The sequence below is a fragment of the Eumetopias jubatus genome, unplaced genomic scaffold (genome assembly GCF_037043125.1).
Source record: "Eumetopias jubatus isolate StellerSeaLion01/CBP00866 unplaced genomic scaffold, mEumJub1_p1.0 scaffold_6, whole genome shotgun sequence".
Classification (NCBI taxonomy): Eukaryota; Metazoa; Chordata; class Mammalia; order Carnivora; family Otariidae; genus Eumetopias; species Eumetopias jubatus.
This window is the reverse complement of record NW_028274812.1, coordinates 147,731,706-147,803,095: the sequence shown is the minus strand read 5'-3', so window position 1 is coordinate 147,803,095 and position 71,390 is coordinate 147,731,706. Positions and strand designations below refer to the sequence as shown.

The following is a 71,390-nucleotide window of genomic DNA, read 5'->3' as shown; positions in this document are numbered from 1 at the left end:
CCTTTTTTAAAAAAGATTTTATGCATTAGAGAGACAGCGAGAGAGGAAGCACAAGCAGGGGCAGAGGGAGAGGGAGAAGCAGGGAGCCCGGTGAGGGGCTCGATCCCAGGACCCTGGAGTCAGGACCTGAGCCGAAGGCAGTCGCTTAACACTGAGCCACCCACGTGCCCCTATAGACTCCTTTTATTTAGCAACAATGAAACTTTTCTGAGCCTACACGGAGTTTCACTGCATTTAGTAGTTTCTACAAAGCCTTCTGGCTAGAGAAAATTAGAGGTGAACCTAGGTCATTTCATGAAAATATACACCTTACTCTTCTCATTTCAAGGAGAATGAGACAGAACAGACCTACATTGGAGTATTGGGGCAGTCCTGGCACAGTTTAATTTTAAACCACTGATCTCTTGGTGATTTACAATAAAATATGTCCAGGTACATAGATAGCATAGAAGGCTAAAAATTTCTCTTCTTTCTTGTCTATATTGGGTCTTCAGGTACAAAGAGAGGACAAACCAGATGGGAAGAAAGAAGCCAATCACACGTCTCACTAAGACATTTGCATATGACCAGAGTGCATTCCAAGCCAAAGGATCTCAGCAAAATGCAGCAAATCTGGGAGAGTTCAAAGACTCAAGGAAGGAAATCTGACAATGCTTGGATAATCTCTGAAACACAAGGAAGTTACCACCTCCGGTCACCTGGAATGAACAGCCTACTGAAAGGAAGACTTTAGGGACTGAGGTGCTCTGCCCTACAATAATGTGAAGGGTGAATGAGACGCAAGGGGGTGTGGTTATACCTTATCCATTGAATATGCTAATGGAAAAAATGTTCTTAAATATCCTAATGGTCAGCTCAAAGCATCAGCGGAAGCCTCAGACTTTCTGTGTCTGTAGTAATAGAATAATGTTTGTGAGGGATTATGAGGTCGCTGATTATCATCGATAGCTTCAACTATAGATATTTGTCCAACTTCAGCTATAGCTGAATTGTTAAATCAGTGAAGTTTATAAGTTCTCCAGGTCTTATACGTGAAATTTAGGGGCCTGATGGGGAAAGAGTGATGCTGAGAATTAGGGTAAGGTTTAGGAGTCTAGGAGTTCCTTGAACCCTCAGTTTGTGCTGGTCTTCTCCTGGGATTTATAGCACGTGAATTCTTCTCTTAGCCACTGAGCATCTTCTTACTTTGTGTGCTAGTCAGGGTTCTCTAGAGAAACATACCAATATTGTGTGTGTGTAGAAAGAGACACAGCGAAAGGGAGAGATCTATTTTAAGGAATTGGCTCACACAACAGCCTGAAATTTGCAGGGCAGTCTGGCAAGTCTGGTAAGAGGTGATGTTGTAGTCTTGAATCCAAATGTAATCTGGAAGCAGAATTTCTTCCTCCTTGGGGGTACCCTGTATATTCTCTTGAGGCCTTCAGCTGATTGGATGGAGCCGACCCACATTATGGAGGGTCATCTGCTTCACTCAAAGTCTACTGGTTTAAATGTTAATCACATCTAAACAAAATACCTTCACAACAACTAGACTGGGTTTTGACCAAAGAACTGGGCGCCATAGCCTAGCTGAGTTGACACAAAAAAATAAATTGTCACACTTTGTTCTTAGATCCTGCAGTTCTCTTGTGTAAATTTTTATCTAACAAAAGAGTGCCGATTCTCTAGGGAAGCAATGATTCCTGCATTTATGAAGAAATAAGAATCACTTTAAGAAGGAACAGAACATGTGTTCTAGAGAAATTTACAGTATCATTACCACAGATACATTTTGTTTTGTCAGTTAACATTTTAGCCATGTAAAAGGACAAAGACTATTTCTCTTCCCTTTGTTATTTCCCTCAGGCATTTAATTCATAGCTTTGAAAGTCTAGAAATTCTAGCAATATTTGATGAATGGATGAGGCTCTACTGCATGTGTGGCAAATAAGCTAATACTTGGAATTTGCAAGTGTACTGGACTCTCGCTTTATTCTGTATTATTTTTCTAATGTGATAATGTGAAAGTTTATGCCACTTTCTTTTATTAAAATCAGAATTAATGATGAGGGGCACCTGGGTGGCTCAGTTGGTTGGGTGACTGCCCTCGGCTCAGGTCATGACCCTGGAGTCCTGGGATCGAGTCCCGCATCGGGCTCCCTGCTCGGCGGGGAGTCGGCTTCGCCCTCTGACCCTCCCCCCTCTCATGTGCTCTCTCTCTCTCATTCTCTCTCTCTCAAATAAATAAAATCTTTATAAAAAATAAAATTAATGATGGAATAAAGTATAAATATGAAGAATATTACAATAGGCCTCATAAACCCATTATCCAAATCTTTGTTTCCTTTTTTTTTTTAAAGATTTATTTATTTATTTGACAGAGAGAGAGAGAGCCACAAGTAGGCAGAGCAGCAGGCAGAGGGGGAGGGAGAAGCAGGCTCTCTGCTGAGCAGGGAGCCCGATGCGGGGCTTGATCCCAGGACCCTGGGCTGCTTAACCGACTGAGCCACCAGGTGCCCCCAAATCTTTCTTTTTCTAAGAAAATAATTCACCCATCACTTTTCATTTCCCTTCCTCTCTCCATGTGTACCCTTCCAGTGTACATTTTAATATACATTTCACCACATGTATGCCTATAAAAATTTTACACTATTTACCTGTCCCACTGTACATATTTATTACAATGTTGTTTTTGTTCACTATTATCTATTTCACACAAATTCCCTATGATAGAAGGAGACACATCACATTTAAACTTTAATTGTTGTGTAGTTAATCTGTTGGAGAAGATACAGCTTTATGTCCAATATTTGCTTCCCAACCAGTGCCACAAAGAACATCACTGTACATGTCTCCTTGGACAAGTTTGTAAAGAGTTGCTGAATCCTGTATCTGGAAGTGGGATTGCCGAATTATAAAGTTAGGACATCTCTGGCTTTTCTAGATATTGCCATACTGCTTGTGCAAAATTTATATTCTCAGCAACAACCAATGATAATACCTCCCACCCTCTACCAAGCCTTGGCATTACTGAACTTGAAAAGTTCTGCCAATAGATGAAAGTAAAAGTAGTCTCCAAATTTGCATTTGTTAAATTACTGGTGAGGTTCAGCATATTTCATATATTTGTTGGATTTTTATGTTTCTTCATCTGGGAGCTGGAGAGAGACACAGCGCGAGAGGGAACACAAGCAGGGGGAGTGGGAGAGGGAGAAGCAGGCTCCCCGCGGAGCAGGGAGCCCGATGCGGGGCTCGGATCGAGCCCGATCCCAGGACCCTGGGACCACGACCTGAGCTGAAGGCAGACGCTTAACACTGAGCCACCCAGGCGCCCCTGGGAGCTGAGTCTTTGTATCCTTTGTCCAAATTTCTACCGATTGTCAACTTCTATATTTGCATTCTGCCTCATTAGTTTGCTAAGTGATGAATGAATGCCTCTTAGTCCTAAATTGTGCACTGCTCTACCACCTGAAACTCAGTACACAGAGTTACCCCTTCGGTTTGTCATTAGCCTGGTGAATGTTGGTGTCTCCCCGGTGCTCATTCACAAGAGGTATATCACACCTACTCAACATGACCAATATTCCACTTCTCTTCTTGAGCAATACAAGGATTTTAAAATGTTGTAATTTGCTAACAGTTTGGTTCTACCTTGTTCTTTTTTTGTGTTTTAGTCTTAACACACCACAAATTTATTATCTTATGGTTCTGTAGGTCAGAGTGCAACCCAGCTCTCACAGAGACACCTTGTTCTTCCTAAAGTCTCCAAATGTTACTTACTATTATAATTCAAGTAAATGCTTCTGAAAAACTTAGCTACAAACTTCCTGTTTATTTAGCTCACCATTGCTTTTCACATCTCACTACTTCTTGCTCAATTCCCTTTTCCCTCGAATTAATTACTTCACATTGATCTCAACTAAGATCTTAGTTAATGACACACTTTTAAAGGTCTTGATTTTATTCTTATTCTTGAATACTTTAGCTAAAGAATTTTAATCTCAGAGTTATCTTCCCTCAGTGCCATAATCATGTTATTCCATCATTTGTCTGTTGTTTCTCTTTTTTTAGTTTCTAGTGCTGATGAGAAATCCACTGTAAGTGTAATGATGATTTCTTTTATCCTAAAGTAACTCATCTTAAATTAAGGAAGAACAAGGTCAGAATTATGAGATTCTCCCATAAAGTATGAGCAAAGTTTGTAAGAAGCTAGTGTTTGCCAGTAAGAAGAAAAGGGGTGAAAAACATGTCAGAGCAAATAGATCTTCACGGTGTCCCTATGCTAAAGGCCTGTGTTACTGACCCAGGAACTGAGCCCCCTTCCCCCTCTGTGGCCAGAGCCGCACCTCCCCCGGCTGCATCCCCCTACAGAGTGCCTCCTGCACCCCTCATTCCCGCTGCTGAATCACCAGCCACCTCAGCCTCAGATCTCGCTCACCCACCTTCCCGCTTTCCCCATTCTCGCAGCTCCCCGTCTCCAGCCCCCTCCGAGGCGCGGGCTGCTGTGTGCTCCTACTCCCCCTGTAGCGGTCCCTGACCTTGTTACTCGGTTTGATTCTTCAGTCCTCCCCAGCTTCCATGCTCCCCAGTCCCTAACTTTTCCTTCCCAGGCCGTAGCTCTCTCCTTCCCACACGTATGTCAGGTATTCCAATTCTGAGGGGCCCTTATTGATTTCCACTCTTTCCCCACCTCTGGTTGTTTCCAGGAGCTTTGGGCCTGGACCGCTGATCAGGCGCGTGCTTCTTTTGCTTTTCTCCTTCCCTCCCTTCCTTCCTTCCCTTACTTTCCTTTTCTGTCTTTGCACTTTAATTATTGTTCAGCTTTTTAGTTAGGGTATAGAAACCTTTCATGCGTTCCTCCCATCACCCCCTATTCACTAGTTCCCTTTTAAAATAAATTTATTTCCGTTAAGTTTGGGGCAAAATGTAGGAAAAAACATAGTTTTTCCTCAGAAGATGATGCCTAGGCTGGCCATGACCAAGTAAGGCAAACTACTAGGCGTAAAGAGTGGGAGTGTGTTATCTCACAGTTCTGGAGGCTACTAATCTAAGATCAGGGAGTCAGCAGGGCTGTTTCTTCTGCTCCATGCCTCTCCCCAAGCTTTGGTGGTTCACTGGCAATGTTTGGTGTTCTTTGGCTTGTAGATGCATCACCCAGATGCCTGCCTTCACGTTCATATGTGTGCGTGTCTGTCTCCAAATGTCCCCCTCTTACAAGGACACGAATATATATAGATACATTGTATACATATAATGTTTCAGAGAAGCTTGATCTTAACTACCTGTACCCCATTCTGAAGGACTGGGGCTTAGGATGTCAACATATGAACGTTTAGGGGGACAAAATTCATAGATGACACCTATTAGCTATAGTATGTTGACTCACCCTATTCTCAACAGAAGAAGTATTCACCGGGGGTCATGAGAAATCATTGCAATTACGAAAAATCTCCATGTTCCAGTACCCATACTCATGTCCCTCATTTAGCTATTTTGGGTCTAATGTTAATCCAACAATTTTACATCATATTGCTCTGCGGTCTCGTGTTAAATTTGCTCTTTCAATTCACTCACACATCCAAGTGCAAGTCTATTTCTGGGAGGTCCTCATTAGACTAGGTTCCACTGGTTCTGCCTCTTTTTAAAGTGCCTTCCAGACCTTCCTACTATTGGGCCTTGGTCAGATTTATTTCATGACACCTTGGCACAGATTCCTGTTTTGGTTAAACACCTGGAATTAACTTGAAAGTATCAAATATTGTCTTTTTTTAAGGAAATTTCTTTTTTTTTTTTTAAAGATCGTATTTATTTATTTGACAGAGACACAGTGAGAGAGGGAACACAGGCAGGGGCAGAGGGAGAGGGAGAAGCAGGCCTCCCACCGAGAAGGGATCCTGATGCGGGTCTCGATCTGACCTGAGCCGAAGGCAGCCGCCTAACGACTGAGCCACCCAGGTGCCCCTCAAAGATGTTTTCAAGTGCTGCTTGTATAGTTTGTGTGTTATATATGACATTTTTTTAGGAAAAATCTAATAAAGGGAAATGCCCAAAAAATGTACTGAGCCATGCACATAGTACGGAGTACATAACCATATTACCAGCCCGTACTAAGTGTTCATCTATTATCTTGTATTTTTTATTGTAACATTTACAAACTTTATTAAAATTTGTTTCATTTTCTATCATCTATGGCCATCTTCTACCTAGTTGTATGCATAGAACTCCTGTCAGCACCTGACACGTAGTAGGCTCTCAAGAGTACCCCTCTTGGGTTGCCTGGGTGGCTCAGCCGTTAAGCTCAGTCGTTAAGCCCGCCTTTGGCTCAGGTCATGATCTCAGGGTCCTGGGATCCGGCCAGCACTGGGCTCTGCGCAGGCATGGGGCCCACTGCTCAGCGGGGAGTCTGCTTCTCCCTCTCCCACTCCCCCTGCTTCTGTTCCCTCTCTGTCAAATAAATAAATAAAAATTTAAAAAGTAGCACTCCTGTTGGGCAATGCTTCACTGTACATGTTGGCATCCCAGCTGCACTTTTGGGACTGAAATTTACGCAGTCCTTACCATAAACGGTGCAGCTAATTAGAATGCAGAAATGCCATGATCCCTGGTCCATTATGATTTGGGCGTGCTGCTTTCCACACTCGGTAAATACACAGTAAATGGAGTGGCAGTGTCGTCCTGGTCATAGAGGATTGCTAACATAAATTTAAAAGTGACCATCCTGGTTTGCAAGAAACCAAGCTTATACTCACTACAAAAACATTCGGAGTTGGATGGAAAATAGGAACGCCAGAATATTTGGCTCAAGAAAGGAGTTAAAAAAGGCTCTGCGATTCAAAGGCCTCAGCATCCCAGAGCCCCTTGTAGCCTCGCGTGGGTAAACACAGAATTCCTCGCCGTTGCATTGTAACCAGGCAGCGGGAGCCACGCTGACGGGCAGTGGGACTTACTAGTTTTGGTGAGCTCACGTCCCTCCCTGTGAGCCCCTTATTCTTATCAAAGGCAGAAAACTTGGGTGCAATCATTGAAGAATGAATGCTTTTCGTAGGGACTGGACAATCAGGTGATGTGTATTTAGCTCCCCCAAGCTGAGGCTCCATGGGGAAAATACAGGAGAGCAGCCTCTGCAAACAGCAAGACGAAGAGTGGCGAGCGAGGCATTTGCTCGGCAGCCGCCGCGAGCCGCGTGTCCACCTGCACCTTCGTCACCCTCTGGGGCGCGGGTGGGCTCCGTCCCGTCGCTGCCAGGGCCCGGGGGCTGAAGCAGCGGGCGGGTCAGTGAGCCCGGAGCGAGCGCCTGCTGCTGATGCCGCTGCGTCCTCAGGCCGAGCCGGCTGGAAGGCGCTAGGAGTCGGGCGGTTTGGGTTTGCTTTGGTTTTCAGGGCACACGTGTGCGCTCTTCCAACAGCCGGAAGCGCCGTTCACTTGGTAAGAGTTGTAAGTGACCGAGTTTGCTAGAGCTGCCCGTCACTCACCCTGAGAAGCCCCCTGGGTCGGTGACTCGCAGTGCTGCAGCCGGGCGGGATGGAAGAGCTGCGCGGGCCTCCCTTTCCCGTTCCGCGCCGGTGCCCGGAATTGCGCGAGGCGCCGGGCGCGCGCATGCGTGCTGCCGTGCGGCCGTGCGGACGGGGGTCGGAGCTCCCGTGTCTCCACCGTCCGCCTCCCGCTGCGGCCGGGGGCCGTTCCTGCGCGCTGGAGCCGGCGGGCCGCGCGGCCTTTCGCCTAATGCAGGAGAGTTTGATCAGAAAAGTACCCTGACCTGCTGCCCGGTTGGCTCTGTGGCTTAGTTGGCTAAAGCGCCTGTCTCGTAAACAGGAGATCCTGGGTTCGACTCCCAGCGGGGCCTAGGGAGGTTTTTTTTTTTTGTCTCTCTTTTTTTTTTTTTTTTTGGTCAATTTATTCAAACCTTTTAGTCTGAAATCAGCTTAATCTCAATATCAGATCTACTGCTTGGGAGCTCTGATCTCTGCAACCTCTCATTACACCTGCATTCTCAATGATTCTCTGCCTCTCAACTGGTGATTTATCATATGGTTCTGTGGATTTAACTACGTGGATGTTCAAGATCAATCGTAGACAGAATTTCTAAAATAAAATTGGAAAATTTTTAATTCAAGCTATTTAAAAATAGATTCTGCTGGTTTTCTAAACTCAAGCCATCTTACTTAATCATACATAGATGAAAAATGGTTGCAATTTACTGAACACTTACTATGTTTCACTTTGTGTATTTTCTCACATACCTTTAAATCGCTAAAAATACTCATAAAAGTAAGCATTATTATGCATTTTATGGATGAGAAAACAGAATCAGAGAGAAGCGAGGTAACTTGCCCAAATCACAGCTAGTAAATAAATAATCAAGCTAGGGTCTTAACCTAGTATTTCTTAGTTTAAAGTCATGGTCTTGCATTTCAAATAATTTTATTTATAAAATCAAACAATGTCCATATGGTTTAGAATAATAGTTCTTAAAATTGTATGGCACATGAACTCATTAGATTATCTGATGAAAACTGGCTTATAACTACCACCAAAAAGAAAAGCAAAAAGCCACAGACATGTGGATAAATTTTGTATATTCTTTCAAGATGTTCACTGACCTGGGAATGCAAGCTGGTGCAGTCACTCTGGAAAACAGTATGGAGGTTCCTCAAAAAGTTGAAAATAGAGCGACCCTATGACCCAGCAATTGTACTACTGGGTATTTACCCCAAAGACATAAATGTAGTGATCTGAAGGGGCCCCTGCACCCCAGTGTTTATAGCAGCAATGTCCACAATAGCCAAACTGTGGAAAGAGCCCAGATGTCCACCGACAGATGAATGGATAAAGAAAATGTGGTATATATATTCAATGGAATATTATGCAGCCATCAAAAGGAATGAGAGCTTGCCATTTGCAATGACATGGATGGAACTAGAGGGTATTATGCTAAGGGAAGTACGTCAATCAGAGAAAGACAAGTATCATGATCTCACTTATATGACGAATTTGAGAAACAAGAGAGGATCATAGGGGAAGGGAGGAAAAAAATGAAACAAGATGAAACCAGAGAAGGAGACAAACCGTAAGACACTCTTAATCTCAGGAAACCAACTGAGGGTTGCTGGAGTGGTGGGGGGTGGGAGGGATGGGGTGGCTGGGTGATGGATGTTGGGGAGGGTATGTGCTATGGTGAGCACTGTGAATTGTGTAAGACTGTAGAATCACAGACCTGTACCCCCGAAACAAATAATACAGTATATGTTAATTAATTGAATAAAGATGTTCATTGACCTCCTAGGTTCTTGGGTGCCTGTGAACCACTGAAAAAAATCTTTGACTTTTTTAAAGTAATAGATTAAATAAAAATTGGCATTAAGGAAACATAAGGTATTATGGGGAGATATTTTACTTCTTGATGTTATATTTTATAGGATTCTTAATCCCTCTTCTATGTAGACTTAAATTAGGACACCACAGGCAGACATCTGGTTAGAGTTGTCATGACTCTGGGCCAGCATGCCAATTTCAAGACGTTATACTTCTGGATCTGAGACCACTGAAATGAGTTCTGGAGGAATTCTGCATGCACACACAACTCTAGTAGCCGGTCCCAAGATGTGGATCTACCTTCATCTCTTTTAGCTGACAGTTATGAAGTTCATTCATTCCCTCAATTATTTAAAGGATTATGTATTGTATGCCTACTCCTCCAAAATATGGAAAGGTAAGCTTGGCAGTTCTGGGCTCCACCTCAAAGGAGGTAAGAGCTTAGCGGGAAGGAGGAGGAGATGGAAATCAATTACATGATCACCAAGAGAAAGAAAATGTCATGACTATGATAAATGCACAAAAATAATGACTAAGATTTAGGAGAACATACGCAAGACATTTCACTTAATCAGGGAAGTCAGAGAAGGAGAGACTTGAGTTGCAAAGAAAAGGAAGAATTATGTAGGAAAGAGAGGTAGAGCATAGAGTCATCCAGGCAGAGGAACCCAGGCAAGGCGCAGAGGACTGAGGGATGCACAGATGCAGGTGAGAAATGAGGCTGGAAAGGGTAGGGCTAACCCATGACAAGCTTTTATCCGCCACATTGGGGTGTTTTTCCTTTATACTTAGAGCAACTGCAGTGTATGTGGGAGTTACTGTGAACGCATAATCATTCTGGAAAACGACAACCAAGACAAAAAGTGTGAAATTTCAGATTTATTTTCTTAAGTTATTTATTGTTTTCTTTTTGGAAGACAGATTTAAAATTTCAAAAAATATTTTAAGTAACCTAACGGAGGTGCAGAAAGCATAAATGTAAGACTTAATTAAAGGGAATTGGCATCAAGTTTTAGGGAAACAATTCCCCAGATTGAGGAAGCTTATTTCTACAGCTCCCAGGGAGCTATTGCTCGAAAATGACTCCTTTTCAAGACGCTTTTAGAATGATCTTTGGCAGAAAAAAAAGCAGATACATCCATTCCTTCTGCTTAATTGTAGAGCAGTAAGGAACAATCCTATCCTCTTTCTACTTAATAGGTGAACTCACTGATGTATTCCTGAGCATTCATTTGTGCTAATGGGGAGTTCTCTTTGGAAATTCACTCTTCATTCTGTTTCTTGTTGGATGTTCCTAACTATTTGATGTAAGAGAATTTGGAGGTCAGGTCTTCTAAGTTTTTTTTGTTTTTTGTTTTGGCTTTGTTTCGTCTTCCTTTGTTTTGGTTCTGAGCTCAGAAAGGGGTTATCTAAGGTGCCTTAACGGAGCTTTGCTGTCTCCTCAAACTCAGCCAAAAGTTGAATCGGTTTCTTCATAATGCAAACTTTGTAAGATTCTGCACTGGGCATAAATTAACAAGTGAATTCAGTCCAGAGATGTTTTCCTCTCTCTGGGGAAAGCAGTATTCACTGAATGGATCAAATTTTTGTTGTAAAAAATAGAATCTGTGTTCCTGTAAGTGCAGAGAAAAGGCTAGTATTTAAGTGACTGAGCACAGAAGGAAGGGAGCACAGAGTTTGGGGTGACAAAGGCATAGCATGTCCAGATCTGCCATTAACCAAATGTGGAACGTTGTTAGATGACTTGACTATTCTAGTTTATATTTCATTCTTTTACTTTTAACTATTACTTTTAAAGTAATTTTATTTTTACAGAAAAGTTACAAGAATAGAACAAAGAATTCCTACTTACCCATCATCCAGATTTCCCAAATATGAACATTTTATCTCATTTAGTTTACCCTATTATATATATATATAAAATTTTTGATGGCTCTTTGGAGAGGAAGTTGTAGACCATGATGATCCTTTACCTGTAAATACTTCAGTGTATGTTTCCTAATAATAATATTCATTTACATAACTGCAGCATAATTATCAAAATCAGAAATTAACATTGATATAATACCATTATCTAATAAAGAGGGCTTATTCAGACTGTTAATTGTCCCTGTAATGTCCTTTTAGAAACTTTCTTATTCTATTTTGGTAAAAACACTTGACCATGAGATCTCTTCTCTTAACCAATCTTTTTTTTTAAGTAGACCCTACCACCAGTGTGGGGCTGGAACTCACCGCTCCAACATCAAGAGTCACACACTCTAGAGACTGAACCAGCCAGGCACCCCTATCTTAACCAATTTTTAAGTATACCGTACATTATTGTTGACTGTAGGTACAATGTTTTACAGGAGATCTTTAGAGTTTGTTCATCTTGTTTGACTGAAACCTTATGCCCCTTGATTAGTAACTCCCCTTTTCCCCCCTCTCCTCAACCCCTGGTAACCTCCATTCCACTCTGATTCTATGAATTTGACTATAGTAGACACCTCATGTAAGTGGAATCATGCAGCTTTTTGTGACTAACTTATTTTACTTAGCATCATGTTATCAAAGTTCATCCATGTTTTACATATTATAAAATTTCCTTCTTTTTAAAGGCTGAATAGTATTCCAGTGTATGCCCATATCACATTTTCTTTATCTATTGATCTAGAGACATTTAGGTATGTCTCACATATTAGCTACTGTGAATAGTTCTGCAGTGATGATGAAAAGAGTACTAATATCTCTTCTGGATCCAGATTTCAATTATTTTAGATAAATACCCAGAAGTGGGATTGTGGGATTATATGCTAGTTCTATTTTTAATTTTTTAAGGAAGCTCCATTCTGTTTCCTATAGCTGATGCACCATTTTGCATTCCAACCAATAGTGTGCAAGAGTTGCAATTTGTCCACATCCTTGCCAGTACTTGTTGTATTTTATTTTTTTTATAATAACCATCCTGACAGGTGGAATGAGAATATCTCATCATAGTTTAATTTGCTTTTCCCTCATTATTAGTGATGTTGTGCATCTTTTATATACCTGTTGACTATTTGTATGTTTTCATCAGAGAAATGTCTATTCAAGTCCTTAGCCCATTTTTAAATCAGGTGATTAGTTTTTTGTTTGTTTGTTTTTTGTGTTGTAGGAATTTCTTATCTATTTTGGAGATTAATCCTTTGTCAGACACATGGTTTGCAAATAATTTCTCCCCTTGTGTTAAGTTGCTTTTTCAGTCTACCAAGAGATTTGTTTCCACTAATTTTTTTCTTTCTGTTATGCAGAAGACTTTCAGTTTGATGTAGTCCCACTTGCTTATTTTTGTTTTTGTTGCCTATGCTTTTGGTGTCATATTCATAAAATCATTGCTAAGACCAATGTCATGAAGCTTTTCACTAGCTTTTTATCTAGAATTTTACAGTTTCAGGTCTTACATTTAAGTCTTTAATTCATTTTGTGTTGATTTAAGGATGCAATTTTATTCTTTTGCATGTGAATATCCAGTTTTCCCAGCACTATATATTGAAGATACTATCCTTTCCCCACTGGTATTCTTGGCACCCTTGTCAAAGATCAGTACCATATATGCCTGGATTTATTTCTGGGCCCACTATTCTGTCCCATTGGTTTATATGTCTGTCTTTATGCCAGTACCATATTGTTTTAATACTGTGGCTTTGTGATATGTTTTGAAATGAGGAAGTGTGATGCCTTCAGCTTTGTTCTTCTCAAGATTGATTTGACTATAAGTGGTCTTTTGTGGTTCGATATGAAACTTATAATAATGTTTCTATTTCTGTAAAAAATACCATTGGGATTTTGATAGGGATTGCATTGATCTTTAGATTGCTTTGGGTAGTATGGACATTTAAACAGTGTTAAATCTGCCAACCCGTGAACATGGGACATCTTTCTGTTTGTGTCTTGTTTAATATCTTTCATCAGTGTTATAGGTTTCTGTATACAAGTCTTCCTTCCACTTCCTCAGTTAAGTTTATTCCTAGGTATTTCACTCTTTTGGAGCTATTATGAATGGGATTTTTCTCGTAATTTCCTTTTCAGATAGCTCATTGTTAGTGTATAGAAACATAACTAACTTTTGTATGTTAATTTTGTATTCTGCAACTAAACTGAATTTATCGATTAATTCTAACAGTTTTAATGAAGTCTTTAGGGTTTACAATTCTTTTTTCTTACTTTCTGGATGCTTTATGACTTATTTTTTGGATGCCTTTTATTTCTTTTTTCTTGCCTAATTGCTCTGGCTAGAACTTCCACTACTATGTTGAAAGGAAGTGGTCAGAATGGGCATCCTTGCCTTGTCCCTGCTCTTAGAGGAAAAGGTTTCAGTTTTTCACTGTTTAGTATGATATTAGCTGTGGGCTTTTCATATACAGACTTTATTATATTGAGGGGGCTCTCCTTCTATTCCTAGTTTGTTGGGAGCTTTTATCATGAAAAGGTGTTGAATTTTGTCAAATGCTTTTTCTCTGTCTTTTGAGATAATCATATGATTTTTATCCTTCATTTTATTAATGTTGTGTATCACATTGATTGATTTGTGGGTATTGAACCATCCTTGCATCCCAGGAATGAATTCCTCTGGTCATGATATATAATCCTTTTAATATATTGTTGGATTCAGTTTGCTAGACTTTGTTTAAATTTTCTGCATCTATATTCATCAGGGATATTGGCCTGTAGTTCTTTTCTTGTGATGTATTTGTCTGGTTTTGATAGTGGGGAAATGCTGACCTCATAAAATGAGTTTAGACGTATTTCCTACTCTTCAGCCTTTGGAAGAGTTTGAGAAGGATTTACATTCATTGTTTTTTAAATGTTTGGTAGGATTCACCTGTGAAGCCATCTGGTCCTGGGCTTTACTTTGTTGGGAGAGTTTTAATTCAATCTCCATAATGTTTGTAGGTCTGTTCAGACTTTCTATTTTTTCATGATTTAGTCTTGGCAGGTAATGTGTGTCTAAGAACTTATCCACTTCTAGGTTGTCCAGTTGGTGGCATTAATTGTTCATAGTTAGCTCTGATGACCCTCTTTGTCCCTGTGGTACCAGTTGTCGCATCTCTTCTTTCATTTCTGATTTTATTTGAGTCTCTCTCCTTTTTTACTCATTAGTTTAGCCAGTGTTCATCAATATTTATCTTTTCAAAACCAACTCTTAGTTTTGTTGATTTTTTTCTATTGTTTTCCTAGTTCTCTATTTCATTTATTTCTGCTCTATTTTTTAGTATTTCCTTCCTTCTGCTAACTTTGGGCTTACTTTGTTTTTCTTTCTTTTTTTTTTTTGATTCCTTGGAGTATAAAGTTAAATTGTTTAAGTATTTCTTCTTTTTTAATGTAAGCATTTATTGCCATGAACTTCTCTCTTAGTACCACTTTTGCTGCATCCCATAAGTTTGGGTATCTGTATTTTTGTTTTTGTTTCTCAAGGTTTTTTTTCTCATTTCTGTTTTGATATTTTCTTTAACTCAGTGGTTGTTCAGTAGTGTGTTATTTAATTTCTACATATTTATGAATTTTCCAGTTTTCCTTCTGCATTTGATTTCTAATTCTATTCCATGGTAGTGAGAAAAGGTTCTTGGTATGAATTCAATCTTCTTAAATTTGTTAGGACTGGTTTTGTGACTTAACATATGATCTATCCTGGAGAAAAATCCTTGTGTATTTGAGAAGAATGTATTCTGATGCTGTTGAGTGAAGTACTTTTTATATGACCGTTAGGTCTATTAGGTCTGTAGTGTTATTCAAGACCTCTGTTTCCTTACTGATATACTTTGATTGACATACTTTCTGGATGCTCTTGTATTGCTATCTATTTCTTTCTTCAGTTCTACCAACGTTTCCTTTATATATATTTAGATTATCTGATATTGGGTGCATATATATTTATAATTGTTATATCATCCTTGTGGATTGATCCTTTTATCATTATAAAATGTCCTTCTCTGTCTCTTGTGGCATTTTGACTTTCTCTCTCTAATATTATATTAAATATAATACTTACTCTAATATAAGTATTGCCATCCCTGCTCTCTCTTGGTTACCATTTGCACGGAGTATCTTTTTCCATCCCTTCACTTGCAGCCTATGTGTGCTATCTAAAGTCAGTTTCTTGTAGACAGTATATAGTTGGGGGTTTTTTTGTTTTGTTTTGGGAGAAAGAGTGTGGGGAAAGGGGCAGGGGGAGAAAGAATCCTAAGCAAGCTCCACGCTCAGAATGGAGCCCAACATAGGACTTGATCTCATGATCCTGAGATCATGACCTGAGCTGATATCAACAGTCGGTTGCTTAAAAGACCAAGCCACCCAGGTGCCCCAGTTGGGTCTTGTTTTTTAGCCATTTAGTCTTTCTGTATTTTTTGTTTGGGGAGTTTAAACCATTTACATTGAAAGTAATTGTTGGAGCTGGGCAGAGTCCCCAGGGGGAGGTCTGCGCAAGCGCAGAGCTGCTAGGGGCGAGTATGGGCTGGTGGGGTGGCTTGGCTTGAGGGTTGTAGGGTTGCTCTGTTACCGGGTTATTTCAAATTGCAAAATCTTATAGGCATTTAAGAAAAAAAAGTTACTGAATTAAAAAAGAAAGAAAGTAATTGTTGATAGGAAGAGTTTTACTATTGCCATTTTGTTAGTTGTTTCCTATTAATCTTGTAATCATTTGGTCTCTTATTCTCTCTTGCTGCCTTCCTTTATGTTTCGTTGCTTTCTAAAATTGATATGCTTTTATTCCTTTGTCTTTTTCTTTTGTGTCACTTCTTTAGGTATTTTTGTGTATGTGTGGTTATCTTGGGGCTTACATAAAATATCTTATAGTTGTAACAGTCTGTTTTAAGCTAAAAACAATGTACATTCAATTGCATACAAAAACTCGACACTAACTTCTCCCACACACTTTTTTTTAAAGATTTTTTTTATTTTTAAGTAATCTCTACACCCGACATGGGGCTCGGGCTCATGACCCTGAGATTGAGGGTCACAAGCTTTTCCAAGTGAGGCAGCCAGGAGCTCCTCCCACACACTATGTTATTGTTGTTACAATTTACATTTGTCCATATTGGGTATCTTTTAAACATATTTTTATTATAGTTATTTTTGATAATTTTGACTTTTAACTGTTATGGTGGAATTAAAAATGACTTGTTTACCATCATTACAGACATACAGTATTCTGTATTTGCCTATGCATTTACTTTTAACTATGAGTTTCATACTTTATGTTGTGTTGCTATTTAGCATCCTTTCATTTCAACTTCAAGAGCCATCTTTAGCATTTCTTGTAAGGCAGGTCTAATGGTGATGGACTCCTTCAGTTTTTGTTTATCTTGGAAAATCTTTATTTCTTCATTTTTGACGGAGAGTTTTGCTAGGGATAGTAGTTTTTGTTGGTAGTATTTTTCTTTCTGCACTTTGAATATATCATCCCACTCCCTTCCCATCTGCAAGGTTTCTACTGAAAAATACTTTGAGTCTTATGGGGGCACTCTTCTCTTTCTGCCTTCAAAATTCTTTGTCTTTGACTTTGGACAACTTAATTATGTGTCTAGGTGTAGATTTCTTTACGTTTCTCTTATTTTGTGTTCTTGGGCCTTCTTGGATCTGGATGTCCCTTTCCTTATCCAGATTTGGAAGTTTTCAGCCATTATTTGTTTGAATAAATTTTCTGTTCCTTTCTCTGTCCTCCTTGTGTTCCCATGGTGTGTGTATTGTTCTGCTTGATGGTGTACCATAATTTTCTTAAGCTTTCTTCACTCTTTTTCACTCTTTTTTCTTTTTCCATCTCTGATTCGGTTACTTCCAGTGACCTTTTCACGTTATCTTATCCTTTCTTCTGCTGATCCAGCTGCTGTTGAACCCTTCTAGTGAATTTTTCGGTCCAGTTATTGTGTTCTTCAAATCTATGATTTATGTTCGGTACTTCCTAACATTTTCTCTCTCTTTGTTCATGCATTGTTCTCTTGGCCTTCAGGAGCCTCATTATTAGAGTTATTTTTAATTCTTTGACAGGTAAATCATGTAATTCTACTTCATTAGTGTCAGTTACTGGAGATTTACTGTTCCTTTGTTTGGAACATCTTTATTTGGTTCTCCATTTTCCTTGACTCTCTGGGTTGGTATTTGCACATTAGACAAAGCACTAACCTCTCTCAGTCTTTATGGCCTAATGTGGGAGAAGACCTCCACTGATCAGCTCGGCCAGAGATTCTGGGTGCCTCTACAACTCCTTCCCGAGGGAGAAGTAGGCAGTTTGGTTTTCGTCTGCTTGCTCTGTGCTAGGGGTGGGTGGGGAGGTATTGCTTCTACCTGCCCACGCCTCTGTGTCCATTCTCCTGTGGGTGCCTAGACTGTACCAGAGCCATCAGAGCAACGGGACTGGTGACATAGATGCTAGTTATTTGGGAAGCCCAAACCGTTGGGGCTCTGGGCCCATGAATCACTCTTTTCCTCCCCAGGGGAGCCTGAGGGCTGGGATTTTTTTCTGTCTGCTAGCGCTCTACATTGAGCAGGAGGGAGGATTGATGACACCTACCAGCCCAAGCTGCTGCTTCAGTTCTCCCCCAGATGGATAAGCTGTGTGAGACGTGTCACAGCCCCAAGGCTAACAAGACAAAAACCGATTCTCTGGGGAGCCCCACTGGAAAAGTTGGGGTTCTGAATGCACAAATTAACTTTTCCTCCCCTTGTATGAAGCTGGGAGTTAAGGGGTGTTTTCCTGATTGTTTGGCACTAAGCCAGGGGCGGGCTGTCTGGTGAGGGGATACTCTGAATCTCCCTACCAGCTTCAGTGAGGCTGGTTTTACAGCCCCCTGGGGTGCAGGAGTCTTTCTATTAGTTTCTGATTTCTCAGAAAGGGAATCTGTCCATGAATGACTGCTGAATAGTGCCTTTGTGGAGGGAAGGAGGCTCCAGGGCTTCTTACTGTGCCATATTGCTGATGTTAGCCTCCCTCCCCCTACAATGCCTTTTTAGCAAAAGAAAATCTTTGATTATGTGCTGAATTCAGCTGTCATTCTCTTTCCTCTCTTTTCATCTGTAGGCTTTGTTTTTCTTTTACGACATTGGCATTTTTGAGGAGTACAGACCAGTTATTTTGTAAAATATTCCATAATTTGGGTTAGTCTGCTGTCTCCTCACAATTAATTCAGGGTGTGTATTTTGGGTGGGAATACAAGACAACTGATATTGTGTCTTTTTCAGTGCATCATATCAGTGGACATAAAATGTCAGTTGACCCATTACTGGTGATGTTAATTTTGATCATTTGCTTATGATGATGTCTGCCAGGTTTCTCCATAATTCTTTTATTATTATTATTATTATTATTATTGCAGTTAGTAAGTATCTTATGAGAAGACTATGTAAATATCGTGTTCTCATTCAACTTTGACCCATTTATCACTCATTGATGATCCTCGCCTAAATCAATTATTAATGTCATGATTTCCAAGTGGCGATTTTCTAAATCCATCATTCTTTCTACATTTATCATTTGACTTCTTATTATAAGAAGAAGAATATTTCTTTCTTCTTCATTGACTTGTTTATTTGTATGGACTCCTTCATAGGTTGTTATTGTATTCAATAGGTTATAACCCATTACTATCAGTATTTATTTTGATATTTCTTAATCTGAAGCACAATTCAGAGTTCAATGTAGGAAACAGGAAGCACTCAGAATGTTTTAAGCGGGAAGGATTTAAAAACAGTAAGTTGGATACTACAGCAGTAAGTTGGTGGTTAGTACAAAATCAGCAGAAGTGATTGAGAAACAGACTTTAGCCCAGACTTTAAGTATGACTCCAAACAATACCTATGGGTCCCTGTTAGTGCTCTCCCCTGATCTAAAAAGTATCCACGCATAGACGCATCTACAAGGCAAGCTAGTGGTAACACTGCCGAGGCCCCGAACATGCCACTGCCCCTGCGGTCTGGGGAACACGAGGTTCAGGTTAGGAGACTGCTTTCTCTATAACGCTGCCATTACTTTCTTCTCTTTCCAGAGGGAAGATGTGAAGAGAGTAACAATAACGTGTTATTTTTAGAAAGTGCTTCCTGGATAGTATTTAGAATTGCATCAGTTTCTTGAGCTGCCATAAGAAAGTCCCTCAGACAGGATGGCTGAAACAACATATTTATTTTCTCGGCACAATTCTTGAGGATCGTAGTCTGCAGGTTTTGGCTGGGTCATCGCGAAGGCTTGTCTCCTTGTCTCCTTGGCTCCTGGATGGTCACCCTCTTCCAGCATCCGTGTGCAGTCTTGCCTTAGGGTGTCTGTATGGTAATCTCTTCTTTTTAGAAGGACCCCAGTTATATTGGATTAAGGCCCACCCTCCTGAGCTAACTTTAACCTAATTACATCTTTTCTTCCGATCGCGTAAATCTTTCGCCTTTAACCGAATTACGTCTTTAAAGAGCCTATCTCTAAGGACAGTCACACTCTGCGGTACTGGAGGGTAGGACTTCAACATTTGAATTTGGGAGAGACGCCGTTCAGCCCATAACAAGGATTAAGCACGCATGGAATTTTCTTCAAACAAGTTTCTTTCATTTGCTCATTTACTCACTATCTTACTAATTTATTTACTCTTCCTTCCATCCTTCCTCAGAAACTTTCGATAGGGATTTGAGCTAAAATGTCTAATAATTCCAATTAAATATTAGCAAACTGGAAAGGTAGAATTATGTTTCAGGCCACAACTTAAGAATGCTTCAATGACTGAGTGAAACATCACTTAGAGTTTCTGTGATACTGTGATTCATAATAAGAAATATATATTTGATCCTCCTATTCCTGGCACAGAGTTTCTAAAACGCTTATAAAATCTCCCCCCCCCTTTTCTTTAAATCTTCTTAAAGATTCACTTGTTTTAGAGAGTGCGAGTGCAGAGCCCGACGCAGGGCTTGGCCCCATGACCCTGAGATCATCAGGACCTGAGCTGAAATCAAGAGTCGGCTGCTTAACTGACTGACCCACCCAGGCACCCCCCGACTTACAAATTTTAAGTAATAAGAGCACTAGGAGCATCTGTTGTTCTAATGAGGCCACTCTGTATGGCTCCTGGATGGGGCCTTGTCATCAGAAAGACTAAGCTTAGGGTGCCTGGGTGGCTCTGTTGGTTAAGCGACTGCCTTGGGCTCAGGTCGTGGTCCTGGAGTCCCGGGATCGAGTCCCCCGTCGGGCTCCCTGCTCGGCGGGGAGTCTGCTTCTCCCTCTGACCCTCTGACCCTCTTCCCTCTTGTGCTCTCTATCTCATTCTCTCTCAAATAAATAAATAAAATCTTTAAAAAGAAAGAAAGAAAGACTAAGCTTAGATTAGAAGCTTGGGATTTTCCTCACCCCTGCCTCCCACCTTCCATTTTCCAGACAGAGGGGCTGCAAATTGAGTTAATAACTGATCATACCTACATGAGGGAGCCTCCATAAAATCCCCAAAATGTGGGGCTTGGGGGAGTTTCCCGGCTGTTGAACACATCCAGTCAGGGAGGGTGACACACCCCAACCCTAAGGGGACAGAAGCTCCCGTGCTCAGGATTCTCCCAGACCTTGCTCACCCTGTGTATCTCTTCATCTGGCTGTTAATTGTCCTTTATCATATCCTTGAATAAACTGGTAAACGTGTTTCCCTGAGTTCTGTGAACTGTTCTAACAAATAATCAGGAGGTCACGGGAACCTGTGATTTGTAAAGCCAAGTCACACAAGCTGTGGGGAACCTGGGACCCCCCAGTTTTTGCATCTGGCATCTGAAGTAGGAGACAGTCTCGTGGGACTGTGCCCTTAACCTGTAGGATCTAACTATATCTGTCAGAATTGAGTTAAATTGTAAGACACCAGCTCGTGTCACAGAATTGCTTAATATGGGAAAACCCCAGCCACATCTGGTGTCAGATGTGTTTTTTTTTTTTTTTTAAGATTTAATTTATTTATTTGACACACGGAGAGAGAAAGCAAGAGCAGGAACACAAGCAGGGGGAGCGGGAGAGGGAGAAGCAGGCTTCCCGCGGAGCAGGGAGCCCGATGCGGGGCTCGATCCCAGGACCCTGGGACCATGACCTGCGCCGAAGGCAGATGCTTAACGAGGTGTCAGAAGTGTTGTGAGTGTGGTTGTCGTGTAAGAGTAGAGGAGAAACCCAGGAGGGGACGAAGGTGTTCCTTATAGTTCCTGGTGGACAAGACAGTGTAAAGCACTGACTATGTAACTCACAGTTGGAGAGCAGGGAGCCTGACAGACTTAGAGAAAGAACGTGTCTTCTCTGTATCTGAGGTTTGAGACGTAACTGTCAATTCCTTCTTTCTCTTTCTTTCTTTAACTAGAAGTACAAAGTTATTAATATATTATTATAATTTGTCTGATTGAATTCAAAACAAGTGCTCATTGGCTAATGAGAGTTTCAGACAAGATATCTGTTCAAAATATTGTTAAATCGAAAGACATGAAATGGCACTTGCAGTTCATTTTAGATTGAAACACTGTCTGCCACACACACCGAATTATATATGTCATCGATTAACATAGTCAACAGTCAAGGTTGCCTCAGTACAGGTTCTACCTTTGTCCCAATTGTTGGGTAGATAAAGAATAAATTTGCTTATTTTCTTTTTTTTAAAGATTATTTATTTATTTATTTGAGAGAGAGAATGAGATAGAGAGCATGAGAGGGGAGAGGGTCAGAGGGCGAAGCAGACTCCCCACCGAGCAGGGAGCCCGATGCGGGACTCGATGCGGGACTCGATGCGGGACTCAATCCCGGGACTCCAGGATCATGACCTGAGCTGAAGGCAGTCGCCCAACCAACCGAGCCACCCAGGCACCCATAAATTTGCTTATTTTCTAATTGGTTTCCTTTAGAAATTGATTTGTACAAGCTTCTTATTTGGTTTTAATAACAACTTTCATCATATCTAGCATATGTAAATATACTTAACAGTTTATCCCTGGTTTATCAGTTTGTCACAAGGTTCATTTTAAATTTGATCCAGGCAAGTGAATCAATATTTTTATTTATGTAAGGTTTTGTGGGGGTTTTTTTGTGTGTCTTAAGAAGGCTTTCCCTATAGAAAGTTCAGGAACTTTAATTTCAATTTTATTGAGAGACCAGTTTCTGTTTCTTAACCTCACAATATCTATTTTTATCTTCCATATTAAAAAATGTTAAATAAACTACAATTGCTCAGTCTTAACACATAAAAGATGAACTTAATTGTTGCTCAGGCAAGCGGGGGGGCAATGCAAATAGAAGTACAGGCTTTGACCAAACAAAGCAAGAGGCAGAGTTATAGAATTTGGGGGTAGGGGTGGGGGTGAAGTTTAACTTTTTGATTTAATATGATTTGATTTCATTTAATTGAAGCAGAGTTTTATAGAATCAAAGCAAAGCAGGACTGTGAGTAAAGTGGCAGCATCCTGTTTTCTTAAACCTACAGAGTTATGAGAAATTTTAAAAAATGTTCCTGAATCCTTATTAAACTCTGGGAAGTGGTTGGAAGTCGAGTCTGAGTTTCTATGTCAAAGTCATAGCAGAGTTTTTGTTAAAGCCTCCGTCACTTGAGCCACATCACTCAGATGACCGGGATACTCTATTTTTACTGATAGGATTTCCAAGAACAAACTTTCTCAGCCTATGTTTTTAGACAACACTGTTCTTTAGCCTGTGTCCCTGATGACAATTGATAAAAGCAGTTTTGTCTACTTTACAAAAAGAACCAAGGAAAAGCTAATAAAACCCCCTCCCTCTCTGCCTTAGATTTCTAACCATGTCTCTTTTCCCTCTTACACCTGAAGACTGTTCTTTGCCTACAATTTCTCCTAGGCACATTCTCAGCAGCCAACTAATTAGAAATTAGTCATGCTTTCACCCATGTAAACCAGTGGTGCACTTTTTATTCAGTGGTTGACTTCAAATATGAACTCTTCTAAAATAGGAGGAATGAGAAAAAGCATTTTTTATGGCTCAGTAAGGTAGAAGCACTTGTGACCAGGGTCAAGGAATTGTTGAAAAAGCATAGCTGCAGGAGTGGAAACAAACCAGTCCATGGTCTCCCCCTCATGTCTCTTAATTGTCCTCCAAAACAGGATAGAGCACCCATCTGAGTGCTCTTGGCAGTGGTAGCAAAGTGGTTTTTTTTTCAGCAGCATATTTGACTTTCTAACTAGAATGAAGTGTGATTTATTTGTTTAAAATGTAAATTGCTTGGAAATACCAAAAGTCCTAAAAACCAAGTATGTCTGGTTTAAGATGTAGCATTTCAAAAATGTACCCAATGGGCAGCAAGAAACTGGAGATGCTGGGGATTGAACCCAGGGCCTCATACATGCAAAGCATGTGCTCTACCACTGAGCTACATCCCCAGGGCTCCCCAAGCTGTGTGGTGTAAAAATACCTTTCTTTAGGAATATACATCAACTTTTCCCTAAAATGTATTTTGTTATACTTTAATGTGCAAGAATAATATGAATTTTATCGGTCTTGAATGTTGGAAAGAAGGTGTTTGTAAATTAATATCACTAAAGGCTTTAGATTCATTTGAATCTGCCCAGGCCCTGCTCAGAACAAGCAGGGGCAAAACTGGCTTTTATCCTAGCAAAATCACTGCGAATACAACTCATTCAGATCAAAAGCCTCTTGGACAGGCCGGTATCAGAAAAAATAGAACCATAGATGGCCACAGCAAACCACTGGAACATGTTATGGTGTAGAGTACAAAATCCCACTGGAGGAGCCTCTCCAGCCGGGTAAAGGACTGGGGTAGACTCATCTTGCAGGGTACATTCAGTCTCAGGTTCCAGGCCTGGCATTGTCCCCAATCTCAGCCTGGCCAAAGAAGGAAAAGCCCACTCCGTAGATTGGGTGAGTAAACCTGTATCCCGTGGAATAAAAAGTGTAAGAAAAATGCTGATGATTCAAATATAAATCCAGGTTTTTACAGTTTAGAAACAGGTTTCAGTGTCAGGCATTGGTTCTGTCAGGCATTTGGACTACCCAGCATCAGCATCACCTGAGATCTTGCTAAAAATACAAATTCTCGGGCCCCAGCACGGACGGATGAGTCAGGAACTCTGGGCGTGGGGGTGCAGCCATCTGTGTTCTGGTAAGACCCGGGAGGTGATGCTAATACTACACTCCGGAACCACTGCGATACGCGAACACATTACGACATCATTCTCTAACGACACAAAACTAAGGTGTTTCCAACGTTTAAAGATAAAATAACATATTAGGCCTGAATTTTAATAAATATGTAAGTGCGTGAGGGAAATCTGATTTTTGAATCTAGTTTTTAAATATACTGTGAAAAATAGTATACGAATAACTAAAATGTTCATTTTTAAAACACGAACGCACAACCAGCAGCAGGTGTATCTCTTGATACTCGGAAGCCCTTGAATATTAGATACTCTTTCCGCGAGCCATTCGAAGAGAAGAGGAAGATAAAGATGAGTAAAAACAGCCGAACAGCAAAACGCCGAAATAAAGCAGACAGCGGTCCTGCTGTTGGACACAGCCGGGCAAGGCGGAGGGTCGGCCGAGGACCCCACGCAGGAGAGCGCCCGCGTCGCCGTCACGTCGGCGGGAGCGAGGCGCGGAAGGAAGAGGGACCGCGCGGCTCGGACTTCGCTCAGCCACCCCGCGGCCAGCAGCAGCCCGCACGAGGGGCACGGTCTAAGGACGTCTATGAGGAAAATTACAAAAAATTCCTCGTTCGTGGGGAACAGTCGCAACCCCTGATTCCCATCACGAACGGGATTCAAGGGAGCAAGGATTACCGCCTGCCCTGTGGGGCGGTGGGTCGCGGGCTGAGCGTCGGAAGGCTTGGAGACCCCGCGGGGCTCAAACTCCGCGGGCTGATTGTCTCAAGAATTCGGTAACGGGGACCGTTCAGGGATCACGTAAGCGGCTCATTCCTTACCTCGGTGCACCCGAACCCCCGCCCCACCGCTGAGAACCGCCTGGCGGCGCTGGTCACGGATCGGAGGGAGCTTCCGTGCGCGCCCGGCCCCGGCCCGCGCCGCAGCCTCCTGCGCGGGTGGACGCTGGCCATTCGCGCGCCCGCCGCCCGCCTTACACGCGGCGGCCGGGGTCCCAGGCTCCTTCTCCCGCACGGAGGCTTTGTGACGTTTAAAATCTCACCGGCGCAAATGGGTAAGGGGAGCGGTGCTGGGGGCCTTCCTGGGGTCTCGGAAGGTGCGCGCGACCCCGCTCATCAGCTTCGGGTTATCAGCCAAGCAGATTTCCTCTGGGAAAACAGACAAGGATGACAGCGACGACGACCCTCGCGTCCTCGGCCGCACGCACCACCGTCAGGAGGTTTTAGTTCGGGAATAAATGCAGCGATCTGAGTAGGGAAGGAGCGCGGCGGCATCTCAGAGACAAGCCTGTGCCCTGAGAGAGCAACCCAGGTGAGGACACTCACTGGCAGGTGTAAGGGGAGGGGACACGCGTGACAGTTGGCCCGGGGTTCAAAGGAGCCCCGCGGACGAAGGCGCCGGGAGAACGTTTGGCACCTCTGCAAACGCACGACCCAGAGGCGGCCTCAGCGGCGGGGCTACAGAGGGATCCTCCCCGGGCCGGGTGGGGTGACAGGTCCTGCGCTCAGGACCCAAACCCAAACCTCGCTGATGGGGAGCAACCCTAGCAACACTTCCCAAGCCCAGCCGCTACCCGACACCTGAGCCCAGCGACCTCGAGCGCGCGACCCCGAGAGACCTCCGTGCAGAATGGCCGGCGACTCGCTCCAAGGACCAGGCGGGGACAGGGACTGGGGCGGGTGAGAACCAGGGAGGGAGGCGGTGGCTCCACTGGACGAAAGACTGCATTCCCGGGACAAACTCCGCGTCCGCAGGTGCCCTTCCCACCACCGGAGAAAAGCGACCACAAAGCCAGGGAGCGAAGAGACTTCCCGCTCGGGCGTTCCTTCACTCCCTGGGTGTCAGTGATGCGTGCCCTACCCTGGCTGGAAAGAGAGGATGGAATTGGGACCAAGGCGAAGTGGCAGCCGTCGATTGACCGGGCCCACTCTCCCCGCGGAGCGCGCAGCTTGCTCAGGAGCGCACACCCCGCACCAGTCTGCCCATCGGCTTGCTAGCTTGCTGCAGGAGGGCGGCTGCCATCTGGGCCACCGCTGGACCCGGGCACGTTCACCCCACAACACACAGGCCTTCGCGGTAGACGGGGACCACTAGGTGACCAGCGCGTCCTTCGGCCATCTGGGGCTGGCGCGCCGGTCAGGCCCGCCGGGCTCCCCTCCAGCGGGACGGTCTCGCGCGGCGGGGGAGGCGGCAGGTGTGGAGCGGGCCGGTGCACTCCGGCAGGGAGCTGGAGACTCGAGGGGACACTGTGCGCTTCCATCGACCTCACGCGGCAGTGAAGTAGGGTCGTGGGAGGTTTGCGCCGCTAGATCCAGGCGTACTCGCCCCCGCTCACGTGGCGGGGGGGCTTTCGGTGAGACGCACATCTTAGCCAATCGTCTCGCGCCTCGCGGGAGGATAAAACCACCTCTTTATTGCTTATTTGTAGACACTTACATAATTTTTTGTGTCTCCCTTACTCGGTTCCAAACGTCTCCCCTTAGGAGGGTCTACCGTCCTAACCCCTTTGCGACACGGCAGTGCCCAGGGGAATTTTTCAGACCGGCAGGGCACCGTCGCTGCTCTGGGCATTTTCTGGGACAGTCCAGTGCTTCCGAGGCCCCGGGAACAGCCGGCCTGGTAACAGAGCAAGGCTTGCTCCAACCACAGAGGAGCGGCCTCGGCGGGAGGTAAACCCGGTGAGGCCAGGGACTCCGCCCGGAGGAAAAAGCCGGAGTGAGGGCGAGAAACTGAGGCAGAGCGAGGCACAAGTTGAAGCTGTGGCCTGGCTCCGAGCGCTGGGAGCGACAGGGGGAGTCCTCGCAGCAACGCGCGCTGAGCCTCGCCTACGGCCGAGACCAGGCCGGGCCTGCGGGGCACGTGAGTCCGCCCTCCTCCCGAGGACCTGACGCCGAAATGAAGACCCCGCGAGCGCGGGGCAAGGACCGCGCTTCGGTCGCTGAAGAGTGGCGCAGATGTTGGCGTCGGGGACTGTGAACGGTCCTGAAAACACTCAGCGGTCGGCTCCCGAGCGCAGTGATCTTCCGCCCCGGGGAGGGTCGAGCACAGTGATACCCGGGGCCAGAGCACTCCCGCCCAGCGACGAGCTTGGCGAGCATAAACTCGGGACAGCCAGCGACGCAGAACAAATCCGTGCGGGGAACCTCTCTGGGGTGTCCGCGCGCCACCTTCGCGCAGAACTTCGGCCGCAATCCGAGAAGCGTCACCGCCCATCGCTGCAAGCACAAAATGGTCCTTTATTCACTTGGCCAAGTGCTGATTTCAAGACTGCTGGAGCCACCAACTTCTGATCAAGGATGCGGACACTTTTTGTCTGCTGCGCCATCTTTGCCAGAGCACTCGTCCTACTGTCTTGAACTTCCCTGTTTATGTGGTTCTCAATCCTCCTGCCCCCACACCCTTCCCTGCGAGATTCTCTGCGCAGCCATAGCTCTCCTGAACGGAGTGCGCCTCTGGTGTGTCCTCACCGCTCTTTACTGCGTGGCTGCTCCGGGCCAGGCTCTGTGCTGCCGGCTTGGGGTAGAATGAGGAGCGACACAGCCGCCGCTTCAGCCCTTCTAAAATCACCCGGCTCGAGAATGAAGCGGATTCAACCCAGTGGCATAAATCTGCAAATACAAGCCGTGCTAAGGGACGTTAAAGGGAGGTACAGGGGACTGTGGAAGGTGTTACTTAATGCGCGTTTGTTAAGTCGACTGATTGTGTTTCTGTGGATGCGGATTGAAGAAACCCGCGGAATCCTAGCCGCACGCCTTACCAGTAAGCCAGAACTATTGGTCGACAACCGAGGGGAAAAAAAGAGCACCTTGGCCGTGGGGATGTAGCTCAGCGGAAGAGCGCGTGCTTTGCATGTATGAGGCCCCGGGTTCGATCCCCGGCATCTCCACTTTCAGAAAGTCGGAGTGAGAGTTCTCGCTTCTTATTTAACCCTTGGCAGGCCTTTCTTCAATTATTAAAGTTACTGAGAAAGAAATTTTCCTCCAGCTAAAGTTCTTACTAGGCTCAGAGTTAAATTGATTTGAGACAGATTAACAGGGCGAACAAAGGGAGTTTTATGACCTGCGCACAGAGGCCCAATAATAAAATTGAGACCTATTTTGGACAAAGAATAAATTTGTGAGGACTTGACAGGATAAAGAAAACAGATGCTTGGGAGCCTTGATTAATGAGGGATTTTAAGTGGAATTTGCACTGAGGTAGATTTAGTAAAAAAGTAACAAGTTTTATTTATACAGTTGTCTCGATTTTAAATTTCCTATCTCTGGTGATAAGAGGGGATCTTTCAAATGAGAGATTCGTTTCCTGCTTTCAGGAGCCAGAGGAGGGTGAGATGTCCTTGCACCTGCTGTTTCCCCGGAGTAGCTTCTGTTAAAAATAATTATTATGCCATAGAGTCCATTTTGGGACAGGCTGCCCTGAGCTCTACAGTACTTAAATAAATAAGCTATTGGGGGCGTTTAAAGTTAGGTGTACTAAATTACTGGGGAAGTTCAAATATTGCCAAATTCCTCCACTTAATAAAAATTATAAAGCTACTAAGGGCGCCTGGGTGGCTCAGTTGGTTGCGCAACTGCCTTCCGTTCGGGTCATGATCCTGGAGTCCCTGGATCGAGTCACTGGATCGAGTCCCACATCGGGCTCCCTGCTCGGCGGGGAGTCTGCTTCTCCCTCTGACCCTCTTCCCTCTCGTGCTCTCTCTATCTCATTCTCTCTCTCTCTCTCAAATAAATGGATAAAATCTTTAAAAAATTATAAAGCTACTATATCAAAATCATGAAAATGCTTTAGAGCATGGAATACTACTCAGCCATCAAAAAAATGAAACCTGGCCATTTGCAACAATGTGGATGGAACTAGAGGGCATTATGCTAAGCGAATAAATCAGTCGGAGAAAGACAATTATCATACGATCTCACTCATATGGAATTTAAGAAACTGAAGATCATGGGGAAGGGAAGGAAAAATTAGAGGAAATCAGAGAGGGAGACAAACCATAAGACATTCTTCTTTTTTTTAATGACACAGAATTTTTTTTTTAAGATTTTGTTTATTTATTTGACAGAGAGAGAGGGCAAGAGCGCAAGCAGGAGGAGTGACAGGCAGAGGGAGAGAGAGAAGCTGACTCCCTGCTGAAAAGAGAGCCAGGACCCTGGGATCATGACCTGAGCAGAAGGCCGCTGTTTAACTGACTAAGCCCCCCAGGCGCCCCCCCATAGGATACTCTTAACTCTAGGAAACAAGCTGCGGGAGGCTGGAGGGGAGAGGGGTGGGGGCATGCGGTAACTGGGTGATGTGATGAGCACTGGGTGTTACATGAGACTGATGAATCACTGAATTCCACCTCTGAAACTAATACACTATATGTTAATTAATTGAATTTAGATAAAAAATGTAAAAAATAGAATCATAAAAAAATACTTTAGAACATCTTTAAATCTCATTACAAACAAAATGATTATAAAACCTTCCTGTAAAACAAGTCTCTGAATGGGGTTTACATGGAGGCAGATATCAGTTGACTGGAGGTGATGGCTCGAGACCAGAAATAGAATTCTCTGCAGTGCCACTGAAGATGAGCCTACCCTCTTTTCTTGCCTATTTGGATCATCCTCTCTTAACAGTTAGACTCTGAGCTTTATATCAGGAACTGTCTGAGCAACTTACTTTAAAATACCTTTTCTTTTTATGCTGGTCTTTTACCAAGATGCTACTTTTTTTTTGACTGTCATACATAACAACCTATTGTAAGCCAAATTTTCAGCTGCTTACTGAATAAGACACAGTCTTGAACAAGGAGCTATGCAAATCTGTTTAAAACTTGTTTTTCTTTGACCAAAGATTGGAGAGAGAACAGACGTAGTTGAGGGGATCTAATAGGTGCACCAAGGGATAAGGGGCGGCAAAACTAGCTGCTCATCTGTCTGTTCGTTCATGGCCTATTTCCTTCCCCTTGTCAAGTCCCTGCTAGTTTTCACTTTCAAGCTTCCTTCCCACTTCCAGGCACAGTTTATCTCTAAGAAGCTATAGAAAGATGCCATTTTGTTGGCATTTTTTGTCAACGATCAGAAGATTCAGGAATACCTATCAGGGGGATGTGGTTAGTCTTGGAGTGAAGGCATCCTTTTTGAGGACCCAAATTGGACAGGACCCCCCCAGCAGTTCCTTTTTCCATTGGCCCCTTCGAAGGTCAAGGCATGACCTGAATTCTGTAAACAAAACAAGGCTTTAGGCTTTGTCCCCTTGGCAACTCTGAAATAGAAGTACAGGCAGTTAAATACAGACTTACATGCCTGCATATTTATTGATTATCGATGTATCATTCCATGCATTAGCTGGTCAGCAGGCTAGATGTGGATACCGACCCAGTAGGCTTCTGATCCCTGCAAGGGCCTCTGTGTATTTAATTTATCCTTTCGCATGAGTCTTCAGCGTCTGTTTACTCTAGGTCCTGTCTGCCATCACATGATGAAAGTTTTCTCCCTTTTGGCTGAGGAAAAAAAATCTGCTTTCAATTACTCTCCCATAATTTTCTTTTCGATAGACTACAGCTGCTCTGGTGTAACAGCTGTTGACCTGAGAGGAGTATCACTGAACGAGCTGAAGACTGATGCCACACGGGCCATCTACGCTCATGGCTGTTCTTGTGTTCTGTGACATATAACAGTGAACATTTACACGTAACTTAAACGCCTTTCTTCATCCAGTCTGAAGAAGAAGTGTAGATGCTGAAGGGAAGCCACACTGCCTCCCATGCTAGGACCTTGGATGTGGATGCACCAGCTGTGCTGGGAGGGCAGAATAATGCATGGGTGCAAACCCCACTCGGTCATTTATCTTGCAGTAACACTTTGATCTCTGCTGCAGGGGGGCCTTCATTCTAATTTCCCTTCTTCCCAGTTTCCTTTGAAGCCAACTGCTTGTAAATAATATGTACCACAGGGCATACATCAGCTCTGGTAGGATGGATTCCCAGTGGAGGGTAGAGCAGGGCTTCCTCAATCACAAGAACCCGTTCTGAAGGGAAAAGGTGTCTCAAGCAAGAGGGGGCTGGATGCATAAACTTGCTCTTCCTATTTGCTCCACTCCGGTTGCCCTTCCAGCAGGCAAAGAAGTTATTATTATGTTTTTATGGCTGATATTTTGGTTCTGTTCTTTCATAATAATTACCAACATGACCCAGTTTTAATGACAGCAATCCAAGACCTCTTTCTTCCCTATTAAGTACACAGTGAATTAGCTGCCCCATCATCACGATAATTTCATTACCATCGCATGTGTCAGCACACGAGACTCAGGCACAGCAGGCACCTGGGTGGCTCAGTGGTTGAGTGTCTGCCTTTGGCTGGATTCGTGATCCCAGGGTCCTGGGACGGAGCCCTGCATCGGGCTCCCTGCCTTGAGGGGAATCTGCTTCTCTCTCTGCCTCTGTTCCCCCTGCTTGTGCTTGCTCTCTCTCTTTCTGTCAAATAAGTAGAAAAATAGAATCTTAAAAAAAAAAAAGACTCAAGTACAGTCGGGGAGGTTGAAAGATGTGATAGATAAATTATAATACATCAAAACTAAACATTTAGTTTAAGTGTATTCTTTAGTTATAAAGAAACTAAAGATTGTTAAAGACTCAGGATACCTTAGCAAAAATGAACACATCGATGACTGTGATGATTGGCTTTTCTGACAACTTCACTGGGCCATCAGCGCCCAGATGTCCGATTAAACATCTCTGGGTGTGCCTGTGGCTGCTTCCAGGAGAGATTCCCGTTGGAATTGGTACACTGAGTAAAGCAGATAGCCCTCCCTGATATGGCTGGGCATAATCCAATCTGTTGAAGGCCAGACTCGAACAAAGAGGCAGAAGGTTGGGTTCACCTCCTCTCTGCCTGACTGTGGGAGCTGGGACATTGAGCTCCTGCCTTCAGGGCTCCTGGTCTCAGGCGATCAGCCTGGAGCCAGAACCTCTATCATCCCCCTTCATCCGTCAGGCCATCAAACTACACCACATATATATGAGCACCACCTAACCTAATACAACAACGGAGTGGGAGAAGTTACTTGCAATAATTAAAATTTCATTAAAAAATGAAATAATTTCTAGAATATTCAAAGGACAACCACAAATCAATAATAAACCTGTCAGCTCTTGACATTACTCAGATTTAACGCCTACATTGAGGTATATTTGATGGACAAAGAGCTACACATACTCCATGTGTGTAGTGTGATGAGTTTGGACATAAGCAAATACCCATCGTACCATCACCACACACAAGGTTGCAACATATGCACTACCTCCCAACGTTTCTTTGTGTCCTTTTGTTTTCTGAGTGTGTGTGAGAGAGAGACCTACCCTCTTAAACTCTGACGTGCAGGATACCTTCTTGCTAACTGTGGGCGGACTTCTGTCATATTCATCGAGCACAGCTGAAACCTTACACTCACCGAGCAGTAGCGCGCTCTCTCCTCCCCTCCACAGGTCCTGGAAGTCCCGACCACGTTCTCTGCTTCCGTGAGTTTGACTGTTGCACACAGCTGCCTCATGCAGGAATTGTCCTTCAGGATGGCTTATTTCCTTTAGCAGTGTCTTCCAGGTCCATCCCTGTTGTCACAAATGGCAGGATTTCCTTTTTTTTTTTTTTTTTTAAGGGTGAACAATATTTTTGTGTATGCGCCAGAGTTTCTTTATCCATTCATCTGTCAGTGGATGCTTTGGTGGTTTCCGTATCTTGACTATCAGATGTCTTTTCAAAATCCTGTTTTCAGTTCTTTGGAATATGTATCCAAAAGCGGGATTGCTGGATCATTTTGGAGTTTTGTTTTTCCTTTCTCTGAGGAGCATCCCTACTGTTTTCCATTACATTCTCACAGACAGTACACAAGGGTTCTAATTTCTCCACATTCTCACCAACGTTTCTTATCTTTTTAAAAATAATAGCCATCCTAACAGGTGCGACATGGTATCTCATTGTAGTTTTGATTTACATTGTACATATATCACCACATTGTACATTTTTAAAGAATTATTTATTTATTTGAGAGAGGGGTGGGGGAAGGGCAGAGGGAGAGGGAGAGAATCTCAAGCAGACTCCCCACAGAGAATGGAGCCTGATCTTACAAACCCGAGATCATGACCTGAGTCAAAGTCAAGAGTTGGCTCCACAACTGACTGAGCCACCTATACCCCCATTTTAAATGTATTACAATTTTATTTGTAAATTATGCCTAATTAAAAAACTACACTGCAATGATTTTCAAGAAACAGAAGCCATTCTTTGAGAAAAATGAAAATTAAATTTAAAATATATTTAAATATATAATATAAATAACATAAATATTAAATGCAAACATTTTTAACTTTCTGTTTTGGACATTTAAAAAATTTTTTTTAATTAACATATAATGTGTTATTTGTTTCAGAGGTACAGGTCTGTGATTCATCAGTCTTACACAATTCACAGTGCTCACCATAGCACATACCCTCCCCAATGTCCATCACCCAGCCACCCCATCCCTCCCATCCCCCCACCACTCCAGCAACCCTCAGTTTGTTTCCTGAGATTAAGAGTCTCTTACGGTTTGTCTCCCTCTCTGGTTTCGTCTTGTTTCATTTTTCCCTCCCTTCCCCTATGGTCCTCTGTCTTGTTTCTTGAATTCCACATATCAGTGAGATCATCTAATAATTGCCTTGTTCTGATTGACTTATTTCACTTAGCATAATACCCTCTAGTTCCATCCACGTGGTTTGCAAATCATTTTTTATGGCTGAGTAATATTCCAGTGTGTGTGTGTGTGTGTGTGTGTGTGTGTGTGTGTGTATGTGTGTGTGTGTACCACATCTTCTTTATCCATTCATCTGTCGATGGACATCTGGACTTTTTCCACAGTTTGGCTATTGTGGACATTGCTGCTATAAACATTGGGGTGCACGTACCCCTTCGGGTCCCTACACTTGTATCTTTGGGGTAAATACCCAGTAGTGCAATTGCTGGATCATATGGTAGCTCTATTTTCAACTGTGTGTGAGGAACCTCCATACTGTTTTCCAGAGTGGTTGCAACAGCTTCCATTCCCACCAACAGTGTAGGAGGGTTCCCCTTTCTCCGCATCCCCGCCAACATCTGTCGTTTCCTGACTTGTTAATTTTAGCCATTCTGACTGGTGTGAGGTGGTATCTCATTGTGGTTTTGATTTGTATTTCCCTGAGGATGAGTGATGTTGAGCACTTTTTCATGTGTCTGTTGGCCATTTGGATGTCTTCTTTGGAGAAGTGTCTGTTCATGTCTTCTGCCCATTTCTTTGAGAAAAATGAAAATTAAATTAAAAATACATTTAAATTTATAATGTAAATAACATAAATATTAAATGTAATCTTTTTTTTTATTTTTAACTTTCTGTTTTGGACATTTTATTTTATTTTTAAGATTTTTTTTTATATATATATAATCTCTACCCCCAATATGGGGGCTTGAACTCACAATCCCAAGACCAAGAGTCATACAACTGAGCCAGTCAGGCACCTCTGTTTCAGACATTTAAAAATAGAGCTTATACTATAATGAATGCAGCTGCATTCAGTCACACAGTTTCAGCATTTAACCATCACTTTGTCGTTCTTGTTCAATTTTTACCATCTTTCACTTTTTATTTTTGCTTCCCCCTGGAAAACAAATCAAATTCCAAACACTATATTAATGTCAACCATAAATATTTTCACATGGATAACTTTTAAAAACATTACCATAATAGTATCACAACCAGCAGAATTAAAGAAACTTCTTAATATAATCTGATGCTCAGTTCATGTTCAGTTGTTTCATTTTCCATTTATTTTGTTTGAATCCAGATCCAAACATGTTGCATTTAATCTCCTTGTATGTCATTTCATCTGTATCAGTTCTACCTCCTTTTCCCCCCTGATGGTCAGTTTACCCAGGAGAATTTTTCACACCCTGTATCTGGCTGATTGCATGTGTTATTAAACAGATTCTTGTATTCCCAATACTTACTGTCAATAGATGGCTCCATTGGTTTGACTGGATAAAGCATTAATTTTTTAACTCAGGTGTTTCATTGGTGGGGTTGGGTATGTTCTATTTCACTGCATCCGGACGCACATGATGTGTAGTTCTCTTACTTACGGTGTCATGGAATTAATCGTTGGTTTTAGGTGATGTCAACCTATTCCGTCCATTCCAGAGTTCCCCATCCAATTTCTCCTCATGGTTGTAGCCACCATTGATGATTGTGACCTGGATGCATTATATCTGTTGTAAAATGTTGACTCTAATTTTAATTATTCCTCCTGCATTTATCAGCTGTGACTCTTCTTTGGAGAAAATCTTTGTCTTATCAACTATATGTTTATCTTAAAAACAGTCCAGGGGCGCCTGGGTGGCTCAGTCAGTTAGGCACTTGCCTTCAGCTGGGGTTGTGAGCCTGGAGTTCCAGGATCGAGCACCCTGTCTGGCTCCCTGTTGGGGCAGGGAGTCTGCCTCTCCTTCTCCCTCTGCCCCTCCCCCTCTCATGCTGTCCCTCTCTCTCAAATAAATCCATAAAATCTTTTTTAAAAATCCCATATTATTCATATAGGATAAACACTTGATTTGTTTCCTTCATTGGTCAGCTTTCAAAATAATGAGTTGCTATCCAAAAACCTCCAAAGGTTGGACTACTGCGTATGAGTCTGTGTTGGTTTTACAACTAGATCCTCTAAATTCTCTATTTGTAGTAGCTTTTCCACTTTGAGAGATGATTTCCAGATGTATAATCCTACCAAGATATATGGAGATAGCTTTATCACTTACTATCCAATACTTAATCCTCTATTTTTTCATGTCTGAATGCCTTGATTAATACCTCCATCACAGAGGCACCTACCTGGGTGGCTCATTCGGTTAAGGTTCAGACTCTTGATTTTGGCTTTGATCATGATCTCAGGGTCTTGATCTCAGGGTCCTGAGATTGAGCCAGGCATGGAGCCTGGGGCACCAATATCTGGGGCACACCCATCTGGCACAGCTCTGGGTGTGGAGCCTGCTTAAAACTCTCCCTCCCCCTCTCCCTCTGCCCCTTTCCCCACCTCTCTCCCCCCCCAAAAAAAAGAAAGAAAGAAAGAAAAAGAAATACTTCCATCACAGCATTAAATAGTAATGAAGATAATAGACATCCTTGTCTTGTCATAAAGAATTTTAAATCCGTTTGACACAAAATACCTTAAAGAGACTTAAATAGGTGGTAGAGATCGCAAAAGTCTCCTAACAATATATATTACACAGAATTATCTTCCAGAATAAGAAATAATCCCTAGAAATTAATAAATTTAAAGTGATGGCTCTCTCTCATAGTATATATTCAAGTAATATTGCAGACTGGCAAATCAGCTTTGATTTTTGAATTGGCTAGGATATGCAGGTGTTACTTGTGGGCTGCTTGTTGGTTTGGGGGCAGTGGAAATTGCCCTCTAGTGATTTCTAAAATGAGCCTGACATGTCATTTATTTTGACTGAAGAGATATTTATTGAAGAGGCAGAGACTCTGGGTCCCTTCAGCCGACAATCTTCATTCAGTCTCGATCATGCAGTCTGGGCTCGGAAGGCGCCGCATACGGTGACAGCACTTCATTGTCCCTCGTGTGCGTAAAATCCCACAGTTATGACTGGGGCTCGCTCGGTCCATGTCTGGTGACTCAAAAGGGTAAAGTAGTTCGCAAGTTCAGAAGGAAAAAAAATCAATGCGATCTTCTTCTGCTGTTCCACCTCCAGGGTGTTCTTTGCCCGAGAGCTTTTCAAATTCAGAAGGTCAACGAGGCCGAGGGTCTGGTGTTTTCTGTTGCACAGGGTCCAGGACCGCTGTGGTGGTGGCAGCGTTCTCGGCACAGACATTGGGTGTCACTACAGGTGGAAAACGGAAGGAGAGAAGGCGGCAGGTCTGGCGGGAGAAGCGAGGGGTGGGTGTGACGGTCACAAGCGCATCCTCTCAAAACTGGTGGAGGTGCCGGGGATTGAACCCGGGACCTCGTACATGCTAAGCACGCGCTCTACCACTGAGCTACACCCCCGACTGCGCCTCCGGTACTTTGGATTCCTTTCGTGATTTATAATCATTATTTCTTCGCCTCTGAAAGATCTGGTAAATTGCAGAGAAAATGTGAACGCAGACTTCCTCATGTGCGAAACAGGCTGCGCACTGGCTTCGAAAAAAGCAAAACAAAACGAAAAACCCAAAAAGCCACAGAATGAGATTTCAGAGGAAGGAGGCTGAAGAGACAGTGTGTGGCCTCGCGCTTTCCAGCCGCATTTCCTGCTTTCTGCGCGGAGAAGCCCCGGGAGGCCGCGGCAGGTGGCGGCGCAGCGGGGTGGAGCCGAGGGGGCCCGCGCCCCCCGCGCCTCTTGGGACCGAGACCCTCACGCCATCTCCGTTTCCGGGAGCCGAAAACGGCCACTGAACGCCCCGTGCTGGTGGCAGGGAACGTCCCCGCGGGCTCACGGTGTCCTGCACTGATCACAAGGACAAGCTGGGAACGCGAGCCCGGGTGACGGGTGTCCCTGTCCGCAACCCCTGGCGGCCCGCGCTGTGCGGGGCTCGTGGGGGGGTGGGTGGGACTGTTGCTTCGGTGTCAGGTGAGCAAGCCAGACAGCCCCGGCTCCTGCTTCCCCACGACCAGCCCGTGGGGACCTCGGCAGTCATGAAGAATCACTGGTTCCTTGGATGGTTTGTGGGGACATGGGGGGGGGCTTCTACTTTAAAGAGTTGGCCCGGTCCAGCCCAAGCTCCCAGCCGCCGATGTCTCTGGAGCATCCGGTGCAGTCTCTCTCTGCCTCTGAAACAATTTCAAACTTATTAGAAAATTGAAAAATAAAAAATAAAAACAGTACAAAAATGCCCGTATGCCTTTAACACAGATTTATCCATTGTGATATAATATATTATATTTTACTCCATTTGCTTGAACCTTTGCTTCCCCTTTCTCTGATTCGAGAGTAAGCTGCAGTCCGTCCTGTTCAGTTATCCTCATGTGCTTTGCTCCGTAACCAGGTGCTGTGAGGAACGGCGGGGAATTTAACACTTGACACAGTGGCTGTGTTTCATCTACAGTCGGCATGCTAATTTGACCAACTGACCCGATTTCCCTCTGGTACAGCGTCTAGTCTGAGGTCAGGCATTGCATTTAGTAGGCCTCTTGTAGTTTTCTTTAATCTGGAACATTTCCACAACTTTTTTTTTTTTTTAATAGAACGTTTTGGGTCTGACTAGTTTTCTCATGATTAGTTTCAGGTCGTGCATTTCCAGCTGAATACTTTGTAGCTGGTGTTGTGTAATGATCATATCTGGAGACTGCCTCGCATGGATGAGTGACAGCACCGTGCCCAAATACTCTGGTGTTTAGTGGGAGAACTCACTCGTTCATAGTATTTAGAAGGAAGAGAGCAGAGACCAGAAAAGAAGAGGGATAAGGACCAGATTTAAAGGCTTATAATTAGACGCCATGCCTGCTTACAGAAAGCATCTTTGTAAAGTTTTCCCTGAAGATTTGAGGGAGAATTGCGCTGGGAGATACACCCAGGGTCCAAAAATACACATGCTGTGGTCAACGAGATCACACAGCCCTCAAATGCATGCAGGTCTCAGTCCCTGGAGCCTGTGAGTGTTGGCTCGGACAGCAAGAGAATGCAGACGTGATGGAGGTAGGGGTTCTGCGCTGGGAAAGTCATCCTGGGTTCTCTGGATGGGCCCTGAATGTAATCACCCCTGTCCTTCCATGAGGGGAAAGCAAAGAAGAAGACAGTGTGTATACTGAAGGTGGACGCTGCCCTGCGGCTTTGAATGCACAGTAAGCAACCGCGGGCTCAGAAATGAAAACAGTGCAGCTCTAAAAACTGGAAAATTAAACAAAACAGATTCTTCCCTGCAGCCTCTGGAAGGAGTGCAGCCCCACCAACACCTCTAAAAGTGTAAGAGAATAAGTGTGTATTGCTGTATGCCACCCAGAGTTTGTGGTAATTTGTTACAGCGGCCATGTGATACTTGATTGCACTAGGTTTTTTTTTTCTTTAAATTTTTATTGTTCTGTTAATCACCATATGTTACATCATTAGTTTTTGACGTAGTGTTCCATGATTCATTTTTTGTGCATAACAACCCAGTGCTCCATGCAGAACGTGCCCTCTTTAATACCCATCACCAGGCTAACCCATCCCACCACCCCCTCCCCTCTAGAACCCTCAGTTTGTTTTTCAGAGTCCATCGTCTCTCATGGTTCGTCTCCCCCTCCGATTTACCCCCCTTCATTCTTCCCCTCCTGCTATCTTCTTTTTTTTCTTAACATATATTGCATTATTTGTTTCAGAGGTACAGATCTGTGATTCAACAGTCTTGCACAATTCACAGCGCTCACCATAGCACATACCCTCCCCAATGTCTATCACCCAGCCACCCCCTCCCTCCCACCCCCCACCACGCCAGCAACCCTCAGTTTGTTCCTGAGATTAAGAATTCCTCATATCAGTGAGGTCATATGACACATGTCTTTCTCTGATTGACTTATTTCACTCAGCATAACACCCTCCAGTTCCATCCACGTCGTTGCAAATGGCAAGATCTCATTCCTTTTGATGGCTGCATAATATTCCATTGTGTATATATACCACTTCTTCTTTATCCATTCATCTCTCGAGGGACATCTTGGCTCTTTCCACAGTTTGGCTATTGTGGACATTGCTGCTATAAACATTGGGGTGCACGTACCCCTTCGGATCCCTACATTTGTATCTCTGGGGTAAATACCCAGTAGTGCAATTGCTGGATCGTATGGTAGCTCTATTTTCAACTTTTTGAAGAACCTCCATACTGTTTTCCAGAGTGGTTGCACCAGTTTGCATTCCCATGCACTAGGTTTTGCAAGTCGGCATTGGAGGACAGCTGTGGTGATTTCCCTCCTGCCAGAAGCACATAGAAGTTTCCATTTCCCAGCATCTTTAACAACACCTGCTGTTCTTCACCTTTATGGTCTGCGCCATTCCTATGTAGGCAGGATTTTGTGTTACTCTTCCTGATTTGCATTTCTCTGATTTCTAGTGAGGTTCAACATCTCTTAATATTATAAGTCATTTAGGCATTACTTTTCTGATTCATTTCCTTGTCCCATTTTTCTTTTGTGTTGCCTCTTTTTCTGATGGTATTTTATTTTTTTAATAAGATTTTTTTTTTAAAAGCAATCTCTACAGCCAACGTGGGGCTTGAACTTACCACCCTGAGATCAAGAGTCGGGTGCTCTAGCAACTGAGACAGCCAGGTGGTATTTTTTATTTTTAAATTTTTGTTTTTTAATTGCTCTTTTGCAAGGGGTCTTTTATATAGTATATATTAATTTCTTGTCAGTCTTAGTTGCAAAAAATCTCCTTCCAGTCTATTTTATTTTCACGAATTTCATCTGTGGCGTTCTTTATTGATTGAAAACCATCGCTTCTCATGACAGGGCTGTCCATTTTCAATGATTTGGTTGTGCCTTTTGGTTCCTGTTTTTTTTTTTTTTCTTTTTAATCTTCGCCAATTATGACTGATTAGAAAGTCCTACTTCCCAACCATTAGTCCTTGAATAGTACATCCATTGTGACATTTCCAGTCTCACAAAGAGTTGGAGAATTCTCTAAGGGGTCACTGAAAACAAATAAATGTTATCTGGCTCTACAGTAATTCGGGAGCACCTGGAGCCCAGGTCAGGGCAATTAGTGACCCAAGCTTTAGATGTGGGAGCCCTGCTCGGAGTGCCTGGGAGTCAGAGCCGCTGGGAACAAGCAGCATAGGAAACACACCTGGGTCAGTCCAGGAGCAGGTTATCCTGAAGCCAGGAGCTGACGGAACTGTAGGGATGAGTGATTTCATGTCATAAGACTGGGGATGTGGAAGAGCAGAGCCTGACGCTTGTTATGGGCTGAAACCTGTAGTGGGACACAGATGGCTCAGGGTCAGCTTTGTCCCCAGTTCTGGGAAGAAGTAGAAACATACCCTCTTTGACAGAAAACTTCCCCAAATTAGGTCTGCAGGACTCATTCATATTAAGATCACACAACCAGGGGGCACCTGGGTGGCTCAGTTGTTAAGCGTCTGCCTTTGGCTCAGGTCCTGATCCCAGGGTCTCCGGATTGAGCCCTGCATCGGGCTCCCTGCTCCGCGGATGCTTGCTTCTCCCTCTCCCACTCCCCCTGCTTGTGTTCCCTCTCTCGCTGTGTCTCTCTCTGTCAAATAAATAAATAAAATCTTAAAAAAAAAAAGATCACACAACCAGCTCAACAGTAAGGATGACTACACACACAAGAAGATAAACCACGATGCCTATGGTTCAGCAGATACAAAATGTGACATATATAGATAGACCTAAGGAACTGCAGATGTTGAAATTTTAAGATACAAGATAAAGAATAGCTATGTAGGATATGTATCAATAAATTAAGGATACAGAGTATGCAAGAAGAATGAATAGAATGATACAACATTTAGAACTCAAGAAATAAAGATACAATAGTTGAAATTAAAAATTCTGAATAGGTAAGACTAAACAGCATATTAGCTACAGCCGAAGAAAGAATTACTGCATTGAGAGATAAAGCCAAAACGCTGATCCAGAATACAGCAAAAATAGTTAAGAACATGGAACATTCAAAGCAAGCTGTGACAGATGAACCTGACCACAGGTCATTTGCACCTCTTCCCATCAGGGGGTGGAGTCTAATTTATTCCTCTAAACCTAGAATCTGAGCTGCTCTGACCAGTGGAGTACAATGAAGTGATGATGTGCCACTTCCAAGCCTGGTCTCCAGAAACCTTGTCGTGCCCCCGTCACTTTCCTGGAATACTACTATCATTGTGAAAGAAGGCTGGATCATCCTGCTAGAAAGATCACACTGAAGAAACCTGATCAACTCCCAGAAATAGACCCTGCCTACCATCAGATACGTTATTGAGGCCATCCAAGAACAGTCTCCAGCTGACCTGCCAGTTGGCCACAAAGAAATTAGTCCAGCTGACCCCACAGAGAGAAGGGATGATACAGCCCACTTGAGCCCTACCCATATTGCCACCCCATAGAACTGTGAGAAAATAAGTGGGGTGTTGTTTTAAGCCCCCGAGTTTTGGGGTAGTTTATAACACAGCCACAGAAGATGGATAAAATAACACAGTAGAGATGTAGGATCAAGTAATAAATTCTGAAGTATATATAATTAGAGCCAGGAATAAAAGAGAAAAATGTAGGCGGGGTAATATTTGAAAACAAAATAGCTGAGGATTTCCCAGAACTGGAGAGGAATTTTCATGCATAAAAGATTCAGAAAGCACAATGCATCATGAGCAAGGTAAAGTGAACAACTATATCTTCACACCTCCTATTGAAAGTATGTTACACCAAAGAGATCTGAAATCAGCCAGAGAAAGTGGGCAGATCTCCTGCAAAGGAGGAACAATTAAAATGTTAACAAGAACCTTAATTTCATGATACAATCCAGGAAAAGGGAAATCTATTTTAGAAGTATTGAAATAAAAATTGTCAGTCTAGAGTTGTGCACTCATCAAACTAACCTTTAAGAATGGGAGCTTTTTACCACCGTTTACAAATAAAGATTTATTTATTTAAGAGAGGGAGCGGGTGGGAGGGGCAGGGGGAGAGAGAGAACTCCAAGCAGACTCTATTCCGAGCAAACAGAGCTGGGGTGGGGCTCGATCTCACAACCCTGAAATCACACCCTGAGCTGAAATCAAGAGTTTGATGCTCAACCAACTGAGCCACCAGGTGCCCTGACCACAGTTACAAATAAAAACCAGGAGTTGACAACCAAGAGACCTGCATCAAACAAATTCTTTTAATTTGTATCATTAAAACATTCAAACTTGCATAAAGTTAGAGAGACTAGTATACTGAATGTCCACGTCCATCTCAGCCTGGTTCAGCAATGATTAACACACACTATTCTTATTTCATTCATCCCTCCCTGTTTTTTTCTGAAGTATTTCAAGCTATTTTCAAGCATCATGCAGTTTGATCTTTTAAATATTTCAGTATATACCTCTAATAGATAGACATTAAAAAAGTAATTTCAATAACTTTATCACATCTAAAAAATTTAACTCAAATTCTTTTTTTTCTAATGTTTCTTTTTTTACGGAGGGGCAGAGGGAGAGAGAATCTCGGGCAGACTCCACACCCAGCTCGAAGCCCAATGTGGGGCTCAATCTCACAACCCTGAGATCATGACATGAGCCAAATTCAAGAATCCAACACTTAACCAACTGAGCCACCCAGGCACCCCTAACTAAAATTCTTAATACTAATACTCAATCCAAGTTCAATTTTCTCAGTTTTGTAAAGATGCCTTTCTATAGTTGATTTGATTCATAATCCAAATAAGGTCCACACATTGCTTATGGTTGATAAAATCTCTTAAAATTCTCACCGTGTAACATTGCCTCTTTTATTTTTTTAATGCCATTCACTTGTTTATGTAACTGGGTGATCTGTCCTGTAGAATCTCTTATGTTCCAAGTTTGGTTGATTTTATCCTTGTGGTATCAATGTGTTTTCTTACTCTCCATATCTCTTATAAACTGGTCATTACACATGGAAGTTTTGTTGGATTCACATTCAGTTGTTCTCAGCTAGAATTCATTATAAGTTTCACTATGTAAGGGGTGCCTGGGTGGCTCAGTTGGCTAAACATCTGCCCTTGGCTTGGGTCATGATCCTGGGGTCCTGGGCTTAGGTCCTGCTCCCTGCTCAGTGGAGAGTCCGCTTCTCCCTCTCCCCCGTCCCTCCCCCTGCTCATGCTCACTCTCTCTCTCAAATAAAATCTTTTTTTTTTATTATTTTATTTGACAGAGAGAGCACGAGCAGAGGGAGAGAGAGGGAGAAGCAGGCTCCCCACTGAGCAAGGAGCCCGATGTGGGGCTTGATTCCAGGACCCTGGGATCATGACCTGAGCCGAAGGCAGCCGCTTAACTGACTGAGCCACCCAGGCGTCCCTCAAATAAAATCTTTAAAAAAAAAGTTTCACTATGTATTTCCTCTAGTATCATACCAGGTGACATATAACTTAGGTTTTTCCACTTCTAATTATGCTAAGATTGTTCACTGGGTTCGATATTATCAGCTGGTCCACCCCTTTGCCTTCCACCCAGTGGTTTCTTCAACCATTGATTATTACTTCCTACATTCATTATGTATTAACAGTTGTAAAATGATTTTTTTTAAAGATTATTTATTTATTTGACAGAGAGAGTTAGCGAGAGCAGGAACACAAGCAGGGGGAGTGGGAGAGGGAGAAGCAGGCTTCCCGCCGAGCAGGGAACCCAATGCGGAGCTTGATCCCAGGACCCTGGGATCATGACCTGAGCTGAAGGCAGCCGCTTAATGGCTGAACCACCCACGCGCCCCTAAAATGATGATTTTTTAAAGCATTTCTTTTGCATTTTTATTTATAAATATTCTACAAATGGTAACTTTTCTTAATCATTTATTGGATATCTTTACAAAGGCAAGGTAAATGACAGGTTAATTATTAAAATAATGTCTAAATGATGTACTTCTTGCAGATTTTTTTTAATTTTGTTTCAATTCAATTAACGTATTGTGTATTATTAGTTTCAGAGATAGAGTTCAGTGATTTATCAGTTGTATATAACATCCGGTACTCATTATCATTACATCACGTGTCTTCCTTAATGTCCATCACCCAGTTACCCCATCCGCCCCCCTCCAGCAACCCTCAGTTTGTTTCCTGTGATTAAGAGTCTCTTATGGTTTGCCTCCCTGTTTTTATCTTATTTTATTTTTCCTTCCCTTTCCCTATGATCCTCATTTTGTTTCTTAAATTCCACATATGAGTGAGATAATATGATAATTGTCTTTCTCTGATTGACTTATTTCACTTAGCATAATACCCTCCAGTTCCATCCACATGGATGTAATGATAAGTATTCATCTTTTCTGTTGGCTGAGTAATATTCCATTATATGTATATACCACATCTTCTTTATACATTCATCTGTCGATGGACATCTCAGCTCTTTCCATAGTTTGGCTATTGTGGACACTGCTGCTATAAACATCGGGGTGCATGTACCCCTTTGGGTCACCGCATCTGTATCTTTGGGGTAAATACCCAGTAGTACAATTGCTGGGTTGTAGGGTAGCTCTATTTTAACGTCTTGAGGAACCTCCATACTGTTTTCCAGAGTGGCTGCACCAGCTTGCATTCCCACCAACAGTGGAGGGTTCCCCTTTCTCCGCATCCCCGCCAACATCTGTCGTTTCCTGACTTGTTAACTTTAGCCATTCTGACTGGTGTGAGGTGGTATCTCATTGAGGTTTTGATTTGAATTTCCCTGATGCTGAGTGATGTTGAGCACTGTTTCATGTGTCTGTTGGCCATTTGGATTTCTTCTTTGGAAAAATGTCTGTTCATGTCTTCTGCCCATTTCCTGACTGGATCATTTGTTCTTTGGGTGTTGAATTTGATAAATTCTTTATAGATCTTGGATACCTGCCCTTTATCTGATATGTCATTTCTTGCAGGTATTTTTGATGTCAGTGCCCATCATGGTTTTCCAAAGCTGTAAAAGGCCCAGGGCAATATCCACTTTTTTTAGTCTTACAGCACATGAAAATAAATACAAAAGGAAGATTCTAAAAATTGGGATATATTTGAAATAATTATACTGAAAGATGAACTCCGTTAACACCAAATAAATATACAATAATTGTATGTATCATGTACTTTGGAGGTATCAAGAAAAGTCTGAATTTGAGCCTTCGTGCAATTGAGGCTGAGGCTAAATGGGCCTCACTGATATTATCTAAAACTATTTATTGATCTACCTTCATGTGTATTTAAAATAATAATAATAACAAGACTGTGCATACTACACTTGAACTTGCATCCCTCCCACCTCCACTTGATAGTTGGGTTTTAAGAAGGGAATAAGGATGTAAGTTTTTAAATTTTAATAGGACTTATAAGATTATTTTTTAATGTGTTTCTGCCAGTTTATATTCTCACCGCAGCATTTCAAAACATGCTTTCCAACATCTGGCCCAGATTTGTTATTATTAATTTTATAAATATGTGTCAATCTGATGGAAGGGAGAATTTATTACTATTTTAATTAGCATGCTTTAAATATACATGAAGTGGTTAATTTCATGTATATGAAATCATGGATATGAAATTTAAGGATGTTTATTGTCTGGTTGTTTCCTACTTCTGTGGATTGCCTGCATATATTACTGGTTCGTTTTTTTCTCTGCTGGTTCTCTTTTCTTAGGGATAATAATGCTAATGCAAAGCTTTGTCAACCAATGGTGATTCCAAGTGCCAGGCATTTTAAAGCACTTTGCATATTCATTCAATCCTTACAGCAGCCCTGCAGTGTTACTTATGAGTCCAACAAACTGAAATAATTGAAAACAGTCTCTCTGTGTACCTTGCTTTTTGATGTTTAGTAGTTCTTTTATTAAAATACAGATTTGTTTCATTCATTCACTCAAGAATAGCTATTGTCTGTGCCTACTACTCTCCGGATGTAATGTGATGAATAATGAACTATGATCCCTGCCCTCTGGGGAGCATCGGAGGGAAAACAGTAAAAAAAAAAAAAATAAATAAATAAAAAACCTTTGTTAATCTAACAGGGAAATTTCCGACTCAAAATTTGTATTGAGAAATAGTTCTGAAGTCACCGGTATAAATTGGGTTTCCTGGGAGCTATAAAGAGGGACACACAAGAAGTGAACCTAATTGATTTGAACAAAACGGGAGTCCTAACTCAAGGCTTAAGGAAAATCATAACAACCGATAATATGGTTGTTTGACTCACTAAATGAATAAATCCTTAGTGCTCTAATCTGTGGATTGTAGGTGAGTTTCCCATGATGGATGGTGTATGCTGGAGGTGAGTTTATGAAATTCAGTAAAGGAACACGACAGGGAGAGAAGAGGGTCTCCTGTGCCAAAGCTAAGAATAGAGGTAGAGGCTTCATGGGAAGGAAGAGAGCATCTTGGCAAGTAAGAATCTCATCTTCCCATTTCTCTCCAGAATCCTGCACGACATACAGAAAAGCATAGAAGCCTGGTGAGTAAAGGGGTTTCTTGAGGCTGGGTTTACCGGAGTTGTCGAGTTTCCCTTGGGAAGAAACACCACGGAGGTGGGGATGAGCGCTGGAGAGGGAGCCGGCGAGAGCGCTGGAGAGGGAGCCGGCGAGGTGGCCTCCCGAAGCCCCCGGGGAGCGGGATGGGGCCCCCGCCCGGGGCACGCTGCACCCCGGACCCCGGGTCTCCGACCCCCGCCGTCCCCGGTGCGGAGGCGGCCACGCGCAGTCAGCCTCGCTAGGATCCCGGTTCACTCCGGCGCCAGCGCGGGCTCGTCCGGGCGCTTGCGCTCAGCTTTTGCTGCAGCCGACTTGTCCCGTGCAGGTGCCAAGCCCCAGGAAGCGAACAGGAGAGACAGGCAGGCGCGGCGCGCCCGCTCACGCGTTTGGGGGCACATCCTAGGGGGTCCCAGCCCTTCCCGGAGCGGCGCGCGCGGCGGCGCGCAGGCGGGGCGGCCGACAGGTGCGCGCACAGCTCCCCTCAGCCCGCCGGGTGCCGTGAAGGGACCTGGAAACACCTGACCGGGGGTACGGTCGTGAGGATCGAGTCCGCACGAGGCCAGAGGAAACGCAGTCTCGGGGATCACGGCAGAACCGACCGCGGGGGTGAAGAGTCTGAGCGCGCCGGGGCTGCGCCCGACGAGGTGGCCGAGTGGTTAAGGCGATGGACTGCTAATCCATTGTGCTCTGCACGCGTGGGTTCGAATCCCACCCTCGTCGAGAGGTTTTCCTGCCCTCCGGGCGGGGTGGCTCGGGGAGAGCCGCCGGTATTCGTTCCCGGTTCGCCCCTCACCCGCGTGAGTGGTTGGCGGCGGCGGAGTTTCCCTGCAGAGCCAGTCCTCCCAGCCGCACAGCACCACGGCCATCTCAGCGGGTCGCTTGTCTTTACCTCCGAGCCTCTGGAGGGCGGGAGAGAGATTCACGCGCACCCAGGAGTCCCCAGGTCTTCTGAAGAAGCAGCTGGATACTTAACTGAAGGCTGGAAAAACATTGCCTAACTTAAATGATAAAGTCATCCACAGAGAGAGGTAAATAAATAAGTTGCTTGTACTGTGTTTTGCACGATATTTTCAGCCAGATTTTAACTGTACTGCAATTTCAACAGGTTTGCTAATTTAAAGTGTCCCCTCGCCCCCAACATGTAATTTTGAATGTGTTTATCTGTAAAACGTTAAACATGTTTTTAGAAATGAGTTTGCTGCGTCCTAGGATATATGCATTTGAAATATTTCGACATAGTGCCAAATTGCCCACCAAAGGAATTTTATTAGTCTACACTCCCAACCAATAATGAGTGAAGTCTTTGTCCCCTCACCTTCCCCAATATGGTATGTTGTCAACTTTCAGTTGTCTGTTCATTTAGTAGGTGAAAGTGATATTACAGTACAATTTAACTCCCATTTCACTTATTATGTCAGAATACCTCTCACATTTATAAAAAATATAGAATTGTTTTTGTTTTAATTCATCTGAATTTTTATTTATTTATTTATGTATTTGAGCTGAGAGCAATATTTGAAGTATGATCTCTGGGCTGCTTCAAGTCCTTGTTGTGAATGAAGAATTCTGGGCCTCACTCTTGATCTATTAAATTATGATCTCCGGGAGTGTGCTTTCAAATCTGTGATTTAATAAAGCATTCAGATGTTTTTTCTGTTGACCTTAAAGCCTTGTATCTGGCTTAGGTGTCCACATGTTACATCTAACCACCCAGAATTCTATTTCTGTAAATGTTCAGCCCAGGAAAGCTGCTCCTATCTTCCGTCTTTCCAGCCACATCTCTCCTATTTTGTTCAGATTTTAAAAGCTGTTTTCATATCCTCAGATGACTGGCCACCGTTAATTCATTCACTCTACTCTGGACACACCTTTACATAGCTGATTGCATCCTCAAATCCTGAGTTAGGTCTCTTCTCTGGAAAACACATTTTCCCAGGATGTGTCTGTAAGTTCTTTGAGGGAATTATCAAAGAAAAATTGCACCAGATGGAGTTAAACAGGCTTAAGGTAAGACTACTGCAATAGAAGACAGAGATTGAACTCAACTTGGAATACAACTGGGGCAGCTAGGTTCTTAACAGCCAGTGGGCAGGGACAGAGAGTCACTGGATGGAAAATTGCTAAAAAACAAAAAAACACACAAAAAAACTTGATTAAATATTTAGTGGAGTAGATGGAACTTGATTTGATATCAAGTGTAGGGGTTTCCCACCTAAACTGGTTTAGCAGGATTCCTGCACAGACTGGACTCCATAGGATTCTTTATTAACCTGGACTTGACAGCCGAGGGTGGAGCGAGCCTCTTTCAGAAGAAGGCTCAGAAGAGCCTCACTTGTTTGGTCAAGGAGGGAGTCCTTGTCAACACCCCTAGAGGTTCCCTCAGCTTCCTAAAGGCACAGGAGAGCCATGGAGACTGTGAGGTACCAGCTCAAGTATCCACATATGCCCTCCCAACCTCTCTCGTGTGTCTGGCCGGTTCTGCCTCCCTGTGGCACTTGCTCCGGGGCCTTCTCCCCAGGCCTGGGTCACTCTGGCGCAGACACCCCTCCACCCAGGCCTCTTCCATTACCTGAATTTAGAGGATTGGAATAAAGTCTGAATTCACGGACTTGAGCTAAGACAAGTGGGTCCGTGATGCTGGATATGATCACAATGATTACGTCATTAAATTCTCTTTCAATATTTAAGAAGTATTTCTTCCTTCTGTTCCTGTCACTCATAAAGTTCCAGGAGGGCAGTCGGAAGTCTGGGGTCTGTTTGTGCTATTGAGTTTGTTTTGGTGAGGATGTCGGTGCTGCATGGCTGAGAGACCACAGGCTGGCGGTGGTGCTGGTTCGGAGAAGGACTGCAGGTACAGACTTCCCAGACGGGGAAGGCCTTCGGGCCATTTCACAAGAGAGAAGACACTTTGGGGGAGGTCTCATCACACTAGCATCCACAAGGTGGAAAGAAGGCAGGGCCACACCTGCTGTGGCAGCAGCCTGAGCAGAGAGGTTATTTCCCTTTGCAGATAGCATTATCACAGACCACGTAAGTGGAGGTGCCATCAAGCACCCCCAGTGGGAACCAAAATGATGTTCTCATAAGCTTAGTAGCCTTCATTTGTTATATAATTTCTGTGTAACCAGGGGTAATTCTTCATAGGAGCTGATAAATATTTGTAGTCTAACGAATCACCGGAATTGGGGAGAGTAGGGCTTGACTTTGTTATGAGAACATTAAAATGTTGAAATAAAAAGGAATCTGAAAATAGGTCACTGGATTTAAAGGTTGCCCCTTATGACATAGAAGAGATTCACCTGTACAAAACAGATATCTGTCTTTTCCTTTTTTTTTTTTAATACCTATCTCTTCCTAATTTAGCTCTTGTCTTGTTCTTGTTGGAAGGAAATCTTTTCTTCCTGTGGCCTGTTTCTGTCTTCATTCTAAAGGTAAAATGAGTATACGGACTTTCTAGGTTTGATCCTTACTTCCAACTCTATCCTGTCTACACAGTGAGAATAATGTTCCTCGAGCACATTTTCTGTCCCTGAGTCTCAGCTAGGATGGTTCAGTTGTCATGTTTGTTGGTGCGAGGACACCCCACCCTGTGCTGCCTGTGTCAGACTGGGGTACCAGTGGGGGAGCGTCCTGCCACCTCCAGGCTGCCCTCCAGGAATGTGGGGTAGGTAGTGGGAATGAGGAGGAAGCAGAGAGGGTGGATGAGTGTTCCTAGTTGCGAGAGTGAGAAATTCCCTGGGTGTGGGGCTTGGCGTCTCTGCCTCTATGCAGGGCACAGACTGAGAGCTCCAGGGGACACCTTTGTACTTGGAGATGTTGAAGGTGATGGGTGCCCCAGGAAGGTGAACTTTTGAAAATGGAATTTAAGTCCCTGGTTCTTCTGTTTGATTCTAGTTGGGACAGACACCTATCCATAGTCGTGGTTAAGTATCTCCTCAGAGTAAATGCAGTAGCTCCAACCCAGAGGTCGGTCAGGCTTCCATGGGACCAAGCTGATAATGAAATCTGATGCTGTGTTGTTGCTGAAGAGGTGATGAGCAAAATATAAGTCAAGGCAGTTGGGCCACTCTCCACCCCGCTTCTGTTGCTATCCAGATTTTGTGAGGTCTGCAGCCTACACAACTTAGCCGGTCCTGTTTAAGAAAAAGAATAGACGTTATCAACACAAAATTAGATACAGCCATTCTAAGGTGTATATGATGTATCTGAGGATAAGATGCCGTAGAAAGAGGCAGCAGTCTTAATTTTTTTTTTCAAGGTATGGAAAAAAATTTATTTAGCTTTGTGAGGCTTTACTTTCACAATAATACACACCCTTGGCACTGTAAGACCCTATTAAAGTTTCATAAATTGTCTTAATAAGGTAATTATTTAGGTTGATTTTATGAGACTTTCAGATATTAAGTTTGAGAAAGTTAGTGGTTCTCAGGATTTGCACAGATGATGACAATCAAAAAAGTAAAGAATAAGACTTTCTTAACAACCCTAATAACACAGTAAGTTGCATTTTCTAATCAAACACCTATTCCTGGGTTATATTCATTTTGATGAAAGAAACAGCAGTCTTAACTAATTTCCATTATAATATACTTTGGCACTTTTACAAAACATGTTTCATACAGGGCTACCCCTTCCAGGGTCTTGCAAAGAGCGTGTGCAAGTGAGGGGTCATGATAAATACTTCTCTGAGAGGCTGTTTGGCAATATCTTTCAAAATAATCTCCCTCAACAATTTTTTCCTTAAGTACAAAAAATTAAAAATAAAAATACTTGTTTAAGAATGTTCATTGTAACAGTTTGCAGTATCAAATTTGACAATGTGCCCATCCACTTAACGGAAATAATAGCTGCTACTAAAAAGACTGGAATAGAGGTAGGTACCGACATGTTGGCTTGGCAGTTTGGGGAGAGGATTTACTTTAAAACAAACAAAACCCAGCAATTTCTCAATTGTAATATAGCATGATGTAATTTTTATCAGTCTTAATTTGTGAGTTTATATATTCATTTTTAAACAGATTTGAGGAATATACACGGAACTCGGTCTGAATTTTTCTGAGAAATGGAATTCGGGGATAAAGGAGTTTTTCATTTTTTTGCCATGTTCACCTTTGCGATACAATTTTTCTTTTGTTTACAGGTGCTATCACTTTTGATACTAAAAGTGACAATCTACCAAGAAATGAACAGCCTTCCGGAGAGGACTTAGAAGTCCTGTTTAGTCCATGTTGGCCGCGTCCTGTGCGCAGCGTGGCCGCGATCGGAGCCCTCAGAAGACCAAAGGGACAGAAGATGGACCCGTGACTGCACAGGGGAGCCGTCGGCGCGGGGAAAACCACCGAAGACAAACGCCGCGCGTTCACAGCGGGAGGGACCTGGGAGGCTCCTCTGAAGATGCACTGACGAGGGCACACAGCAAAAAATGTATATACCATTTCGCCGGATTTAGCGACTCACCCAAGACCATTTACAGAACCCAAGGGTGACAATTTTTAGTTTAGAGATTTCCAAAAGCAATGTCCTGATTCTTCAAAGCCTCTTGAATCGGAAATGCCAAAATGTGAATCATCAACAGGGACCGAAGTAGGAGGGAAGCGAGAGCCGGGAGAGGGAGCCGTGCAGCCGTCCAACGAGCTCCCCTCGCGGTGTATCACGCGCCGCGGCTGCGGGCCCGGCCGGCTGGGCGCGGAGGAGGCAGCGCCACCGGGGCGGGCACCGCGGGGCGGGCGGTGCTGCGGCTGCTCCCGGACCTGGCGCCGCGCGCTCGCCCGGCCTTCCTCCAGCCGCGCCGTTGCGCGCACCTGCCGACGCCGTGGCCGCGGAGCGCGCGGCCCGAGGGAGCGCGCGGCGGGCGGGACGTCCCGCGCTCTGGGAACGCGCGCGGAGCCGCCGCCGCCGGGGAAGCGCCGTGTCTGTGGGTCGCGCGGCTTGCGCACCCGTAAAACGGAGAGATGACGCTGGGTGTTCCAGTGCCTTCTCAAGCCTGGCTTGCGGCGACCGGGGAGGGAGGCGGGCTGCAGCCCGCAAATTCGCGGCCGTGGCGTGCGCCGCAGGGGTGCCCTGCACCCGCGTCCGCTGCCAAGAAAACCCGGAGCCGCCTGGAGCCGGTGGAACGCCCCGCGGACGGCGGCGGCGCCCGCTTTCCTCAGCGCTCGCTCCGGGGCGCAGCCGCCCGCGGCCACGACCACCGAGAGCTCGCACCGCCCGGAGTCCTAGAGCGGACCGGAAGTGCGCGCCCGGCCGGCGGGGACGTGCGGGCGGCGGCCGTCGCGTCGGAGACCCCGCCGGCCGGGAGGGTGGCCCTAGGCCCGCGGCGCAGCCGTCCGCGGCCACGACCACCGAGAGCTCGCACCGCCCGGAGTCCTAGAGCGGACCGGAAGTGCGCGCCCGGCCGGCGGGGACGTGCGGGCGGCGGCCGTCGCGTCGGAGACCCCGCCGGCCGGGAGGGTGGCCCTAGGCCCGCGGCCACGACCACCGAGAGCTCGCACCGCCCGGAGTCCTAGAGCGGACCGGAAGTGCGCGCGCGCGGGGGGCGGCGGGGACGTGCGGGCGGCGGCCGTCGGGTCGGAGACCCCGCCGGCCGGGAGGGTGGCCCTAGGCCCGCGGCGCAGCCGCCCGCGGCCACGACCACCGAGAGCTCGCACCGCGCGGCGTCCTAGAGCGGACCGGAAGTGCGCGCGCGCGGGCGGCGGCGGGCGCGTCGGGGAGCCCGGCCGGCCGGGAGGGTGGCCCTGGGCTCGCGGCTGGGGCGTCGCGCGGCCGGCCTGCGCTCCTCGGAGGCGGGAGCTGCGGCTGAGGGCAGCGGGTGTGCGAGCGGCCGCTGTGCTGGCCGCCGGGCTCGGCTCCGGAGTGACCGTGCCCGCGCCGTGGCCGCCCGGCTCCGGGGCCCGGGCGTCAGGAGACCCGAAGCGGCCTCGGTCACGTCGGGTTTCGGCGTGGCGGGGCCCGTGCTGCGCGGCGCGCGGTCCTGTGCTCGCCGTTGCGGTGCGCGCGGAGCCTGGCTTCCCGTCCCAGGGACTCGCTCCAGTAGTGCCCTGTGTTGTCTCGGGCGCAAGTGCTGCGCCGCGGCCGCCGCCCTGTGTTCACGAGAACTTCCCGCCCAGCGTGGGGGGCGGCGCACGAGGCCGACCGCGCACCTGCCCGGACCCGGGTCGGAGCTGTCGGAGCTCAGGATGGCCGCGGCCTCCGGCGTCCTCCCGGCCCCGGCTGGCCAGGCTGCGGGGGAACAGGCGGAGATTATCAGGGTGAAGGTTAAAGAAGAAGACCACGTTTGGGATCAGGAGCCCTGCCTACAGAAGAATGTGGCTCCCACCCGGGAGCTCTGTCGCCAGCGCTTCCGGCAGTTCTGCTACCAGGAAACTCCTGGGCCCCGCGAGGCGCTGAGCCGGCTCCGGGAGCTGTGCCGTCAGTGGCTGCGGCCCGAGACGCACAGCAAGGAGCAGATCGTGGAGCTGCTGGTGCTGGAGCAGTTCCTGACCATCCTGCCCGAGGAGCTGCAGGCCTGGGTGCGGGAGCAGCACCCGGAGAGCGGGGAGGAGGCGGTGACTGTGCTGGAGGATCTGGAGAGGGAGCTGGATGAGCCTCGACAGCAGGTGAGAGATGGCAGGTGCCAGCTTCCCTGGAGAATTTGAGTGCGTGGGTCCAAGGTGGAGTACGTGCCATCATCAACTTCCCGCGGGTAGCTGCGTTATTGTTGGAACACATTCATGCTTGTGGGATGACTGTTGATGTGAGTGATAGCTGACCCAAATAAGTAGATGATTTAACCACGTGGGAAACCTTGATCTGTTGCTTACCAGTAAGAAATATATCTTATTTAGTGACTGTGAAATTAAAGTAGCTGTCTCTTCTTATGGTACCCACTACGGTAACCATGTATGAAAACAAATTGGTGTGAGAATATAAGGAATACCATCTAGGAGAGACAAATAGAGAAGTAGCCAAATGTGATAGAAATACCGGAAACGGTGAGTGATGAGGTTTGGATTCCATAATAGGCTCTGTCACCAACGAGCTGTGTAACCTTGGACATATCACACCTTCCCTCAGCTTTAATGTCTTCATCAGTACAACAAAGAGATTCATTGCATCATTTTCTAGATACTTTCCATTACTTGGAGTTGTTGGTATGGGAAGTGTGTCGAGCTCAGTATTTGGTCTTTCACCATCGCACTAGAGATTATTTTTAAGGGAGTATACTTGCCTTCTAGGACAGTAATTTTAGACTGTGATGGATATTGCCAAACACTCTTACATTTCTATAATGATACTATCCATACATTTATCTGAACCCTTTAAACAGGAACATTATATGTATACAGTCTGATCTGTTAAAACACATTTTTCTGAAATGCATGTGTTTCCTATGAGACTGATAAATAGGCACATGAGTCCATATAATGCTGCAATTGTGCTGACTCATACATGAATTTTACCAGCACGTACATGTTTTGGGCCACCAGGTAAGAGCAGCTGCACTTGATCTTAGCCAAAAGGCCAAGAAGCGATCAGGTAAGAGCAGCTGAATGCAAACAGTGGAAGGCGGCACGTTGTGAAGACTTACAGTACTGTGCCAAATGCCTATTCACCTCCACACCCTTCCTCTGGGCTCTCTTGGCCACACTCTCTGTTTTGGAAATGCTTATCTGTATGGTTCCCTCCCATCTTTGTGCATTTTTTGTTAAACTTTTTTGTATTCCAGAAAATGAGCAAGCACAGGGGTTTACAAGTGCCACAGGAACGTGCTGGTGATAAAATTTCTGCTAGTAAGCATAAAAGAAGAAAAGCTTTAACAATTGAAGAAAAGCTCGAAATTAGAAAATGCTTCAAAAAAAGTGGAAGAACCTATGACACTAATTGTGCACCTGGCATAAAGGAGTCAGAGACTGCTGGGAAAATGAAAGAAAGTTACCTTGCTGGAATCAGTGCCACAAAGTTTGTTAGAACAAGGTGTGAGGAAATGGAAGAAATGGCACATCTGTCAAGTGTGTGGATTGAATACCAAACACAGAAGCAATCAGAGGCAGCCTTTCTCAGAATAAAGAGAAGGTCTTAGCAGGACATGAAGACCTTAAGAAAAAAGCTGGAGATCCTGCAGATGTGCCTTTATTTAGGGGTAGTGTCTGTTCCGTGACTTCAAGAACCGCCATGCCTTCCGCAATGTTCACTTCACTCTCGTGAAGCTGTGAGTGCAGATGAGAGAAGTGTAGACGGTTCCCCCAGTGTTAAGAAATTTGACTGATGAAGGCTGTATGTGGGATCAGATTTTTAATTCTGATGAAACCAGTCTCTGTTGGAAGCAGATTCCCTCAAGAGCTTGTATCTCGAAGGAAGAAGCACACACTCGAGGGCTGAAGGCTGCAGAAGACCCTTCTGGTGTGATGCTGGGTGCAAATGCCAGTGCGGATGTACAGCTAAAGCCTCTTGTGATTCATCACATTGCCTACCCACAAGCTTTTTTTTTTTTTTTTAAAGATTTTATTTATTTGAGAGAGAGAGAGCACACGAGAGAGGGGAGGGTCAGAGGGAGAAGCAGGCTCCCTGTTGAGCAGGGAGCCCAATGCAGGACTCGATCCAGGGACTCCAGGATCATGACCTGAGCCGAAGCAGTCGCTTAACCAACTGAGCCACCCAGGCGCCCTACCCACAAGCTTTGAAAGGAGTTGCAAGGACTAGCCTACTATAGTTCAAGCAAGAGAGGCTGCATAACAGGGCAGATATTTATTGATCTTTTAGGTGATGTTTTTGTAGATGATTTAAGAAAGTAACTGTAAAAGGGAAAAAACTGTCTTTCAGAGTTCTTTTAATTCTTAAAAATTATAAGCAATCCAAGCCATTCTCCACTAGTTGCTGAGCTTTCTTCAAATATTAAAGTTCTCTTTTCCCCTCCTAATACAACTTTTTTAGTCCAGCCCCTTGATCAGGGATCTCAGCCTTTAACGCTTATTACTTAAGGTGGACGTTCAAGATGTTTATTGTACCTACAGGGGGTGAAATGCACACACAATTTTTGCATTCTGGAATCAGTTCAACATTAAACTTGCCATTGATACTATTGAAGAGGTTTGGAATGATGTCACGGAAGCCTGCTTGCTTGGAGTATAGCATAAAATTCTCATTGATTTAATTCATGATTCCAAAGACCTTGAACCTTCTCAAGAGTGCTCCCAAAGCAAAGCAAAGCTGAGTTGCTCTGGCAGAGGAGGCTGAATCTGGGAAGTGGGGAGCTGCTGCAATCCTGTGCAGAAAATCTCTACACATAAGAGCTGCAACAGTTAGTTGCTCAGGCACAGGTGGAAGGTGTGGAAGAAGCTGCCCCGAAGGAGCTGTTCACTTCTCCGTCACTTTCTACTTTAGGTGCGTTGGAGAAGGCGTGGCAGTGAGCCAAAGGTAACGCAGAACGCATCGGGATTGCGCTTCCGTGTAAGGTCCTATTCGGAACCATAGAAGCTGCTGCTTTAGGAACGAAGGGAAATGTTTAAGCAGCAAAAACTGGGTATCTTTTTATAAGTCAGTGCCGAAGAAGTAAAAAGATGATGAGCCAGAACCATTACTATATTTCTTCTAAAATCACCGCATTTCTTGGAAAATGTGCAAATGCTTCTCCACCTGGACGTCTGAAGGCCGCATCTCTGCCCCTTGCTCCATCCTTTCCTCGTACCTCCTCCTAACACAGTAGTTTCACCTTTGTCGAGTCAAGTCCTGTATGAAGTGTGATCATTCTTTATAATACCTATGCTTTTATTTTTAGTAGAATTGCTATAGTTTTATTAGCGCTCTAGTGACAAAGTGTAGATGTTCGGTAGTCTATCCTGTAACTTTTTTTTTTTTAAGATTTTATTTATTTATTTGACAGAGACAGCAAGAGCAGGAACGTAAGCAGGGGGAGTGGGAGAGGGAGAAGCAGGCTCCCCGCAGAGCAGGGAGCCCGATGCAGGGCTCGATCCCAGGACCCTGGGACCATGACCTGAACTGAAGGCAGACACTTAACCACTGAGCCACCCAGGCGCCCCCCCCATAACTTTATTTTCTCCATAAACCTTGTTATTTTTTTGTGCAGTTTTGCAGAAAGCATGTTTTTTCATGAGTTCACATATTCTGACATAGATGTCTATATAAGCAGTCTCTTACCTCTAGCCAGTACATCTTCTCCCTTTGTTTCAAAAAAACAATATTGGTTTTTCCCGTAAGATGTGCCTGTTACTTTAGAATTTCCCTCTTTTAGCTTTGTGGAGAATGTAGCCATTGGTAGGACTTGGTGTTTGGTCAGTTCTGGGTAATGTTCACATTTGATAGGTTTTCATACAATTCAGGATTATAGGAATTTCCCTTGTCTTAGAGAATATTATGTTTGCGTACGTGTTTCTCATTTTTCTTGTTTCTGTGTGATTTCTGGAAAAGGGAAAATGGCCCCGTTGCAGACATTTTCAGCTGCCACCTGGACACAGGTGTCCCTGCTTCAGAAAGTTTCTAACCCACTTCACTGTACTCACTTGCTCTTACAAAACACCTGCATTAGTACAGGAATGGCTCCTTTGCATAGAAATGAAAATCCTCCCTGGATTTCTCCTGGTGAGCAAACCCAGGAACGAATGCAGTCCTTTTACAGGCGAAGTGGCCCCACGCGAACTTACAGAAAATGGGGGAGACTGTTTGCTGTATGCCATTTCGCTTACAGTAGTTTTCATAGGAATGCTCTACTCTTTTTTTTTTCTTTTTTAAGATTTTATTTATTTGAGAGAGAGAATGAGAGAGAGAGAGAGCACGCGCATGAGAGGGGGGAGGGTCAGAGGGAGAAGCAGACTCCCTGCTGAGCAGGGAGCCCGATGCGGGACTCGATCTCAGGACTGCAGGATCATGACCCGAGCTGAAAGCGGTCGCTTAACCAACTGAACCACCCAGGCGCCTAGAACGCTCTACTCTTGGACAGCGGGAAAACCTGTGTCTGTTCTCCCCTTTTCCTTCCTTAAAACAGGATGATTCCTTCCAGCTTTCCTTGTACTTGAGTTGGCTGTGCAGCATACCTCTGGCCAGGGAGAGATAGGCATGTTTTCTGGGAGTGTCTGGGAAAGCTTTTACTTTCTTATAAAATGGGACAGATGTGTTTAGTTCTATATTTTCCCACTTCCTGTTTTGAGCGTAAATGTGGCGTCTGGAGCCATTTCAGAAACTTCTTTTTTCAGTTGATAAATTTTGGAGAGTAGGTTGACGATACTACAAACAAAATTGTTACTATCCATGGATATTGCTGATGAATATAAAATTATTTGTAATCTCTACGTTTTAAAACAACATTTCACTAGCGGACATCTGAATGTTGGTATGGACTCTGTTTTTCTTTCATTTTTATTTTAAAAAAAACAGCATTTAGCATAGGAAATGATGAGATGCCAGTAATAGCTAGTGAAGTGAATATAATGTTATATATTTATATATGCTTTACTAATCCAACAAAAATTAGCAAAAAAAACCCACTTAATTCTAAGTTTTATTGTCAATTATAGGATAACTCTTTGATTATTTAAGCTAGCATTTTTTTTTTAAGATTTCATTTATTTATTTGACAGAGAGAGACACAGCGAGAGATGAAGCACAAGCAGGGGGAGTGGGAGACGGAGAAGCAGGCTTCTTGTTGAGCAGGGATCCCGATGTGGGGCTCGATCCCAGGACCCCAGGACCATGACCTGAGCCGAAGGCAGACGCTTAACGACTGAGCCACCCAGGCACCCCTCTTTTTTTTTTTAATTTTATTTTATTATGTTAGTCACCATACATTACATCATTAGTTTTTGACGTAGTGTTCCATGATTCATTGTTTTCGTATAACACCCAGTGCTCCACGCAGAACGTGCCCTCCTTAATACCCATCACCGGGCTAACCCATCCCCCCACCCCCCTCCCCTCTAGAACCCTCAGTTTGTTTCTCAGAGTCCATAGTCTCTCATGGTTTGTCCCCCCCTCCGATTTCCCCCCTTCATTTTTCCCTTCCTCCTACCTTTTTTTTTTTAACATACAATGTATTATTTGTTTCGGGGGTACAGATCTGTGATTCATCAGTCTTGCACAATTCACAGCACTCACCATAGCACATACCCTCCCCAAGGTCCATCACCCAGCCACCCCATCCCTCCCACCCCCCACCACTCCAGCAACCCTCAGTTTGTTTCCTGAGATTAAGAGTCTCTTATGGTTTGTCTCCCTCTCTGGTTTCATCTTGTTTCATTTTTCCCTCCCTTTCCCTATGATCCTCTGCCTTGTTTCTTAAATTCCACATATCAGATCATATGATAATTGTCCTTCTCTGATTGACTTACTTCGTTTAGCATAATACCCTCTAGTTCCATCCACGTTGTTGCAAATGGCAAGATTTCAGTTTTTTTCATGGCTTAAGCTAGCATTTCTTTTCAGTGTATACATATGGGGAGTTAGCCAATTAGCTAAAATAAATCAGGACATGCAGATCAACAGTATTTTATGGTAATTGGGGTTGTGTCACAACTTCACTAGGAATTTTATCATCTAGATTGATCAATGAATATTTCTAGGGCAGTATTAAGAACTTATATGTGCATTATAATGGACTTTTATGCTCATTTTATGCCACCTTCTATAGTAACATGGATAAAAAGTTTTTTTTTAAATACGCGTGGCTTGTTTAATTTGCTGTAGTAATTTTCCATTGCTTAGCTTGTCACACCTTAGCATTGAAAATCTCAGCACAAGCTCAGACGTCAATGAAAGTATCACGTCCAAACCATATTTTCCAGACTTATATTTTCCCTATGCCAGGTCCAAACTACATACAAAAATATCATCTGAATGTATAATACACTACAGACCAATAAGCAAAAGGACACTTACCCCAATAAAGAAATCAACAAAAGATTTGAACATGCACTGTACAAAAAAAGGGTAATTAGCCAATAAAACTGTAAAACAGTGACTCAATCTTACTAATCAGAAAAATGCAAATTAAAACAATATGTGGTACCATTTTATTCCAACCAGTGTGGATTAAAAGTGCTGACATGACCAAATTTTGGTAAGGATGTTGAGCCACTAGAATGCTTATATCCTGGTAGGAATAAGTTGTTTTGGCCACTTTGGAACTATCTCCATGTATAACCAAACTCTGTGATCCAGCAAACCTACTTCCAGGTGTGTATCTACAAGAAACACTTTCAGAGAGAGCAGCATTATTATTATTATAATTGCCAGAAACTCGAAACAAGAACATAATTACAGTGTATTTGTACTGTTGGATATTGTACAACAATGAAAATAAGTGAACAACTACATTCAACAGTGTGGATGAATTTCACAAACATAATGTTGAGCAAAGAAGCCAGGCAAAAATAAATACATGTTGTATGATTTTCCTTATATAAAGTTCAAAAAGCAACATGACTCTGTGGTGATCTGTGTCAGAGTAGTAGTTAATTTTGGGGAAGAGAGTAGGGCACAAGTAGCCTTCTGAGATGCTGATCATGTTCTGGGTGGTTCACTGTGATAAATCATTGAGCTCTATGCTTATGAGCTGTGAGCTTTTTTTCTAAGCATGTAATATTCCAATTAAAAATTGTATTAATTACGGGGCACCTGGGTGGCTCAGTTGGTTGAGGGCTGACTCTTGATCTCCGGGTGGTGAGATCGAGCCCCATGTGGGCTCCGCGCTGAGTGTGGAGTCTGCTTGAGATTCTCTCTCTCCCTCTGCCCCTCCCTCCTGATCACACGCTTTCTTTCTCTCTTTCTCCGGAATAAATCTTAAAAAATTGTATTAAAGATATTTATCCCATTGTGATGTCTCCTGCATGATAGGCTAGGGTATTTGTATGCACATTTTTAGATTCATATGTCATATGAATGAGGAATTATTTTTGTCAAGCCAAGACCTAGTGAGGGAAATTTTCAGAATTAACCAAGTTTGTAAATGCCCACCAAAGGGTAAGCTAAATTTTTACTTGGATTTTGCAAGTTAGATTCAGAGCATGGGTAATTGATGCCAGGTGTATATGGCAGAGCATGGATTGATTAGGTTTCCATACCAGGTTCTTCTGTATTGATAGATTTTTTCTTTGTTTTGTCCTCAAGAATATTTACTTGGCAGACTGTTGAAATGTTTGGTTTGGCTGCAGTGTGGCTTCCACGAGGCTGTTCAGCAAGAAAGCAGGCTTGGCAGGGATGCGAAGTGGCCAGGTCTCCTCCGCTGTACGGAGCCTACTCCGAGAGCCTCCAGCCGGGGAGTCCGAGCCTCTTGTTTGTGTTCTTTTCACTGTAAGGTATATGAAATAAAGAGAAATCAGAATTTCTGTTGTTAGGGAGATGACAACTTGATTTTTTTTTTTTTAAGTAACTTTCATCCTTGCTCTGTTTTATTTTTTTTTTTAAAGACTTTATTTATTTGAGAGAGAGAGAGCAGGGGGAGGAACAGAGGCAGAGGGAGAAGCAGACTCCCCGCGGAGCAGGGAGCCCGACGCGGGGCTCAATCCCAGGACCCCGGGACCATGACCTGAGCTGAAGGCAGATGCTTAACTGACCGAGCCACCCAGGCGTCCCCAAAAATGGTTTCTTATGGGAGTAGGGGTGGAGTAGAATATGAGCAGGACTTCTCTGAGTGTATATTTTGATTTTTTTAATATCATGTAAATGTTTTAAGTATTTAAAAAGCAATGTTAAATTCAAAATGATTACACAGAAACAGGTGACCTCAACTGTACATGAAAGTAACAATAACAGCAAAACAATAATTGAGGTGACTTGAACACAGTGTTCTGTGTACTCTTAGTGGGGCACTGTCTGTGGGCATAGAAAGCCACAGAGATAATTGATTTTATAGGTATGTTGTTGGGAGTGTTCTGTAACACACAGCACTGTAATTCTGAAACTTGAGTGTTTATTGTAGGTTAGAGCAGATGCGTACATAACATTGTATTGAACTGGGTTTCATTTGTTTCACTGTGGGAGAAAGATATGTTAAAATGGAATATGGAAAGGTGAGGTATGGCACTGAAATGGAATGGAATTCATGATAATCTAGAAATATATTTACCAGCTCTGTCCATAAAAGGGCCTGGAGGGGATGATGCACCATTAACAGTGAGCCTACCTACTACTCAGTCTTTATTCCCAACACTGTTGCTCTAAAATGAATCAAGCCTTCTTGGGGGAAACAGTTGAAACTAGATCTGGGACAGGGAAAATACAGTGTGGTCCTATTGTTCTGGAAAGCACAGATGTGCTAAAAAACACTAGTGGGGTCATGTTCCAAGGATGCAGGAACCTGATGAAAGGGGCGCTGGGGCTAAATGGGAGACAGTTTAAGATCGAGGTGAGTAAGGGTGGAGTGGATTACAGAATAAGTCTGTAGTGATATTCAAGATGAGAGACAGAGGAGGTGCCTGGGTGGCTCTGTTGGTTAAGTGTCTGACTCTTGATTTTGGCTCCGGTCATGGTCTCAGGGTTGTGAGGTGGAGCCCACCTCAGGCTCTGTGCTGAGTGTAGAGCCTGCTTAAGATTCTCTCTCCCTCTGTCCTCCCCATGCGGTGCACACGAATGAGAGACTGAGAGCTCTTTACAGAAAATTGCTAGCTAGTCAATGTAGAAGGAATTATAAAGGCAAGCAGTTACCATTTTGCAACCCCCAGTATAAAAATTGATCAGAATCAGCAGTGAATGCTAAAACCATTGGGGAATAGGCTATTTATGTAGTTCCATACTATTACCCCACAGCTGACTTACTAATTACCGTGGGAAAATTGGATGGATAGAGCTGGTAGGTCACTACCTGAACTATGTGATCAAGTTTGGCATTATCAGTAATGAAATAACTTGGTAGTGTGTGCCCTGTGACGCACCACAGTAAGGACACTGCACTTATGCGGTATTCTTCCAGAAATTACTCCCCAGAGTCCATCTGTGAAGAAGGAGTAAGACAAATCCCTAATGTGGGATATTCTGTAACTTAACTGGCTCTGAGTTTTCAAAAACTGAATGTCATAAAAAGGCAGGAAACTTTTAGATTAAAAGAATCAAAAGACATAATCAAAAACAATGTATAAGTACTGTTTCACAAAGTTAAAAAAACATAAAATATATTTTGGGGACAGGGAAATTTAATTATAAACCATATATGAGATGATTAGTGTAAGAAGATAGTGTTTTCTTTTTTATCCAGCACAGTCATCCAAAATGATTGGCTTCTTTCCCCGTCCGTAACACTGGGGTGGTGTTTTCCACATTTATTCTAAAACAACTGTCAGATTCCTTTCTGCGTTGAAAAGCTCATGAGTAACTCTTAGATAGTTTGCATAACCTCACCCCAGATATTTATTTTTAATTGCTCACACTGAAATCTATTTACAATTTTCTTTTAATTATCGCAGTTTAGGGAGGATTCCTTTCATGTGTTCCTGTTGTTATTCCCCCAAACAGAAACCACAGGGATGAGTATCTGTCCAGTGGAGACAGTTTATGCTGCATGGCTCTGGCTTTATTAGTCCCAGCATTTTTTATTTCTTCTTCCATGTTGGACTCTTAAGAAGTCAGTGAAGACTTTATCTTCTTACGTACTGTTTCAGTAGAAGACTGTTCTGAGGTTTGTGCAGTGATCATGTACATTAATTTCCAGATGTACCTGTTTGTCCTCAGGTCCCACAGGGCACAGATGTGCCAGAAATTCCTATGGAGGAAATGACTCCTGTGGAGACCACAAAGGAGCCCTTAGGTGCCCAGCTCCAGCCCGTGGAAGACAGAATGGAATGTGACTCTCCGGAGCCATACCCACTGCAGGATAATGGTGAGGATAATCTAGTCTGGAACGAGGATGAGATTTGAGAGCGGGAAGGGTCTGGTCGCTGAGAAGTTATCAAACCTCATTCCGTTGCAGCCTACTGAACATAGCTGAAGGAAAACTCAGCCAGTTTCGTGTGATGCTGTTAAAGGAGTTGAATCAAGCAGCCACGTAATAATGTAAGAAAGAGTTGAATACAGTCAATAGGTCCATGGTTTCCCATGGATATTTTGCAATGGAATTAAGTACCTGCGGATAAATCAGAGGTGCATCTGTGGTAAGCCATTGTCAGTGTAGCCATAGGTGCCATTTCTATAACCTCTGCCCCAATTTTTGTCAGTATGATGTTTAACACTTGGAAATTCTACTTAGAAATTCTGTTAAAGAAAATGAGGGGCTCCTGGTCGGTGAAGCGACTGCCTTTGGCTCAGGTCACGATCCTGGAGTCCTGGGATCGAGTCCCGCATCAGGCTCCCTGCTCGGCTGGGAGTCTGCTTCTCCCTCTGACCTTCCCCCTGCTCTCTCTCTCTCTTTCAGATGAATGAATAAATCTTTTTAAAAATTTATTACTGTATTGCTGAGGCTTTTCTAGCCAAAAAAATTTATCTTTTGTAGTTAATTAATAACATCAATTTACTTCTTGTTTTATATAAAACAATGCTTTACTTTAAGGCTAATCCCAGATACTGCTCTGGAAAGTCACATCCTGGTTTTCTACTCTTTACTATATCAGAATTTTTTGTTCCTGACTGGGGTTCTTCATTTACCTTCTATTCCTCCAAGGCTGAGCTCCCTAACCAAAACTGTACTCCCCCCAACTTGTGTGCTCATAGCCTCTACTTCTACCCCAAACTCTAGTGGCTACTTGGGCAATATATGTATTTCAAATTAATTGTTTTTTTCTTTATATTTTAGGGTCATTTTTGTGGCTTTCCATGATGTCTCAAAGCGTGGGTGATGGTAACCCCAGTAGTTTAGATGCTAATGAGCCAGAAATTGAACCAGAAAACATGAGAGAGAAGTTCTTCAGAAGCTTAGCAGTGTTACTGGAAAACAAAAGTAATAATACCAAGATATTTTCTAAAGCAAAGTACTGTCAGTTAATAAGGGAAGTGAAAGAGGCTAAAGCGAAGGCAAGAAAGGAATCTGTTGACTCCCGTCGCTTAGCTAGATTTGACGTGATCCTCGTACAAGGAAATGAGAGGCTGATTGAGGCTATAAATGGGGAAACAGATAAAGTGCGGTATTACTTACACAGCGAGGAGTTATTTGACATTCTGCATGATACCCATCTCAGCATTGGACACGGTGGGCGTACCCGCATGGAGAAAGAGTTACAAGCCAAATACAAGAACATCACAAAGGAAGTTATAATGCTATACTTGACACTCTGCAGATCATGCCAACAGAAAAATTCAAAACTCAAGAAAGTTCTAACATCAAAGCCAATGAAGGAAGTGAATTCAAGATGCCAGGTAGATCTTATAGACATGCAATTGAATCCTGATGGGGAGTATAAATTTATTATGCATTATCAAGACCTTCGTACAAAGTTGAGTTTTTTGCGGTCACTAAAATCTAAAAAGCCTAAGGAAGTTGCACATGCTCTTTTAGATATTTTTACAATTATTGGAGCACCCAGTGTCCTACAATCAGACAATGGGAGGGAATTTTCAAGCCAGATTGTCAGTGAACTTAGTAATATTTGGCCAGAATTGAAAATTGTCCATGGGAAGCCTCCGCCCTGTCAAAGCCAAAGTTCTGTGAATCAGACTAATGAGGATATCCAAGATAGGATTATCTCCTGGATGCAAACCAACCATTCGTCACACTGGGCTGAATTTTTATGGTTCATTCAGATGACCCAAAATCAACCCTATCACCGAGGCATGCAGCAGACTCCATTTGAAGGCACATTTAGCTCTGAAGCTAGACTAGGCCTGTGTCATTCTCAGTTAACTGAAGAACTTATTGCTAGCCTGAATCCAGAAAACAAATTAGAACAGGCTGACAGAGAATTAGAAAGTATGCCAGGAGCACCATATGAAGAGAACATTGAGACTGGCACGGATAGCAGTGATATTGAAGAGCATCTTTCTACTCCTGCCGGGGCCATGAAGAACCCTGCCGAAAACAGAGTAAAATTTGTATCCTGTGTAGTTTGTGAGAAAGAATGCTCAGGTGCTCATAATTGTGTATCGTGTGATGGGAATGTCCATGCGATCTGTGGAGTGCCCCCTCAACGTGACACTGAGGGCTGTCCTTACAGAATAACGTGCAGTCTCTGCTGTGAGACCACGACAATGAAAAGGAAACATGATGAGATCCAGAGAAGTTTGACTGGTCAGCCTTCCAAAGTGCTGAAGCCGTCAGAGACACCATTTTCATCAGACAAAGTAGGAGATTGGGTAAGAGTCTGAGTACCTGTTGCAGAGCAGAGCAGGGAAGAGCTTCGTTACACGTCACTGTGCTCGTGATGGGTGAGGATGTTTTGGCATGGTAGAGATACTAAAGCACCATTGGGCCAACTTGGGTTTGTTTTCTCCAGAGAAAACCCATTACTTTTAACCCGCCGCCCCCCCCCGCCCCCCCCCCCCACTCCTTTTTCAGGTTGGAAGTTATAACCTTGAATGCTGCTTTATTTGTTGTCTGGGGTTATGACAGTATCTCTTTTACTCCTTTCTGTTGTCAGGCATTTCCTGGGGGAAGTGAGAAAGCTAAGATGGGTGTGTGAGGGTGTTTCTCCAGGAGGATGAATGTGGGAAAAGCCGAACTTAATGTTACTTTGTTTTAATTGTATGTGAGTTTGGGTGGGGAGGTAAGCTAAGAAAGGGCATCTCGGTCAAGTGAAGAAGTATTTAGGGGAAGATGATCAGTCTGGTTGGAGATACGGGTTTGTGTTGAGAAAAAGCTCAGTTTTCAGATTTAAATGGAGAGCCTGATATAAGGCCAAAGAGATGTGTTTTAAATCAGTAGGTTTTATAAAGTAGAGTTAATGTGTGTTGAGTTTAGAGTTTTGAAATATGGAGGTTACACATGATTTGGGCCAGTGGTACCTGGAGTGTGATCTGCAGACCCACTGGTCTTCTACTAGTCCACAAAGGGGTAAGTACACTAATCAGGAGTTAATAACAATTTGACATTGCTGTAGCACCCAGGCATATGATTCATGAACTCGTGTTTTTGAATAGAAGGCGGGCCAGTTTGGGCGTCACTAACCTCTCAAGGCCAGTCATTGTGCTGTGAGCTGCACACCAGTCAAGCACAGTTACAACGTGTGATGTTTGATGGCTACTTTGTCTGCTGTAACTCGGAAAAATGTAAACCTTTATCCCTATAACTTCATTTTAAAACCATTCTAAGTTTTTAATCAAGCCTAGTTTTTAATTTGTAGTTTATCAGAAAAAAGAGGAAAGTAAAATTTGTATTATTTATTTTTATTCCTAATTTGCAGATGGCAAAACAAGCATCACTGGACTTTTTTGTCAAGAAAAAACATACCTTTTCTGAATATAGCAGCAGTAGTAAGAGAAATGGTACCGATGGAAGTTGCCCAGAGCAGGTGAAAACCAGAAGAGTTCACACAAGTTTTACTCGGAAGTATGATCCCTCGTATATTGAGTTTGGGTTTGTAGCCGTAATTGATGGTGAAGTGCTGAAACCGCAGTGTATTATTTGTGGAGATATACTGGCTAATGAAGCGATGAAACCATCAAAACTTAAGAGGCATTTATATTCAAAACATAAAGAAATAAGTTCACAACCAAAAGAATTCTTTGAGAGAAAGAGTAGCGAATTAAAAAGCCGGCCAAAGCAGATGTTCAATGTGTCTCATATAAACATCAGTGCTCTTCGGGCTTCTTACAAAGTGGCGCTCCCGGTTGCCAAGTCTAAAACGCCATACACGATCGCAGAGACGCTGGTGAAAGACTGCATCAAAGAAGTCTGCCTGGAGATGCTGGGTGAGTCTGCAGCGAAGAAGGTGGCTCAGGTGCCACTTTCCAACGACACCATAGCTCGACGCATTCAGGAGCTGGCTAACGACATGGAAGACCAACTCATAGAGCAAATTAAAGAGGCAAAGTACTTTTCGTTGCAACTTGATGAATGCAAAGATATTGCTAACATGATCATTCTTTTAGTGTATGTGCGGTTCGAACACAATGATGATATAAAGGAAGAATTCTTCTTTTCTGCCTCTTTACCAACAAACACGACTAGCTCAGAAGTGTATGAAGCTCTGAAGAATTATGTTGTCAACAAGTGTGGTCTGGAATTTAGGTTTTGTGTAGGACTGTGTTCAGATGGCGCAGCCTCCATGACAGGAATGCATTCCGAAGTGGTTACCCAGATTAAGGAGCTTGCACCAGAATGCAAAATAACACACTGCTTCATTCATCGAGAAAGTCTGGCTATGAAAAAGGTGTCAGCGGAACTAAACAGTGTGCTTACTGACACAGTAAAAATTGTGAATTATGTCAAGTCTAACTCGTTAAATTCAAGACTGTTCTCTTTGTTATGTGACAATATGGAAGCTGATCATAAGCAGCTGTTATTGCATGCTGAGATTCGGTGGTTAACTCGGGGAAAAGTTCTATCAAGAATGTTTGAAATACGAAATGAACTCTTAGTATTTCTGCAGAGCAAGAAACCAGTTTGGTCCCAGCTTTTCGGAGATGTGAACTGGACAGCCAGACTTGCTTATTTATCTGATATCTTCAGTATTTTTAATGATCTTAACGTTTCCATGCAAGGAAAGAATGCAACCTGTTTTTCAATGGCTGATAAGATTGAAGGACAAAAACAAAAGTTAGAAGCTTGGAAAAACAGAGTTTCTACAGATTGTTATGACATGTTCCATAATTTAACAACAGTTATCCATGAAGTAGGTAATGACCTTGACATTGCCCATCTGCGAAAAATTATCAGTGAACATCTTACAAATTTGTTGGATTGTTTTGAATTATATTTTCCATCAAAAGAAGATCCACGTGTAGGAAACTCATGGATCCAAAATCCATTTCTTTCACCAAAAGATAACTTAAATTTAACTGTAACCCTACAGGATAACTTGTTGAAGCTGGCTACCGATGAAGGATTGAAAATGAATTTTGAAAATACAGCATCACTTGCTTCATTTTGGATAAAAGTTAAAGATGAGTATCCTGGGCTTGCTGAGGTTGCTTTAAAATCCCTCCTCCTATTCCCCTCAACATCCCTCTGTGAGACTGGGTTCTCTGCTTTGAGTGTTATTAAAACAAAACACAGGAACAGCTTAAATATCCATTACCCCCTGAGAGTAGCACTGTCCTCAATCCAGCCTAGGTTAGACAAATTAACAAGCAAGAAGCAAGCTCACTCATCACATTGAAAACTTGAAGGTGTCCAGTCAAAGTATGCATGTACACATCCGGGAATAGGAAAAGTTATGATTAAAATAGCAGTTTTCTATATCAATTGTCTATATATACACTTTCAGTTAAATGTACAGTTTTTATAATTGTTTTAATTTTTTTGTTATATTTGTTATATTTATTAAAATGTAACTTTAAATCTGTTGCTTCTAATATTAAAAAATTTGGTCTTACATTTTGTACGTCTTTGTTATTGTTGTACTTCATTAGGATATTTAGATTGTAGCACCACTTCAGGATGGTAGTGATTTCTTTGAAATGGCGTCTTAGACCACTGGTGGGACGTGAGCTTGGGGCTGGAATTAGAATCGGAGTGCCAGGGTCAGGAAGGGGGTGGGCTTCTGCAGCTGGTCCTGGGTGGAAGCTGGCCTTAAGTTTCCTCCGTGGGTGCAGGTTTAGACACAGTGTTTATATGGCTGAGGTGGGGGAAACACCTCGTCATGGTGTCATGGCTTTGGATTCTTGTTGGTGAGTTCCAGTTTCATTACGGTGGGGGATCGGGCCCCATCAGGCCACAGAGTTTAGATCAGGTACAGATCTTTAGATTTTGCTGGAGCCGATTGCTGTCAAGGTTCTGTGGGTCAAAGCCAGGTATTCTAGCACCTTGGGTAGGTGTAGTAACCTCTAGTGGGTGGAGACAGTTCAGGAAAATGCCACACATCTGCATTTGCTCAGAATTGCTGAA

The 71,390-nt window shown here is 43.7% G+C and overlaps 1 protein-coding gene and 6 non-coding genes across 7 annotated transcripts; 4 read left to right on the top strand and 3 right to left on the bottom strand.

The window, feature by feature from the left end:
* Positions 1-7,748: 7,748 nt before the first annotated feature.
* Positions 7,749-7,822, top strand: TRNAT-CGU (transfer RNA threonine (anticodon CGU)). Its single transcript has one exon. It is a non-coding gene; the product is annotated as a tRNA-Thr (tRNA).
* A 15,743-nt stretch (positions 7,823-23,565) lies between these two features.
* TRNAA-UGC (transfer RNA alanine (anticodon UGC)) lies at positions 23,566-23,637 on the bottom strand. Its single transcript has one exon. It is a non-coding gene; the product is annotated as a tRNA-Ala (tRNA).
* Positions 23,638-28,189: 4,552 nt separating this feature from the next.
* TRNAA-UGC (transfer RNA alanine (anticodon UGC)) lies at positions 28,190-28,261 on the top strand. The gene has a single exon. It is a non-coding gene; the product is annotated as a tRNA-Ala (tRNA).
* A 9,093-nt stretch (positions 28,262-37,354) lies between these two features.
* TRNAA-AGC (transfer RNA alanine (anticodon AGC)) lies at positions 37,355-37,426 on the bottom strand. Its single transcript has one exon. It is a non-coding gene; the product is annotated as a tRNA-Ala (tRNA).
* Positions 37,427-48,141: 10,715 nt separating this feature from the next.
* TRNAS-GCU (transfer RNA serine (anticodon GCU)) lies at positions 48,142-48,223 on the top strand. The gene has a single exon. It is a non-coding gene; the product is annotated as a tRNA-Ser (tRNA).
* Positions 48,224-54,675: 6,452 nt separating this feature from the next.
* Positions 54,676-70,773, top strand: SCAND3 (SCAN domain containing 3). Its single transcript, XM_028091766.2, has 4 exons — positions 54,676-55,095; positions 65,150-65,297; positions 66,207-67,699; positions 68,746-70,773. The coding sequence occupies exons 1-4, from the start codon at positions 54,676-54,678 to the stop codon at positions 70,660-70,662; spliced, it is 3,978 nt and encodes a 1,325-aa protein (XP_027947567.1). The 3' UTR covers positions 70,663-70,773.
* On the bottom strand, positions 55,829-56,011 carry LOC114199813 (U2 spliceosomal RNA). The gene has a single exon (XR_003607359.1). It is a non-coding gene; the product is annotated as a U2 spliceosomal RNA (small nuclear RNA).
* Positions 70,774-71,390: the final 617 nt, after the last annotated feature.

Bases quoted from the DNA above. Each gene is read 5' to 3' on its own strand.
- SCAND3 (XM_028091766.2), top strand. From the start codon at position 54,676: ATGGCCGCGGCCTCCGGCGTCCTCCCGGCCCCGGCTGGCCAGGCTGCG. The intron at 55,096-65,149 runs GTGAGAGATGGC...GTTTGTCCTCAG, and splicing joins TGGATGAGCCTCGACAGCAG to GTCCCACAGGGCACAGATGT. The intron at 65,298-66,206 runs GTGAGGATAATC...TTTATATTTTAG, and splicing joins ATACCCACTGCAGGATAATG to GGTCATTTTTGTGGCTTTCC.